This window comes from Acanthochromis polyacanthus, chromosome 12 (assembly GCF_021347895.1).
Source record: "Acanthochromis polyacanthus isolate Apoly-LR-REF ecotype Palm Island chromosome 12, KAUST_Apoly_ChrSc, whole genome shotgun sequence".
NCBI classification, from domain to species: domain Eukaryota; kingdom Metazoa; phylum Chordata; class Actinopteri; family Pomacentridae; genus Acanthochromis; species Acanthochromis polyacanthus.
Window position 1 is genome coordinate 34831693 of NC_067124.1, and position 55353 is coordinate 34887045.

Here is a 55353-nt window from a genome sequence, read left to right on the forward strand (position 1 = left end):
CACTGAAATTTAAAATTTGGTATGAGTATGTAGAATACTGATCATATGCTATGGTCACGTTCTTTGAAAGTGTAATAATATGAATAAAAATTAGCGTCTGTAAAGCCTTATGGCATCAGAATCTGGTGCTATAGTGACTCACAAAGCAAACTGAGTGTTTTCTTCTGTGATTTCATTGCTGATTGAACAGGATAAAAAGGCATCACTGTCAGCATCTCCATCAGTGCTTACCTATTATATTATTATATAATATATTATATTATTATATAACCCAAAGAGCTCCGCTTTTTCTGTTTGAACTATTCAGCTCATGACAGAATAAAGCTGTTCTCACAAAGTGCTAATGTAACCATCTTAAACCCAGTTTTTAGTCTCAGAATAGAACACTTGTATAAAGTATTTATCTGCAGCCGTGCAGATATTACAAGATGCATCATTTTGCCATCAAACGTTTTCCAGGATTTCATAGTTTATTAAGCATTTTATAACTTGCAGGCTGTGACAAATCATTTGCAAGTGACTCTACAAAAGTACCACTTTGCTCCCCAAATAACAAAAGTCGAATGTTAAAGCAGTCAAAAGCGGATGATGACACTGAGGAGATCAGTCACAGGGCGTTCTGATCCCAATCCGATGTGCTCTGAGCATCTCTAATCATTTCTGTCTCAGGTCACTTTGATCCCTGAGATATTCAGCAGCAGCACTCATGTTCAAATGTCAGTCTAGCAGAGAACTCGAATGTTGTTCTGTTTTGCTTCATTTTGTTGTTTGATAAACAGAACTGTGTCCAAATCCACTTGGTGCATGATGAAAGTTTTTCTTTTAACCTTCCATTCATGAATTACTGAAGTTTTTTTTCAGAGTTTTCAGCAATCCCAAACAAGGCTTAAAACATGTCTAATTGGATTTTTCTCGATGTATATTATTTGAACAAGACTTAAAACTGTTTACTTTAGCAAAAATCATGCATCAGCAGGTGTATGTACCTTAAGGCAAATTACTACAAGTGGCAAGAATAAAATGTGTAAAAATCACCATGAAATTCCACCTGTTGCTTTTAAAAATTAAGAAAATTATTCCTTTGAATCACAAGTCTTCTTCACATTTATGTTTAAATCTACAAATTAATTGTTACGTCATTTTAAAAAAAAGAAGAGCAAATTCACATTTAATTCCAGAACAGAAATCTGAACACTTTAAATCTTCAGATTTCTTTTAATTCCAAGTAACTGTAGTGTGTTACTGAATCCACTGGGGGTCAGTATATAACAGTCTACCATTTCTTTTTAAAAACTGAATTCATAGCAAATGTGTTTTAAATAAGAATCTATATTACTGCCTACATAAAGGGGATATATAATAAAAAAAGAAAATGAAATTGAAAATTTGCATGGAAATCACTGTTAACACATGTTCTTTAAGGAATTAGGTTATTTTTTCTGACTGTATCACAACAGAAAAGAAGAGTTCAATCTGCTTTTCACGTGGCACCATCTACTGGTGAAACTCAATATCACATTTAATACCACAGTAAAGAGAAATGTGCAAGAATTGATAGTATTTTTGGCTAAATTGTGCATTTTGGTGCAATTGTGAAGTTATGACATTTTCATGGAAAATTAGTGGTTCTATTGTAAAACTCATTTTGGGTAATTTGCACATACAGAAGAAAAAATTCTATTAATTTTTGTAATACAAATGGTGCTTTGATAAAGCTGGTCTCATTTAGATCTCTTAAGCACAGACAAATCAGCTTATGTACAAGAATTACTGCCATCCATTATGAAGAGTTGCCTTTTAACATTATTTTTTCAGACTGTCAGTTTGATCTGAGCCACTTCGTCTAGAAATCTAAAGAGAACTACAATGACTTCATTGTAGTTCTCTTCAGATTTCCAGAAACATTAAGGGATTTTAAAATTTGAATGGAATTATCATAATATTCTTAAAGTATATTATAAATTATATCAATAATAATAGTAATAATAGTAACAAACACACTGGTGAATTTTTTCTTGTTTTTTACTTAAGAATATGAACAAATAAAATGGATTTACAACAGAATTTTTAAATGGTAATAATGTTAAATAAATACAATAATAAATGCATTTAAAATACGAATAGAATTATTTTTATTATTTTCTTTATTCTTATTATTGTTAGCATTAATATCATTATCATTTTATAATTAGAATTGTTGTTATCATTACAACAGTAACAATAATAATAATGTCTTTAAAAAATAACATATTTCTTTATTTTGCTATTTCACTTTCGTCTATTTCATCTGTCTTTATAACTTTGACTTTTTAAAAATGATCGTTTTGTTATTTCGATTGTTTGAATTTTTTTTATGTTTCCTTATTGGATTTATTTCTAATAACATTTCCTCAGACTCTTGGTCTTGTTTTTATTGAGCCCTTCATTCAAAACTACAGCAGATTTAGGAAGGTGGGGATTGTTTTTGTGTTTTGTTTTTTATTCTTGTTGTTCTGTAAATCATTTTGTGCTGCATTCTGCTGGGACAAATCCGACTGACTGACAGAAATCAGGTCACATTATCACCTCTTCCGCTGATGCTGAACACAAGCACGTTATCAAACACATCATCACAATCTGATTTTTTGAGGACACGCCCCCCTTGTGCCGCCCGTTTCTATGGCAACTTGCGCACCTGCTGCTGATTGGTGGCTCCACATCAAACCACGTGCTCGTCCTGCCTTCAAATAGAGTCTTGGTGCAGCGTGTCAGTCTCTCCGCGGCTCACTGTGGAAACACTTCAGGATCTAGCAGCACTCAGAGCCTCATCTTCAGCATCATGGTCGAGCAGTTCACCGGAACCTGGACTCTGGATGCCAGCGACAACTTCGATGAATACATGAAGGAAATCGGTAATGTGGCTCTTAATTTATTTAGTGTTATTTTTGAAGGTTGTAACTTGAAAGGGGAGCTCCAGCAAGTTTACACATAAGCGTTAAGTTTCATTAATGAGTTTCAGAGTTGAAATGGTATTTGAGTTTAGCCTCTTTGTGTTTCAAAGGTGTGAGCTTTGCCACTCGCCAAATGGGCAACCTGGCAAAGCCCAACCTGATGATCAGTGTGGGGGACGATGGGTTCATTTCAATGAAGTCTGAGAGCACCTTCAAGACCACAGAGATCAAATTCAAGCTCAATGAGGAGTTTGATGAGACTACTGCTGATGGCAGGAACACTAAAGTAAGTCATCTTCTCAATACAAACCGTCTTTCAAACACATTTTAGTGCATTTCTGACTCCTGACTTGTACTCTTCAGACCACCATCACTTTCGAGAATGGCAAACTTGTTCAAAAACAGAGTTGGGATGGCAAGACAACCACACTGGAGCGAGAGATTAAGGATGGCAAACTGACAGCTGTGAGTAATCAACAAATTATCTGATTAATCTGAACATTCCTATTGTCGGTAAATTAAGAATTTTTAACATTCTGACTCCTGTCTTGACAGAAATGTGTCATGGGTGACGTTGTTGCAGTGAGGACCTATGTCAAGGCGTCGTAATTCCTCTCTTCAGCTGTTCTGGCCTTTACATAATATCAACACACCAAATGCACTGAGCTGTTGCCAAACATGCCAATAAAGTCTGAACTGTGATATTCAAGTCTGTAGCAGTTATTTGTGTGCTGATGTGTCAAAATGAATCCAAATCAGAACACACTGAGCTTTTGCAAAAGCTACTTTGAAAGCCAAACTAATCTCTTGGAAGTCAATAACCCTCCAGAACACTGCCCTTGTCTTTCTAGCACCATGTGATCATTTCTTGATCAGTATTTCCTAGACTGTAATGTGATTTAGATTAGAGGGCTGGCAGCCAGACTTGAATTAAAGCAAATGAGTAGTTCAAACATTAAACACCTTATAGTGAGGGGGAATAAAGCAGCTTGCCTGGAGAGACAAATCTAAACGAACGTGACATGGGGTGGGGGTTGCACAAAGGCCTTTTGTTACAACAAGAAAAAGGAACATGGTCCATGAATGCAGCCCTATGAGGACAAGAACGTGGGTGACCGGGGAGGCTGAAAATCCCTGCTTTGGGTTGAGTGCTGACCTCCGATTGTGGCAGGCCTCTTGTCTTGGATGCACAGACGTGAAGCTCAAGCAAGCGCATGTAATTAGTTTTAATCAGGGTTCTTTGGAGCAGTAGGTTGAGGCATAAATCCTCAAAGATTTCCAGGCTTTAGTGAATGATTGTGACCCCAGGTGGTGGTCAGGCAAGAATGAGTGCTGACTAATGACAAGCTGGTTCGTTTGTCGAGTGCCACATTATATAAGACCATGCCACATGCACACAGGCGTTACTTTAACTCTAAATACTTTGAACATAATGATATATGCATGTTTTTGACCAATTAAGTGTAATTTCTTAATATGCATGGATCAAATACACTTTTTTGGTGCAGAATGCTTCCCAATTTAAACAATTTGAATACCCCATTGTTAAGGATTAAGCTTACTTTGGGTAATGTGTGTGTGTGCAGACCTTCTTTGAAATGGTTTGACCCCTTTAAACACAATCACACCATCAGCTGGTGAATTCTTGTATTGTTCTGAATCGACTTAAGGGCTCCTTTGTTAGTCTTAAGAGGACCCAGTGGCTACATGCAAACAAATACTGTCTCGCTTATTTTCAGTTTTTCTCTTAACTGAAATTAATCTATTGGTCATGATGGGTTAATAATTTCATCTGTAACGCATCCAAAATAACATCAAATAAAAACTTTTACACTGATTATTGAGAAAGTGTGTAATTTTGGCATGGAATTCTTAGTAAAAAAAGTAACCAAAAATGGTGAATAGTTACAGTTTATTGTTAACATCTTTGTCATTTCTAGCAGGAAAAAAACTATTGGTCAACTAAAAATTCACTATAAATCAAAAATATACATGCACGAGTAACAATAAATTGCTATTACTGCTAAAGGATCTAAACTTAAGTCATTATTTACAGAGAATGTTTAAAGCTACTGCTTTCCAGGAGAGAAATAAAAATGGCATTGCAAATTAATCTAAAAAAATAAAAAATAAAATAAACAAAGACCCCAAAGTGCTATTTATTATGTGAATTTAAATGAGTAATATAAAAATCATGGGCCAAACCCTTCAAAAATCTTGTAAAACACACATTTTAGAGTAAGGGTAGGACCCTGCAATATTACATGTAATACAAACTAGCACGACCAATGTAAATATTAAGGTTGAGAACCTATAATATTATATTAATAATAAGTAAATAGTCTGACTAATATGGCAAGTAAAGTTAACTCAGTACAACACTGAACATGCAACAGCCAAAAAAAAAACAAAAACAGCTATTCTCAGTGAGAAAGCGCATTCCTTATACCGACTAAACTTTTTCACTATTAACAAAATAAATGATTGAGGTTAAAGCTGTGCAATATTATGCATAATACACATTTAACTGAGTAACTCATACAGTTGCCTTACTAATTTTAAAATTAAAGCAAAAAATCCTACAAAATTATGCACGCAAAACTCGCCAAATTCAAAGATTTGTTATGCATACTAGGCAACAGATTTGTCCTCAAACTACTTGACCAGCATCCACCAATGTGAAGCTGCAAGCACAAAATTTTTGCAGCAAACAGTTAAAAGGCTAAAAGTGCTAAATATTCATATTTTAATTAAACATGGAGGTGAGATCATTCAAACAAACCCAAAAGCGACATTCTGACATGTTTTGCGGCGTTACATACTAATTTGAATTATATTACATAACATGAACTTGGAGAGCCTAAACATCAATATCACAGCAGCTTTTATTTTGGTAGAAATGCTGCATCCTGGTGGCCGCTTCCTGTAACAGCAGGACGTTATGGGACTGTACCACTGCATTCAGACAGAGGGGGGACACGGTGTCACAATTTGTCGCGATATTGAGAGGAATTTTGTGATTGTGTCTGTCCTGAACAGATTAATAAAAAAATATTAAATCTGGTTTGATGTACTAGACGACAATTATGTTTTTGTCGTTCATAATATCAATTTCACACTTCCCCTGTCTTCGTCTTAGGTGAATTATTCCCGTATGACGTGCCCCAACGCCATCAAACATGGCTGACAAAGACAACACAAATATGGAAGTCGATAAAGAAAAGAATAAACCTTTTGCTAACTCGATTAAGACACTCGTTGACGAGGCTCCTTCTAGAACAGGCGACCAGAGCGGAACCGAAGCCGAGAAAGACGCCGCCGGAAGCCGCGCCACGACGGAGTACTGCGAGAAGTTGCAGGCATGGATGTGGCAGTATTACACTGGATATGTGAACTGGCAGAGCTGGCTAGCAGCGTCAGCCATGCCCTGCCCATATTATCTACAGCCACCCAGCGGGACGTCCACGGCTCTGGATTTTAACTCCCAGAATTGGTACTCCAGTCCGTTTGGTCTCCCGCTGTCGCCCTACCCGCCGGCGGTCACCTCCCCGAGCAGCCGCGGAGGCGACGCCGCCGGCGGGGCTGCGGTGGCTGCCCAGCCGCAGCAGCAGCAGCCGCAGGAGAATGGAAACGCTCAGAGACCAGGTAAACAGAAAAACTACTGCTTTATGTCTGCAGGATGTCAAAAATGTCAGTTTAAAGACAACTATAACAACTTCACGTACAGCATACGGGTAAAACTATGTGGACACACCCTGTCTACTTACAATTTAGCCCCAAATTATTCATACCTTTGGCAACTTTAAGTTTATAATGACTTTATATTTGACCATCAGGTTTCTTCTGGCATTAAATTGCACAAACAAGTGACAGAACACAGCAAGAAATTTAAATCTGAGCTATCTGTATATTTTTATTTATTTACTACAAATGACATCTCCAAAATTGTGCATATTTCTTGCAATTGTAGCACTAAATGCAGATTTTTATGCCATTCCACATGTTCCTGGTCATTTCTGACGTTCTATAGTATTTTAATGCACTATACACTGAGAAGATCTGATGCAGTAGTTATCTAGTCATTTACTAGTCAACTGCAAATCACTGCTGAAACCAAAGAGTTCAATGAGCTGCAATTACGGTCCATCAGTGAGAGAGAGCTGCAAGTTGTGGCTGCTCACAAGACGTTTAAAGGCTGTAAAGTGCCAGCAGATTGTAATTAAATTATGCAAGGAGTTCCACACTGTGAAACATGTCAAAGGGCTGCTAGGAAGACAGACGTGAGCCCTGCATTAGGTGAATGGTAGAGGCCAAGAAGAATCTAAGGATCAGCACCAACAGCATCCTGATGAATGTGAGCACTTCTGGTAGCAACATGTTAATCAGAAACTCCAGCAGACCAAGAACAAGGCTGGTCTCCATGGATCAGACCAAGGAGGACTCCACTTCTACAAGACAGACACACTAAAGCTCAGCTGGACAAAGAAAGCTGCTGCTCATCACTTCTGTGCTGGATCACATGAAAAAGATTGGACAAGGACAATCCCCACAGTCAAACATGATCATGGGAATGTGGCACATTATGAGTAAAGAGAAAACATTTAGATTGTGAAGGAAAACATCAGAAAATCTGCACAAAAACTGCTCCTTGGGCAGCATTGGAGCTTCCAACAAGACAATGATGTGAAACATGGAGCCAAAGTGATGAAGAAATGGTGAAGAGAAAACAATGAGAAGATGTTTGAGTGACCCAGCTAGAGTCCAGAGCTGAATCCATCCAGAATGTGTGGAGGAACTGAAGAGCAGATTGATGGAGAGGAAGCCTTCATGGTCAGAGAGCTGGAGATGGACACTTGGAGGAACAAAATCCAAGTGGAGACCTGCAGAAAGATAGACACTGGAACAACTGTATTAAGGCTTTGATAATGATTACAGAGAAAGGGCATAAATACTTATAAACTGAATGTGACACTTTAATTCTAAACATGAAAAAACACAAAAATAGTGGGTATTTCTCACTACCATCTCAAACACATTTTTTTTATTATTGTTTGTTGTCACTTGTTAATGTCATTTCCAGCTAGAAGAAACCTTTTGTGTTTGAATGAAGTCACTACAAATCAAATCATTTTAGGCATAGCCATGAATAATTTGGGTCTTTTCAGTACATTTTAGTCTGCGTCTGTTTTATGCACAATCACTTTACACAATTAAGAGAGCATTTTAATTCTTAAGCTTCTAATGACATCAAAGACAACGGTGTGTTTCAGTCATGGTGGCAGAAATGAGAGAAAAGTGGCAGTAAACTCATGCTAGGGCTCATAGATGATCCAAATCCACAAATTCACCACTGTCTGTAAAGGTAGTTCTCTCCCATTTGAACTAACAGCCAGGCCTCATCATCGACAAATGCTCCTGTGATTAAATGAGATCAGTTATTTTGTATGAAGCCTTTTTAGCCACAAATCAACACACCTGTTTGACTTTTCTTCTTTATTGCTTTCCACCAGGTCGGGAGTACAGCATTCCTTCACCTCTTCAAAGACTAATGGCTGAGATGGTGGATTTCTTCATATTGTTTTTCATCAAAGCAACCATAATCATCAGTATTATGCACATCAGTGGCATCAAGTGAGTTTCTGTAAACAGTGGTGATGAAAACACGATCAAGCTTGTGTTTTTTTCCCCCCACTCCTTTTAAAAGCAAACCACATAATTTCAGTTAATTTCCTTTACTTTGCAGAGATGTTTCTAAGTTCGCCATGCATTTCATAGTGGAGGAAATCGATGAAGACACATCGATGGAGGAGCTGCAGAAAATGATGCTTGTTGCCCTTGTGTACCGGATATTAGTGTGTTTTTATGAGGTGAACGCTCGCATTAAAGTTTTATCATAAGTCTGAATTTGTGTTATGAAGTGTTAAAAGACACCACGCAGTTTTAGTGATGGCTTCTTTCTCCGTTTAGATCGTGTGCATTTGGGGAGCAGGAGGAGCCACTCCAGGAAAGTTTCTCATTGGACTCAGAGTTGTCACATGTGACTCGTCAGTTCTGGTTCAGCCCAACAGGGTTCTTGTGGTGCCGGCAACTAACGTCTCTCTGTCTGCGTGAGTAGCTCATCTCAAATGTTTTATGTCAGAAGTAACAGCTGTTTTCCACTGCGGGAACTTGTGGGTGGATTTAATGCATCCCAAACTGCTCCTACAGAACCTCTTTTAAGGTAGTTTATGGGGGAGAAAAAAGTACTTCGTCCAGTTACAGACACAGAATCCTGGTATTAAATTATTAAATACTGGATTTTAACATGATCAGGTTTGCTGTTGGTACTGGATAAATCAAGACAGCATATTTTCCTTTGGTTTTTATTGCATAAACATTATCTTCCACATTTTATCCCATCAATTCTATGAAACATTTTTGCTAATCCCAATAAAGAAGAGAGCCAGCTCTGTCTGTTACAAACTGCAGCACACATGCACATCTTCCTTTTGGTGTCGATGGAAATGAAACATTCAAAACTGTGGTTACATTTGACTAGAGTCAGTGTTGACATTGCTCGTTGCTGCAAGTACAAGTCTTTTGCATTCAAGAGCAGAAACTCAACCAATCTGTGGAAACATCCAGTGAAAAGTTGATTTTGTTGTCAAATAAAAAGCCCTGCATAAAATTAGTTTAACTTAAAAGTGAAGACTGGAGAAGGATTATAATAAAAAAAAAAAGACAGCAAAGATTAATTTCTTGATCTGTTTTAATTTTTCTGTTTTAAAATAAGAAACCAATAATGCTACTTTGATGCTATTAAATGATGGGATCAATAAGCAGTATTTGTAAGAGTAGTAGTGCCGTTAAAATGTTACGAATATTCATCACCACGTCTGGAAAAAACTACTGTTTGCGTTTCAGCACCGATTGGTTTTACCCAGGACACAATGAGCATTTTTTTCACGTCCTCCCGATGTCCTCGTTTAGGTGCAGTCTTCTCTCCAACATCGCCATAGACCATGTAAAGTTCACCAGATAAGCTAACATAACAAACCTCCATTGTTCTACTTCCTACATGCTGGTAGAACTGGAGTCACTTCTGATATCTAATATTTGTTTTGGAGCGTTTAGACTTGACAGAATCCTATGCAACAGTAGAAACAAAAAGACTCAAAGCGCCAATTACACGACTGTCCCTGTAAAAGTTTGCAACACTTTGCACCTGTCCTGCATTTTCTGCGGCGGTAAGCTCTCTATTTTTAACCACGACCTGCTTCACATCATGTAACAGAGGCGCTTTTTCTGTCTCCCTCAACAGATCAACTGTCCGAGCCTTGAACAAGAACTTTTCTATTGCCTTCTTTTTCCCGGCCTTCATCACACTTCTGTTCTTCCAACACAACAGGACTGTGTATGATATGGTAGCTGGTACGATTGTTGTCAAGCGCTCCAGGGCTAGATGATGCTGAAGTACACAGAGGAAGAGTCCTACAACAACTCTGGACAGGCACTGTGTGATGCTTTTTTTTTTTTTAATGCCTGCAGACCTCAGACACCGCCCTTTGAAGGTATCAGAACACAGGAGAGCTGAGGTGGTTGCAGAGAATCAAAGACACATCAGTATGAACTATTTCCTACCGCTTGGGTTTGGTTTGTTTCCGACACACACTGTATTTCTGGATGTATCTCTGCAGTACATGCTTTCAGAATCTGCTCCTGTGCCAAACATCTGTTTTGCACACGGGAGAAATTATGCTACTTTTTCATTAACACAAGACTTGCCTCTTTTTTTAATTATCTTTCAGATTGAGGGTGAATGTCTTGTCTCACACAGTATTTAAGTTGCTAATTATGCATTTATGAGATTATACCTTCAGTATCTTTTTGTATTAAATATTTGTCCTAAGAGTTGTACGCTCAGCTTTTTGGCAGCTGAAGAACTCTGGTTTAAAGGCACATTTAAATGTACTGAAGGGAAATGTAAACCTGAACACAACTGCTCTTCTTTCACTCTGACAGCATGTGTGTGATTGAAAAAATGACGTATTACACATTTTATGTGATTAACTGTTTTTTGCATTTAAGAAGATTAAATGAAATCACCACTAATTCCCTGCATGTTTGAGATGTCTGTCTTTTAGCTTTTCATTCTGCATTTGATGATTTTGGTCATATTTTGATATTAATTAAGCTGCATTGAGGTCTCCACTGGGATTTAGTTCCTCTAAGTGTCCATCTCCAGCTCTTTGAAGGCTTCCTCTCCATCACTCTGCTCTTCACTTCCTCCACACATTCTGGATGGATTCAGGTCTGGACTCTGGCTGGGCAGCTCCAACATCTTTTCTCTTCATTTCTTCACCATCTTGGCTCCATGTTTCACATCCTTGTCTTGTTGGCAGTTCCAATTCTGCATAAGGAGCATTTTTTCTGCACACTTCCTGAAGTTTTCCTTTACAATCTCAATGTTTCCTTTTTTCTCATGAAGGCTGCCTGTTCTGCTCAAAAACAGGCCCAAAGCATCACATTCCCTCCTCTATTTTTGACCGTGAGGATGCTGTTTTTGGGGCTGCTCAGTGGCGTAGTGATTAGCACTTTCGCCTTGCAGCAAGAAGATCCCTGGTTCGAATCCCGGTCTGGGCCTGGGATCTTTCTGCGTGGAGTTTGCATGTTCTCCCTGAGCATGCATGGGTTTTCTCCGGGCACTCCGGCTTCCTCCCACAGTCCAAAAACATGCTGAGGTTCATTGAGTGCTCTAAATTGTCCGTAGGTGTGAATGCGAGTGTGATTGTCTGTATATGTAGCCCTGTGACAGACTGGCGACCTGTCCTGGGTGTCCCCTGCCTTCGCCCGAGTCAGCTGGGATAGGCTCCAGCACCCCCCGCGACCCTAATGAGGATAAAGCGGTGTATAGAGGATGGATGGATGGATGCTGTTTTTGACCCTGAGTGCTTCTCCTTTCTTTGTATCCAAACCACTGCTTTTTCATCTCATCCTAGCACAGACTTTTCTTCCTTGTCCAGCTGAGCTTTTGAGTCCTCTTTGGTCTGATCCATGGAGACCAGCCTTGTTCGGTGTCAGCTTTGAGATTTTGGTATCAGCATGCTCTTGGTGCTGATGCTTGGATTCAGCACATCAGGGTGACTTCTGTCTTCCTGCCAACCCCTTTGAGACTTCCAGTGTGGAACTCTTGTTCTACTTTTTGATGCTGCTTTGCACCGATTCCACTGGCACTTGAAAACTCTTGGATTTTTCCTCATTGTGTGAGCAGACACAATGTGCAACTCTCTCTCAGTGATGGACTTTTATAGCAGCTCAATGAGCACTTTCATTTAATTCATCACTTGCAATTGACTAGTATCTGACTAGAGAAGTACTGCAACAGCTGTTCTGTTTAGTGTGTTAGAACGCTGTAAAACACGGTACAAATTAACAGAGCCATTTGGAAAGCTATTAAAGATGCCTTTTCTTAAAAATTAGCAATGATTTCAGGCGCTATGAGTAATTTTGGACATGGTATCTTAAATAAAAATGTTACATGTTTACGTCATTGCCAACCAAAAGAAACTTATTGAGGAAAGAAAAAATTGGCTCGGGATGAATACTTTGGATTTTGGAAAGGCCTCTATCAAATTTCTAGCATGCAACGCTTTATTTCATACCACAGGGTGTTAGTATCTGGAATGTTCATTAAATTGAGATCTCACCACTCTAAATACGAGAGATCGTAAAGGGATTGGGACAACTCCTGGGTTGATTTACTTCTGTGAAACTGAATTGATGCACTCCACTCGCGTTTCATTGACAAAAGATGCTGGTCAGGCTTTGTTTTAATTAAACATCGAGTAAAAATGGCAGCTGCATTTATCACAATAATTCAACCAGAATCTATAAAGTCAGTTTTTTGTGTTGTGAATTGTAAAAATGGCACCCAGAGTGATGATTATTTTTGGCAGTCAGAAGAGTTTGGCTCCATCTAGTGTGTATTCGCTGCTCATGCAGACAGGCGTCGCCTCTGAATCCGCTCTACTGTAATGTATTTTCAGTTAAAATGAGTGTGTGTGATGTTCATTCATCATCGCAGAGAGAAAATCACTCAGTCTGCCCGTGACATGAATCAGTCTCCTCTAAGTCGAGCCTGAATCGGCTCCTTTCTGGGACACTTTTTCTCCGTACTGAGAATTTTCTGGCATATTAGAGGCGACTGTGGAAGCTCCAATTGTTGGCAAGTGTTGACATGCTGATTGTGTTAGGGCCCACTAAGTGGCAGCTTCAGCTGACAGCCACAGATGGTGCTCCTAGATTACAGAGTGACCCCCACCACCCCCTACCCAGTTGCCATGCATCATGCCATAGGCGGTGGAATAATACAGTGCAACTCCCCGTCACCGAGAGCTTCGGTGAGGACCAGAAAGTGTGGGCAGAAGCTACCCACTTCCATTACTGTGCTGTATATTGATGAGTGAGTGGAGCTCGATTTGGAGTCGAGGCGTGTTTGTAATCTATTTTTATAGTGAGGATGTGCAGGAGGAAGCTTTTAGGAAAGCTCAAGGGGAGATTCATCACTCCGGTTCACCTTTCTTTTGTTGTGTGTGTGTGTGTGTGTGAAGCTACTTCACGTTGCAGTGAGTAAGAATTGTTGTAAAAGCCAGTGTGTAAATCACACCGAGGTTCATCCACGGTTGTGTAAATGTGGAACCTGCTCAAGTTTGAGTGTGAAAATAACCGAAAGCATCCCTTTTTATAGAGGCGATCCATCAAATTATAATCTTTTGCTCAATTCTATGTAGAGGAGATGAGCTATAAGTGTGTTTTCTATGTCCTGTGTTGCTCCACGCTTGGAAAAACTCTAGTTCCTTGCTGCCACATGGCGTGCCATACGGTGTTGAGTTGACGTGGTGTCCAGCCTGAGTTCCTGCCACCCTTTCTGGCTCTTCGAACAAGGGAGTCATGTACAGGCAGCTCACAGCTTTCAGTCACAGCCATGTGTCTCCGTCTGAGCAGAGCCGTGCTCAGGCCACAGGGACGAGGTAAACAGTCTGGGCTCCAGATATTCTCTGTGAATGATAAAGTTTGTGTTGTTAAAGTCTTCGTTTGCTCATTAGATCTTCCCGAGCGGCAGCTGGCGGCTACAGCTACTCACTCACAGCAGCCGGCTGCAGGTGCTTAGAAGTCGTGGAAGGTGGCTGTGGGCTGAAACGCTGCTCCTTGTCGTCGTTGCTGTTCCTCCCAGTGTGTCTCCGCCTGTTGGTATTCCTCTCGAGTGGAGGCAGTAATTACAGGCTGGCTGAGTGCAAAGGGGCTGCTGATGAAGAGGAGACCTGTTGACTGGGGAGGGAATCGAAATGCCTGCTCCAACACTAGAGGTGCTCGAGGTAACACACATACACCTGCATACCTTAAACATGCACACATTCACGCATTATTTACATTTTTTGTCATTGCATCCATGGACAGAATCAATCCAAACACAGTGGAGCTCATCGTCTCAAATCATCAAATTTTTTCGCTCAACAATCTCTCATTTGCCTGATTTTTTTCGAACATAAAATACAGATATTTGTTCAGATATCTGTGAAATTTCAGCTTGAAATATGTAACACTTTTCAAGATGCATTAAAAAAAAGCCAATCGACCCACTTCCAGCTTGTTTTCACACATTGAAATTTGACCTGTTTGACCAACAATATCTCAGGATTTTTTAAAGATAAAAACCTGAAATTTTCTCAGTTTTTTTTCATCATGACATTGATTCAGAATCTGTAATATTGAACAAGTACATCAAATAGTCTCTGATTAGGGTTGAGTTAAAATAGGAAAAAACGTAGCAGCTGACTTGAAAACCCCATGTTTGAGCTGACATTAAGAAAAGAAACTGAGAAGTCAACTAGTGATATTTCTGAACCACAAGTACCTGCATGTCACAATAATACAAAAAGAAATCCATATACTAGAATACCTTTTAATATGAAATACTTGGTCTCAAATTTTTAAAAAATGATTGAACTTTCACCACTGATGGAGCAGGTATGATAAACTGTACTACAAAAACAAAAATATTGCTAAATAGCATGATCAAAATAGAGGTCTGGAGTTTTAAAATGCTTCTGCATAGCTGAACATATATGATTTGAGATGGAATAAACCTATATATATGCGAAATATCCTTCTACGACCGACTTCCAGATGTTTGATGTTGGAAAGAAACAACTGTAGAAGTCCTGACATGATCCAACTCTAGTTCAGAGACTGAAGTATTAATGATGTTTAGAGGCTGATGCTCTGCTTGTAACTGAGATGTTGTAAATCCAAACTAAGCATAAATAACTTGAAAAAATCCTACAAGTTAATATGTAGATGTAAAACATGCAATGTACTGTTAATTCACTTCCAAATGTCAAATAGGACCCCAGCCAGACTGAATGTCTGCTGTTTGTTTTTAGATTTAATTAAAATGTCTGAAGGGACACTTCGATTCCAGTGTTCTGATGAGTATTTGTGCACCAAATTGCATCAATTTATGGTGGAAATGTCTTTATTTTTGTAAAGAAAAACAAAAAATCCAAACAACAGGAGAAAATTCAAAATGTAACGCATGTATAAGGATGTAAATATCCACAGTGGATTCAGTGGTTGTATGAGCTCATAATTTATTCATATTTTTGCAGTAAAAAAAGACAATGTTGAGGAAAAAAGGAGAAAAAAAAGCCCCTGTAGCCCATCCTGTACTCACTTTAGACAGCGGTAAGAACTGTTCACTTAGTAGCTCTTAGACAGACTTTTTGTTTTTATGAATAAACCAATATTACATTCATTGGTTTTATTTGTTATCTGGTAAAAAGTCACTCAGTCGCTTTCCTTAATCACCCAAATAATTTTCATACAGTCCCTCTAAGCCAATTGAACTAATTGTGTTCATCCGATTAACACGGAATTATTTCTTTTTTACAGCGGCAATGAATTATGAATGCCCTCATTTTCTAGGATCATGTATAAATAAGAATGAGCATGATATGAATAAACTCATTTTCCAGAATAGTACATGGCCTGTGCTGGAGTTCATTGTCCTGGTGTAAAAATAGACGTGAATATGAGGCGAGTGCAAACTCAGGATGACTGATGCAAAAGCATAAAGAGAGACTGTGTGCGTGTGTGCGTGTGTGCGTGTGTGCGTGTGTGCGTGTGTGCGTGTGTGCGTGTGTGCGTGTGTGCGTGTGTGCGTGTGTGTGTGTGTGTGTGGACGGCATTCAGTGTTTTCTATGAGCGGACAGCGGGCTTCTGGGTATTTGTGTTTTTCGATAGATTTCTGATTTCTGCTTGAGGCGGTGAGTGGCTTGAGTTGTCAAGACAACCACGGATGCTGCATTTGTTGCTGCGGAGAAACTACCTTTTTTTTTTTTTTAAACATTATATTGGTGTAGGAGAAGCACAGATCAGATAAAAAGTTCCTGCATATTTGATGAGAAGCTGAAGGCTGGAAGATATGTCTGTCTCCTGGTGTCTTCCGGGGGGAAACTCGTCCACTTGTGACTTCTTTTTTTACTTAATCGCTGCAGTTTCCCTCACGCCAGGAGAGACTTTGACTTCACTTCTTTGCTGGTCTGTGGAGGCGCTGAATATATTTGCCCGAAAACATCCGTATTATCAAAGATCATGCAGAAAACGGAGATAAAAAACTGAATGATGGAGTAGTTTAGTTTGCTGTACCTCATAAATAAGGCAGTAGATAAATATATTTGTCCTGCTGAAAGCTACTAAGACTTTTTGAGTCTGCAATAATTCATGTGATTTAAAACAACTGCCTTTAAGTCACATATTTAAATATATTTCATTCAATGTGTAATTATTAAAGCAGCTTGTTATTTTTGAAGGACTTTAAAGCTTAAAAACATTAATGTTTTTCCTTAAGATTGTGCAAACCTAGAATGTATCTTAATACGTTTTGTGGTTTTTGCCTAAAGTTTGTGGCATTATTTATTAATCAGCCTTAAATGGGATCAAAATTAAGGCTTCACAACACTGTAAAAAGATTTCTGTAAATTTTACAGGCATTTGGATGCCACTAACTTCCTGGAAAGGTGTTTACAGTATTATTACTGAATATCTATTTATAGACTTATTACTATTATTGCTGTATTCTCTATGTTTTTGTTTGTTAATGTACCAAATGAATTGTAAAACTAAAGAAGTAGCAAGTATTAAAGCAAAGACAAACACAGACAACAAGCAAAGCATCAGTATAAATTGTCCAAATCAATATTTCATTTGATTTATTACTCTAGATTTTAAAAGTTGATTCAGTGTTTTGGTTTTGTCGTTGCAGTGATATGCAGAGTAATATTTCCTCTTTTTTCTGGCTCATGTTTAGTATTTCACTCTTAAATACTGTTTTCTTGATCTTTCTTAACTAAAACCTCTTTATTTACACCTTTTTTAAAACTCTTTTTCACACGTATAGTGTTGGGGTATTATGTGGTGAAAGATGTATATTATGTGATACTGTATATATTTTGCTCATTTTCTCAGAGGGTAATGTGGTTTATAAAGGAGATAATCAGTGTAAAATTGGAATAAGACACAAAATCAAAGCTGGATGAATTTTTTTCTTATGTATTGATGTCTGTATGTAAATATGTTTTGGAGGCAAAATATAGGATTTTGGCAAAAAAAAATACGATCATAGGGTAGTAATAGTGGTAAATGTTGAGTATCTTTTCAGTCTGAATTTGGTGTTAGTGTGAGTTTTAGTGAAGCGCCCTCTGTTGTGTGACTGCGGTACTGACGCTCCACTGCAGGAGTGGGAGGTCTTCCACCGAGGTCACTGAGGTCATTCCAGTGATGGTCGAGTTCCTCCCCCCAGTTTCCACATGTGGCAGCTCCAGCAGGAAAACCAGCATGTGTCCTGACATACATGTTATTAAATGTAAACAGAAAACATTATTAGGGAGCTTCTTGCTCATTTATCTTCCCCGAACATCTTTGGAAACTATGATTAAAAGCCAACGGCAACTTTTCCTTCCTGGCACCACATTGTGCTCAGATTGTTTTTCGTTTTTTTTTTTTCTTTCACTATTTGGTGTCTTTCTGATTCATTTGGTTCATGTATTTGAACAAACCCCACCGAGTTTCTTCAGTGGCTGCATTTCCTCCTCCACACATCACTCCCACCCAATCCTTTAGTTGCCTAAACTATGTTCTGGAGATGTGCGTAAGCAGTGGCTTTGCTATTTTCAGCTGAATGAAAAGAGTCTTGGCACTTGGACTCAGGATGAAAATCTGTTTTGTTCTGCTGAATTTGGCTTCCACTACACGCACAGTATCTACATGAAACAGAGTTAAAGAATTCAGTTTAATGGCGGCCTACAGTAAAACCACAAACATTTAAAACTCAGACTTTTAAGTAATCTGTTTGCTGTCTATCACGCCAGAGGAATCTGTTATCCACAGCAGCGAAAACACATTATTCTAAGGAGAGAGAAGAAAATAAGAGTCTTACTGTTTGGCTGATGGAATACATTTGTTTGTAAGATGAAAAAATAATAGAAATCATTCTGATGTAACAGGTTGATTAATTGGCTGTTGATCTACTCCTCCACATCCAGCATCCACAGCCTCAACTATGAATCATTTCTGCACTCTTAAATGTTTTGTAGGGAAAACATCCAGACCCTGAAACAACAAAACATTTCCCAGCGCCGTCTTTTTTTTCTCTTTTTGATGTAAAACGACAGTCACCATGGAGTTGAAAGAAAAAAGATTACATCACGGCTTTTGTTGAATGCCGTGGTACATAACTATTTCCTGAAATCTGCGCTGTTCCTTGACATTATGACAAACTTTAAAATAAACAGGACACTGTTTTCTTAACCAGGAAATTGGATTTCAGAGCTCAGCCTCATTCATTTCATCTTTCCAAGGAGTCTGTTCAAGGTCACTTTGAACCCTGAGCAGCACCCAACAATTACTCTCTTGTTTTAACCCCTTCCAAAAAAAAAATCAAAGATAATCCTTCCCAGAGGCCCTAAAGTGCACGATATCTGCTGATCAGAGTAGTGAAAGCTGAGCGGCTTTGATATTCACACAGCTCTCACGAGACCCGGAGAGCGAGGTGAGGTCGGTATCACCTGCCGAGTGGATTCGCCGTCCCTTTGCTCTTTTCATTAACTGCTGAATTCACTGGCTTTCAATAGGCTCTTTCAGCGTGTCATGCTACACCACCATTGAGCTACAGCCACGTTGCCACCCATCTTTCTTAATGGGGACTGGAGCTGCCTTGTTGCCATGGCAGCAGGCGCTTTCACATTCTCCCCACATAGCGTGGAGTATGCATGTTGTTCCTCCTCCAAACTGGAGCGCGCCACGGCAGAGGCAGGTCTGCTCTCAGACAGGACCGAGCCAGGGTTATTTACCTCCCGCTCTGATACCAAATGCCCTCCTAATCCCACCACCCACACTCCACTTTCCATTCCCCTTATTACTAATGCATAGCGTTTCGCCGTGGCTGCTCTCTCACACTGGACTTTGCTCCAGTATCCACTTTTTTTTTCTTCTTCAAGCGTTGCTGTTATTCTTCCCAGAGGTCCAGCAGTAGTGGAACTATAAAGTCTGAAAACCAAGAGAAAGTTGGTTTCATCTGCAATTTTGTGATCATATTCGTGATTAGATTAAGCGAGTAACGCTGCGATTCGCTGGCAGCCTGTGCAGGTTGTCTCTCAGTGTCGGCTGTGATTGGCTCGCTTTAAAGGGTAAGCAGCCATAGCGAATGCTGTGCTCAGACTACAGGAGTTTTGGGCTGATGTATCCTCATTTCACCCCTACGGAGGAGAAATCTGGTCTGAGGACTGATGTTCGGCTCAAGTTATTTGGTGATGTGAGGCTTTTGCAGATCCTCAACTGACTGCAGACTCAGTAATGTCAAATGTGTTTAAAATTTATGAAATAAAACCTGGATGGTTGTGATTATCACGCCATGAGGCTGAGTTATTAAAAATCTCGCCTCAGACTCATTGTTTAACCTTCTGCTTTTGTTTTTTTCTCACTGAAAAGTCTTATTACATCAAGGTTTTGCTCCATATCTCCATTTCGTTTACATTTGTTTCCCCGTGAGGTCACGTGGGGCGCTTCTGCTCAACTCTAAGAGCATAATTATAATGATAATATGCTGTAGAATATGATTATTTTCATATTTTGTAGTGTGTGCATGTCTAGGATTAGAAAGAAAAAATAGCAACAAGTGGTAGTAATAAGCAAAGTTTGTCCTTATAGATGTGATATGACCAGGACTTGTAAAATTCCTGTAGCTTAAGTCTTGTACTGCTTAAGTAATAGTATTACTACAATTATTAATCTTTATTTCTTTAGCACCTTTCAAAACTTCGGTTACAGAGTGCTTTACTAAACATCAACATATAAAATAAAACATTAGTTAAAAAAAGGAGAGAAGGAATGCTAAAAATGTAGCGCACAGGGCAAAGAGAATTTCTTTTGACTTAACCAGGACTGCAACCTAGAATTTTCTGATCTGTATTCACAGGTGTTATCCATTGCACCAACATCATGTATTTTTAAGTCATGATCTGGTCACAGAATTGCACTATAACAGATATCATCTTGTAACTGATAAAGAAGTGTTCTGAAAGTGATTAAATACATTGCATTTTGAGGAATAACAGGGCTCACGCAGGAAAACAGTGTCAAATCAAATGTTTCTTTCACATGCAAACACTTCCTGTTCTGTCAACAGCGTCTCCACGGCTTAGAAAAGTTGATACAAAACCTTTAACACCTTGCCGAGCAACACAAAGCCACCCGATGTTTGCCGCCGCACCACCTGCGTATCTCACTGCAAGGCATCATTAGAAAGTTGTTGTGATCGTGGAGGTGCTGCTCTGCTCCCTGACTGCTCCCTCTGGCGCCGTAATCTTAATAATATTCTGTACTGTGTGATGCACCATTATTTCCCAATCTTGCAGTGTTTTCACGTCTGAGATTAGAGAGAAGAATATCTGTGAAGTTCCTCCCTACATGTGTGATACAACCTGATTTCGCATTCTGTCTGGATTTTAAAACTCAGGTAGCGTGAACCCGGCTTAAGGGATGAATGGATGGATTTATGGTATAAATAGTTTAGAGAGTACTTCATGTTTCTAACATTAGACCATAATAGAGACTCTCGCTGGTTATTCCCACCTCTCAAAGGTGGCTTAAGTCAAACCAGACAAACACAGCCTGTCTTCAAACACTATTATTTTACTGATGCAGTGGATCAGGCCATTGGAGAATCAGAACCCTTAGGAGGAGGAGAAATTTTTCCCTTTTCTTTGCTCGAAAAATTACCAAAAATGATTAATCAGTTATCAATGTGGTTATTTCTGTGGAGCAACTAATGAGTTAAACTACTTATTGTTTCATCTCTGCAATGCGCTGATCCTTTCATTATGTTTGCTAGATCCACTGATACTTGAACCTAAGATAAAAATAACGTTCTATACTGAAATCAAGCCTTACAAACCTTCACATAGGAATTACAGTATGCTAAGAAAAGATGAATGCTATATGGATCAATTTGTGCGGCTCTTAAATGTGTTGGAAGCACTTCATTATTAACCACTCCAGATGCATGTGCTCACTTGTTGAATCATTTGTTTGTAATGATGTGACAATGGCTATATTTAAAGGAGAAAGGGGTCCAGTGAAGCTGCATACATACAAGTTGCAGATTTTGGTACCTAAGTGCTGTGTTAAAGTCCAATTGTGAGGTATTTGCATTGAATTTGACCCCAAAACCGCTGGTGGATTTGAAAGTCGGGCTATCTTTATTAAAACTGCCAACATTACAACATCTATTCAAGCCAGAAACTGTAAAAACAGAAAGAATCACTGCATTTTCCAATTGTCCTTGAACTAATCATGCACGACATGTGGTTCTGTTCAGAAAAGGTTCACCCAAAATAAACAGTTTGCACCAGAAGCTGAAAAAAATCTGATCCCCTGCTAAGTGAGAAACCATGAGTGACTCAGCTGACAAAAAAAAGAGGAGTCGACAAGAGAGACTGACGAAAATTAAACATGCTTGATCAATAAAATAAATGCAGAATGACTCAAAAATGGTAAACAGAGGAACAAGATGTTGGAAGAGACATTCAGCATGGTGAAACCTCTTTCCAGAGTTCATGTGCAGAGTGAAAAACACGTGGTTAAATGTAAAGAGATCTGATCCAATAGCCTATTTATAGCATGTGAAGCCACCGTATTTCCTGTATCGGTAACACCTGTGGACACCTGGAAAACATATATATTGTACATACTATTTTGTGCTCTTTTCAGCTGTTTTTCTGCATTATGTCATAACTTTGCTGTGCTCCACAGAAGGCATTTTTGACTTCTCTCCTGCTAGTCATGGTTGTTCTGTTTCCATAGACGTGCAGGACTTTATAGTACAGTGATTAAAAATGTGCCAGGCAGAGAAAAAAACACACCCAGAAACGACTTGGGGTTTAAAGGGTTAAAGTTTAATACCGTTTTATGCTTCTACTGTAGTTTATTTAAAGAAAATGTGGCAGGTTACTTTCCACTCCCCTAGTTTTATAACAGCTAGAGCTAAATGCTCTTTGATTTAATTTACGAAACATGTGGCTCTTTACACCTCCACAGATGTTTGCAGTTTTTATGTAATTTAGTAATTCAGACTTCTAGTACTTCATTTTTATGACGCTACTTCTGCAAGTGTTTTTGCTCAAGCAGATATATTTATTTATTTATTTAGTTATGCTTTGCCTCAGTAAATAATTTCAGTGCTACTTACATCGCTGACATAATGTCTGGAATCAGTATTTCTGTGCAGCTCTTTGAACACATGTTCCAGGAAATGTTTGGGGAAAATGATGAATTACTGCAAGAACGCCACACAACGCACGAAACAACCTCCCATTTCCCATGTGTGACTATCTGCACACGTGTAGTCTCCGCAGCCCTTCGTGTGTTAGCATCACTGTAACATGTCTGGACATGTCTTCTGCATTAGAGGAGGCTCACTTAGCCCCAGTTAAGTGTTCAGTGAGGATGCAGTACGGAATGATGCTCAGATAATTGTCTGCCTGACACCCAGCAGCTGCAAGGTAATATGATTCATGTCTTCACGTTGTGTAAAAAAAGACAGACCTTGAAAGATTTGCCCCAGAACTTACATTGGAATTGGTGTTTATTTTTTGCAGTGAAGGTCACGCAGTGTTCTAACCTGCAGCTACTGGAGCCCACTTGAGTTTTCATGGTGTGTTTTCTTGCTGAAAGCTGCTGTGTGAGTAAGGGAAAAAAAAACACTCAGAGCCAACATGCAGGGAGGTCTGTGAGTTTAAAAAAGGGAAAATGTTGTCATAATGCAATGTTTATTTGGTTAGACAGCGGAGTGCTCCTGTAGAAAGACCAGTATTACTACTATCTATACTACTACTAATACTGTGCTACTGAAGGAGTACTCAGATCTTGTACTTAAGTAAAAGTACCATTGCTACAGCTTAGGAACACTGTTACAAGTAGAAGTACAAAATTATTCACATTGAAATACACTGAAATCGCAAAAAGTAAAAGTCCTAATTGTACAGTCGCATTTTTCAGAATAATATACTCAACTGGATTATAATTATTTCTGCATGAACATGTTAATTACATTTATTGGAGCTGGTAAAGGTGATTTAGTTACTTATATCTGCTGGCTAACATGGATTTACACCTGGGGGAATCACTTAAGTTTTATTTGAATCTGTAATATTACATCATTATTTACTTGTTGATCATATTTTGTGTTGTTAAACTAAATCTGCCAGGTAACTTAAGCTTTCAAATAAATCTAGTGGAGTAAAAATGAAAGTATTTGTCCCTATAAAAAGAAATGAAGCATAAGGAAAAAGTTGCAGAAAATCTAAATACTCCTGCAAAGTACAACACACTGCTTTTTGTACTCGATGCCAGTACTTTAGTAAATGTACAAATGAGTAAAAATTACAATATTTGCACCTGAAATGTAATGGAGCAGAAGTTCAAAGTAGCAGAAGGGGGAAATACGCAAGTAAAATACAAAATGCCTGTACTTGAAATGTACTCCATTACTTCATGCTAACTGCATAAAAGCCGTTTTCAGTGGCTAATATTGGCACAGATCTTGTTTAAGTTTGGAGCACTCCCTTTTATGTGTGTACCGAAGCGAGGAATGTTGTAATTTATAGTCATATGACTTCTGATAATAAAAGAACACATGCAGCAAAACCCCTCAGTCAGGTCGAACCACAACAATCAACATCCAGCAGTGTTCACTAGTATCTGTAAGGATGCCAACAGCAGGGGCGGAGCTAAGAGGTGGCCACCACAGACTAAAGCCTGGATCCCCCCCATGCAAGAAATAGTAAAGTCTGTTATATAGAACTAGACTTACTTAATGTTTTTCTTGCAGATCCATTTCTCTGCAACCACATTCAACCCAGTAAATCTGACCAGCTAGAAAATGCTCACTGATTTTTTTTCAGAAAATTCAGATATTTCGTGTTATTGTACCAGAGGAGCATGCTGACAGAATAAAAATGCTCCTGACTTTTATGTTATATACAAACGCATGAATCAGTTTGTTTTCGTGACTTAGTGTGTTTGATTTGGGTTTGGGATGAAACCTGCTTTGCTCTGGAAACAAGTGGCACAAAACTGCCAAACAATGCTAGACTGGCCCAGAACCTGCAGCCAAAAGAAAGAAACAAAAGAGCTGGATGGACACAGTGTGATGTCCCAACTGGGCAGAACAAGGACACTTTTGACATAAGAATCTTACATATGACACAAAGAATTTATTAACAGTTTAGCAACCATTCCAGCTATGCAATTAGTTATATTATATGTGAGTCTTGCTACATAAGCAAATTAGGCAAATGATTACAGAAAGTGACCAAAAATGGCTATTTGGCCAACAGGGATTTGCTTTAAAAAATAAATTAGCAGGACTTTGTGCCACCCTGACGTGAGTGATGGTCTCCGCCTGGCCAACCCCTATAAAAAGCTGTGAGGCTGTATCCGTGATGAGGACTTTCCCTGCACACTAATGCTCTTTGATGGAGCCACAAGCACCAAGACAAGATTTGAGAGTTGCGTCTTCGTGCGGTGTCACTCTTGATCTGCTCTGCACGACGAAACACTTTGTGCCGGCGATGTGTGAATTCTCACAGGAAAGCCTATTTCAGCTCACTTAGACGACATAAATTCTGACCTTCAGTTTACAGCGAGCCGTTTCAAGGCGAGGGAAATCTCTTGTAGATGCCCTTACAGCTTCACAGTGGGCCTCTGTCGTGCTGCTTTTCCGTTCCCTTGCTGCGGGAGCGGTGTAGTTCCTGAGGTTTTTACGTTGGCTTGTCAGCGTTCTTTGTAGAAATATGAGTCACAGTGGGAAGATGAGGCTGTAGCCCCTTGGCAGGGAAGATGCACGGCACATGTTTTCCTCTCAGGTTTAACAGCTGGGAAATGCAGCTTCTGTTTCTTCCAGGTTTCTACAGAAAATCAAGGTTGCTGAAATGTGCATGGTTTCCTGCATTTGTGTTCATAATCTGCACAAGACAAGTTCAGTTTTTACACAGTATTCTATGTAAAAGTGAATGTGAATAGTCCTGAGAGTGAAGCACAGAGGTAAGACTGAGATGATATGGGGTTGTATGAGTGCAAAAGGTGTTGTGGAGATGAAATTTATAGAATGAATGTTTGTGGATAATCCAAAATACTGGCTGACAAGATGACTCCCAGTCTACAGAAGCTTGACGAACAGGAATATTCCAATAATTTTGTGCATGGATTCCTAGATTTGTGTTTGTAGTCTGGGCAAAACGGGTTCAGTTTTCACATAGTATCCTATGTTTTGTTCATACTTCTAAAGAAAGTTAAGAATCCCAATCCTCCTACGAGACATTGTGAGAAGCTTGGTAAATACAGGAAGCACTTTTATTTGGTCAGATGAGATACATTTGTTTGGGTCAGATGGAGTTCAGTGAACTTTGGTGTGAACTTGGTCGGGACTACAACAGTGACTGCATAGTCCTGACAGTAAAGCATGGAGCTGGGAGTGTGATGATACAGGGCTGCATGAGTGCAAAAGCTGTTGTGGAGACGACATTTATAGCACTAATGTCTGTGGATAAACCAAAATACCGTCTGACATGATGACTCCCAGCCTGGGGAGCTAAAACAAGAGGAATGTTCCAATATTTTTTTGCATGGATTCATTGATTCATGTTTGTAATCTGCACAAAACAAGTTCAGTTTGTTCATAATTTTAAAAACGACTATATTCGTGACACATCTCCTCCCAGAATGAGAAAGTTAAGAGTCCCACCTCCTCCCGAGAGCCTTTGTGAGTGCACTACTCCTCACTAAGCTGGCTGAAGCAGCAGCGGCGTTATGTGATTTGTTGTTTTCAGCGTGTTTTCTCCACTCTGCAGTCTCAGGAAGAGGGGGACGCCCTGCTCCTCTCACCTGCAGAGGAGGAGATAGCTGGCTGGCCTCGTGCTGAGGTGCCTGTCTGCAAAAAAAAAAAAAACACCCAAACAACCTGGCTCTCTCTGCTGCGAGCTACACAGAATAAGGAGTTAGGCCTTTGGGTGAGGAGGGCCCCAGTGCCAAGTGGCTGGCTGGCTGGGTGGAGGGAGTGTTTATCTGCCTGCCTGCACTGAGGGAAACATCTCTGGGGAAGCGATCGGGGAGGCCTGGGGAGACCTGTGGCGGGTTGCTCGGAGTCACTACTCTGGAGCTGAATAGAGGCTTGAGAGTGTAATTGTAGGGCAGCTCGCAGGGCAGATTAGGAGATTGTGTCTCTGCGGGGAAAATGCATCTGAAAATGAGCGAGCAGCGCCACTGAGCAATTTAATCCCGTGTCGGTTTTGCATATATGTGTGTGGCTCTGCATGTCGTTCACATTCATGCAGCATGTCTGTCTGAGCAAACCCTCCTCTGAATCTCCCTCCCTCACCCTCCCGTCTGTTGCTGCCTCCCTTCCTCCCTCCCTCCCTCCCCTCTCTTCCTCACTCCCTCCATCCCTCCCTCTCTGTGTGAGCGTAGTCTGGGCGCCGAGCCAAGTAGAGTGTGTTTTTTTGAATGAATACCTGATGCGGCTGATGAGGCTGGCTGGGGGAGGAGCTGTGTCAGTGGAGTACTGAGAGCGAGAAGAAAGGGGAGGGAGGGATGTAGAGAGGAGGGGGAGGAGGGGGGGAGGTAAAGGGAGAGAGGCAGAAACACTCGCAGAGCAAGAGAGAGAGGGAGCGAGAGAGAGAGGGAGAAGCAACCAGGCAGAGAGGGAGCTGGCGGTCTGGTGGCCTTGCATAACACACGTTGGAAGCAGCCTTTGCACGCAGGTTCTTGGTGTGAGCTCCAGCAGTGGGGGAACTTCCTCTTCTTTATGTTCTAACCCGTTTTGCAGAGGAGGAGGAGGAGGGGGGCAAGCCTTCGAACCGGAATCCACGACAGAGAGAGAGAGTGGCAAGCCACAAAGGAGAGATCCAGGAAGAGGAGTCCTAGGAAGCAGCCAGCACACTTGACAGGCAGGAAGAATCCTCGGACATGCTCTGCAAGCAGTGGCTGTGGAGGGACTGGTGAGCTATTCTTAGTACTTCAACCAGAGGAGGGGGAGGAAGAGGAGGTGGTGGTGGCGGCGTTGGTGGTGGTTGGGTCTCTTTTCTTCTTGATTTGTGGCATAGTAGTATTTTCCGCTACTACACTCGTGCTGTCATTCTAAAGCCCCCCACTCCCACTCATCCTTCCTCTTCCCCTTCCCCAGAGGCTACAGCATCTGTCCCCCCCTCCCTCCCTCCCTCCTACCCCCTCCACCCAACCAACATCCAGCGAGTCCGTCCGCTGCAGGGCTGACCCCGTTTGTTTGGAGGGGGACGCCGGCCGTGCGACGTCGATGATGAGCGGCGATGCAGAACTCTGGAGTCATTGTAAAGACAAACAGCCAGAGCGAGCCCCACTTGCCTGTTCTTACTGTCTGCTTTAGTCTGCCACACGGCCGGTCCGCCTCTTAAAGGCACAGGCGCCGCTGTTGTGCAGGGAAGGGGACAGTAAAATGGCTCTTTAGAATATCAGAAAAACACGGCGCGGGTCCACTGAGTGGCCGAGGCAGCCGTGTTTGCGAGGGGGCTTGAGGTGAGGTCCTGTTTGTGTGCGGCGGATTCACACATATTGTCTCCCACGGTGCCTCCCACCCCCCCTCTGCTTCATGCCAGATTGATAATGATGTTTTTGTTTTCTATATATAGCCATTTGCAGTAGAGGGTATTCACTGAGTATCTAATGACTGGTCTAGCAGGTGATGCATGGCAGACTTGACAACAGGTTTATCACCTCAGGGTCATTGTTGCGTTTGTGTGTGTGTGTGTGTGTGTGTGTGTGTGTGTGTGGGTTTTTGCAAGGACGTTGTCACTAAATAATTTCTTTTCCCTGCATAATCCTGCTGCAGAGGAATGTTATCACTATGGAGCTTTGGATCAATGCAAAAAGGGGGGAAAGAGTGGGAGCATGAGAGGAGACTCTGGTGAAAGAGGAAGGAGGAGGAGGAGGAGGTGGCAAGTGGTGCATAAGGGAGGAGATGTAACTCTGCTGGGGGGCCTCTCACCTGGAGACTGAATGAAATCGTCTCCATCTCCGCACAGACGGCTGCACAAAACCTATTTCTGTGGCTTGTGTAGCTTTTTTTTTGTGTGTGGGAGTATGGAAAGCGGATCACATGTACGGCTGGCTCCGTCACTCTGTCTGAGCTGAAAAGCATCAGTGTGATGAGCCGAACAGAGAACGTCCTGTCTGTTGTCATATGTGTCTCAGAGGTGTCAGTCCTCCCCGGGTCCTGACTCAGGAGCTCCCATGCAGTGCCTTGAAAGCTCGCCTTTGTTCTCCATAGTATCACATCGGGGGCCTTATGTTTGTTGGTGTCAGTGTTCTAATAATAGGCTGGAAAATCTAGAGGGAGAGAGCGCCGCACGTCCAGGAAAGGAAAGAGACGCCTTCCTGTTTTAATGTGTTGACACTACAACGGCGTGTTGCTTGCAAATCCCGAGCTTTGTCTCCTACAATGATAGGAGGTCCTTGTGCTTGGAGATGTGATGTCATTCCAGTGTTGACACGGGGTTGTTGCTGAGGTGGGGTTGTTGCCACTGAGCGATGCTGCACAAGCGTACAGCTCAGACTGTAGCGGCTGGCTGTGTTGCTGATCGGGGGGGATCTCTCGGCGAGGCGGGGGGCAATGGCGCTTTGATGCTGTGGGCGCTGCTGCTCAATGTGGGTCAGGAGAAGCAGCGCTCCGTCTTCTCCCCTTTCCCTCTCCCGCTTCCCCCGTCCCTAATCTTCTTTCTCCCCTCGCTCTCCTGCTTCCACATAGTTCTGTCTGTCATCTCGCATCGCCTTTCTCCCTCCGCCTCCCCCTCACTCTTCCTCTCTATCTTGTTTCTGTTTCTCTCTCCATCTCCTCCTTTGTTACATCTGGTGGATCTACCAGGCTTAGATAAATTGCAGAAAGGCTGTTCGCTGCTTTTGGATGTATTGACCTTGTCATGGCTATTGTTGGAGGTAGATGTGTCTTAATAGAAAATGACCAAGGTCGCCTTCTCTCTCTCTCTCTCTCTCTCTCTCTCTCTCTCTCTGTGTGTGTGTGTGTGTGTGTGTGTGTGTGTGTGTGTTTTTCCCCCCTCCTCTGTCTTTATGTAACGTGTCTGTGGTTGCATGCTGTAGTGAATTTCTGGTGTGATAGGAAAATTGTCAAATAGTGCGGCTCCTCTGAATGGAATCTAGAGGGGGGAGAGGAATGAATAGATGGATGTCTGTGCATGTGTCATATAGTCCATTTTAGCGGTGCCTCTGGCTAATGAACAACTCCGAGTCCTGTGCATTGACCCACAGATAAGCCTGCAGGAGAGAAAAGTCACACTGAAAAGGAAACTGAAAAAAAATTAGTTCACGGGGAGCAAAGAGCTCCGTGTTCATGCTGTAGAATGAATGGAAACACTGAACATTGCATGTGTTTCCTTGTGCTTGAATTACATAGACATGTAGCACACAACAGAAGTAAATACACCCCTGTGCACCATCACTCTAATACTGCATTGTTTCTAAGTTGACAAGTCGTGTATTTCCTCTTACGAATGATCAAACAGCTCTTTAGAAAGACATCATCGAAACTACAGGCCCAAGAGTAGAAACTCGGTGCACCAGAACCTCTGATCACTGAAACGAAACTGAGTAAACCGGAGTTTTCCAGTCAGTCAGACTGCATGTACATGACTATAAAATGAGCTGTGAACACCAGAACTTTCTCAGTTCTGGACCTATGGGCTGCAGCTATTTGCATACCTACATCATGGCTTTCACATGCAAACTAATTGTAAGAAGTAGTGAAAATTCTGACTGTGGGACACAAAAATGGAAAAAGATACTGGAAGATCAACTAAAAGTCGGTGGAAACACAGTTGCAGGAGTTATAGAAAGAGCCATAGTACCACTAATCAGAACTGCCGTGGTCATTCTTCTCAAATGACACCACAGCGAGTGATCTACTTGCACTATTTAGCTGTGAAAACAGACAGGCAAGTGCTGTAGGCTTGGCACAGGGGTGATGAGTTAAAATCTGAGTATCTATGACAGTGTGAAGGACATTGCAGAATGCCAATTTCTTTGGACTGCTTCCAAGAAAAGCAGTCTTGCTTGTTGTTTGGTACAAAACTGCAAGACTAAACTTCACTAAAGAATATTAAAAGAAGTGTGATGAATATTGGGAGCAGATTCTTTGGTCAGATGAGACTAGTTGGGCTCAGATGGGTTCCAGCATGTTTGGTGTGGACCTGATCAGGACTACCACAGTGAATGCATAGTCCTGACAGCGAAGCACAGAGTTGGGAGTGTGATGATGTGGAGCTGCATGTGTGCAAAAACTGTTAGGGAGATGACATTTACAGATGCACCATTAATGTCTGTGGATAAGCCAAAATACTAGCTGACAAGATGACTCCCAGTCTACACACGTTTGGCAGAAGAGGGATATTCCAGCAAGCAACCATCCAAAGCACACTGCCACAATCACACAAGAGAAGGAAAAAGTAAAAGCTATGACCTGACCAAGTGTGCTGCATGAGTTGAATCCAATGCAACACCTTTGGGATATGTTAAAGAGAAAGGCAGAGCAGCACAACCCCTCCAACAAAGAACAGCTAAATCATAGTATAGAAATCTGCACAACACTTGTAGGGTCCAAGTATTAAGAAAATAAAGCTGGACATATGCAGCATTGAAGAAATAAAACATTTGAATCTCATAAATGAAAGGTGTACTGACTTAAGTTGCATTGAATTCCTATTGTAGTCCCTGTATTTTTAATTCAGTCAGTTCAAACTGTTTGTGTTTAATTTTACATTTGAGCGAATAACTACTGTTCAACTTGGAGAACACAGTTTTGTGTTATTTGACATTTAAGGGCTATTGCACAGAGCTGTGCTCTATATTGTTGTTCTGCTGTGATACTGAATAGAATCTAAACTTGCATACATATAAAACTACAGTAAATTCATCTGTATGATTCAGTAACACAGCTGTCAAACAGTCATAACTGATTATAGCTGCTGTAGCTGCTGCTGTGGATTGTTGACACAGTGAGTTACCTTTCACTGACTGAGCTCCTGCACATCACAATTTCCACTAACCTCGTCCTTTCAAGCTGAAAATGAAGAATTTGTTTCAGCCTTCAGTCTGCCTGACAGGGCCTACTCATTCATTGTTTGCTGTCCATCCTGTATTCCCTTGAACTTTGTAACCCTGTTCAAATCAGATATAGAGACATGCCATTGTTAAAGCGTGTTTTTGAAGCGCAGTCAACAAAAGGGTCCATTTATGGTTCTTGCAAAATGTTCTATATTCAAATTGTGAGCCATGTTGTTTGTGTTTCTGAAGTGCCCACTGACCCAGAGTTCTTTTCTGGAGGTGGATGTTATATTCACAGCAGCCCCACTGACTCAATACAAGGTCTGGGACTGTTAAAATAAAGGCGAAAACATAAGCTCCTCTGAGGCTGTTTCTCTGTGCTGTTGTCCTTTCACTCTGATTTCTTGCACTAGACCCCGAAGCAAGATAACAGCCAACAGCCACACACAAACACTGCAGTTCAGAAAACTCCTGCCCGGCACTGAAAACATGAAAGAGCCTTTTCTACATTATGCAAATGACGATAGACAACATTGTACTGTACTTTCCTATGTGCCTCATGCAATTACTCATGGAAAGGCAGGTGGAGGGTTGACAGATTAGTCCATGTAGATCCCAGAGGGGAATTTTTTTGAGGTTGCTCTTGGAGGAACATACGCAGAACATGTTGGGCGAACACAACTCGGCTGCAGCGCTTTATGCCAGGTACCACCTAGTGGCAGAAAATCCAAACAACATCAACCCAGACATGAAAGCAGAGACATTTTTAGGAGTGAAGTATTTGGGTGTTTGCTGTTTTGCATTTGCAGCCCTGCAGGAACACTCGGAGAATATGGTTCATAAACACAAGCTGCGCTTACTGGGCTAGTTCTGCAGTGCAATTACACTAATGAGAATGAATTGAATATTAAGTTAAGTCAAGTAAAGTCAAGTTTATTTATGCAGAAGAGGGTTTTAATCCTTTGAACCCTTAAACATTCAGGTTTGAAAGGCGTGTTTTCTGTAAAAAGCTTACAAAATTGCACAATTTATAAGCCAGACACTGTTAAAATAGGAAGAATTATAACATTTTCAACTTCAAAAATGCTTGTAATTAAACTTAAAATTGTGACATTTCATCAAAATCACACATATCATTTAAAAAATTAAACAAATAAGAACTGTCAGCAACAAATTCTGCAAAATACAAAAAAATCTGCCCTCCTTGGCACAACTTAGAGGCCTGACTTCGCTGTGACCAGCAGCTGCATAAAAAATTCAGTGACTTTTCAGGTAAACTACAGGTTGTGATTGCACAGAAAAGAGAGGAGATGACAAGAAAGATGGAGATGAAAATTAACCATTGTGGATCAATTAAACAAATGTGGCATAGCTCAGAATTGGTATACAGAGGTGTAAGTTGCCAGCAAGTTGTTAGGAGATACATTCAGCATGGTGAAATATCTTGGAGCCACAATTTTATGTTTTTAAATCCAGTTTTGGTGACACCTTTAGGCCCATGGAAAATTTTGTACATGTTGATTTCAGTCTTTTTTTTTTCAATTTCTGTAAAAGAAATTCAGTTTTTTTTATGATTTCTGGTATTATAACTGTGTCATACTGCATAGAAGACATTTTTGAGTTCCCTATTCATGTAGTCAAGGTTGTGTCACTTTACCTGAGTGTCTGATTTGAGCTTCTTTCTGCCTTCAGATTCCTGTCAACATCGTGGAAGAGGTACATCGGTCAGAGATGATTCCTCATGAAGTCTATGGAGCTCATTTGTTGAGCTGGAGTCACTCCATCTACTCTGGTGTGAGACCTGGAGCCGTCCACCAGTGAACACAAAGAGCATCAGAGCCGCAAAGCACAAAGAAAGGCTGGACAAAACCACTGGTGAGATAGTAGCCTCAGAGGAACCTACAAGTCATACCGGGGGATATTAATACCACAGTGGCAAAATGAAAGCCAACCAAGAGCGGAGTAATGGATGCCTGCCTCCTAAGAAGCGGGAGATCTTGGCCCTGGAGCAGAGGCCGGTGGTTGTCGCTACAGCAACACCTCCGGCTGCAGTGACTGCTGATAGTCCACATACAGAAAACCTAGCGTGGCTGGCCAGTGTAGCCAGTGAACGCTGCAAGTCCAGAGAGGTAGAGAGTCCGAGATGTCATGTCTCCTCTACATCCTCCTCGTCTTCACCTTCCACTTCTATTCCCTCCTCAGCCACCCCTCTATCTGCAGTGCCCTTGGCGTCTCTACCTGCAGCCTACCCCACAGCTCTTCCCCAGCAAGCCGGGACGATCCAGTTTGCTCAGCTGGGACCCAACGTTCAGTTCATCAGCTCTGGTCCCTACGCCGGCTACATCTCTTCTCACATCATCTCAACGAATGCTAATTCTGCACCCAACAGCTCTGCCATAGTCGGACAGCGTCCCCAGCTGGATGGTTACACCACTGCCCTCATCTCCCCCAACACCAAGGGGGAGCAGCAGTTCCAGATAGGCCTCTCCCCGACAGAGCTGGCTCCCGCATCGCTACCGAGCTCTCCTCAAGTCACCAGCCAGTACATCCATCTGGACAGCAGAACACCTCTGACTGTCAGTGGAAATGCCGTCACCTCACCCGCGGCCCACCTCCAGCTCCACCCTCACACCGCCGTCCTCCCCCAGACGCTCACCTTCGCTCCCTCACAGCTTGTGGTTCAGTATGCAGATGGTTCTGCTGGAAAGAAACCAGAGGGGCAGGCCAAGGGTGTGCTGAACGGGGAACTGGAGGTGGTCAAACATGCAAAAGCCTCCAGTCAGCCACCAAACCATCAGCAGGTCCAGAGCTACGAGACCAGACACATCCTGCTTCCTGCCGACTACGCCCAAAACCCTGCAGGACTCCAGACCTCCCTGGTGCTTGTGGCTCAGCCCAACCATGGAGCTGAACATGAACCTGGCTCAAATAAGATCTCTTTAGTCCAGACTGAGAAAGGAGGCATTTGTTTGGGGAAACCAGTGTCCAGATCGTCCTCTTTCACTTCCCTCTCTTCCTCCGAGGTGGTAAAATCTGTTGCTCCCCATACCGTCATCCAGACCACCATCCCCCCTGAGGAGCTGCCAGCCAACCTTTACTCGTCCACGCAGCCGCCCATCATCGGCTACATCACCAGCGCAAACCAGCACGCTGTTAGCTACCATGCGGCGCTGCCACAGCATCTGGTCATCCCAAGCGGCCAGTCCCTCCTCATCCCAGTCAGCAGTGCCAACAACGGCACAGAAATGGAGGTTAGTCGCACTGTCAGCGCACTGACCGCCACCACTACCCCTCAAATATCCACCGCCATGCCGCACGCCTATCTGGCCACGGCCCTGTCCAAGTGTGATGCGCTTGGGCCAGATGGAAACCAACCACCACCTGCTGTTGCACAGGCTCCAGCATTGCCAGTGCTGCCCTCAAACCCTGTTCCTACAGTGGTGGCAGCTCCTTCCCCAACTCCCACCAGTGTTTCTACTCCTGCCCCTGCCGCCATCCAAGCCTCGCCATCCATTTCCTCTCCCTCTTCCCCTGTGGCGCTTCCTCCGTTCTTCATGCGAGGCTCCATCATCCAGCTGGCCGATGGGGAGCTGAAGCGTGTGGAGGACCTCAAGACGGAGGACTTCATCCAGAGCGCTGAGATCAGCAGCGAGCTGAAGATCGACTCCAGCACCGTGGAGCGAATCGACAGCGGACAAAGTCCTAATGCTGTGGTCATTCAGTTTTCTGTGGGAGAGCTCAAAGCCCAGGTTAGTTACTCCTCTTGCATCTTTCCTGTGTGATTAATTTAGTGTTCAGTTATTATGTGTAGGGCATGAAATCTCTAGTCTTTGGCGCCACCCAGTGATAATATAATAAAACTCCACTTTAGCAGTCAACAGTGAACATCAAACTAATTAAATCGGCAACAGAAATTGATGTGAACATTTCTGAAAGATGTAATTACTTACAAGCACAAGTGAGAGTCCTTCAGTCTTATGCTACTATAGCTGCAAAAAGAATTTCAGAATTCATCCATAATATAGAACTGATGGAAATTAAACCCCATTTATCATTGTTTTCCATTCCCGCTCCAGTTACACAGAGCAGATACCAAAAGCCTTTACGCAACATATGTTTGAAAGGCTTAAAGGCAATGCTTTTATGATGGATGAATACAGTCATGCTACAAATTCCATGTTTTAAGTGATATTATGTACTACAGACTGGGCAGGCAAAGGGAGACTAAAGTGATGCAGATTCAAGCCTGAGTAAATCTGGATTATTGAGGTCAATACTAATGATGTTCTGTGAGAGACTGAAAAAAGCTGGCATTATATTGATTCAGTTTGGTTATTAAGTAATTATGAAGATGTGGGATTTTCCTCTATGTTGCTTGGATAGTGTAACTGCAGTTTTTCTTGTAAATTATCAGCCACCACATAAATATAGCCGTAATAGGTTGAAGTTTTCATCATTTGTAAAATCTATATCTAAGGCTAGACTGTTGGCCTCATACACATGTGCATGGGTATCTTTAAAATACAAATGAGCTTTTTCTATGGGTTTTGGCCCTTTGTCCACACAAATGCAACAGAATTGGATTTTTGTACATCTGCTCCCTGTGAAGATTTTCAGAAAGAGTGTTTGTATTGTTGACATAACCACAAAGAAAACATAGGGTGCATTCTAAAAAAACCTGTCATTTTGATATGTAGTTGCACTTTGGCATTTATCACAATGACAAAATGCAGAAATTTTCACCCCATGAGTTAAATAACTCTATTAGGAGAGGACTGATAGTGTTTTCATCATGTAGAGACAAGAAATCACCAACTGAGTGTCTGGTTTTGGTCAGCATCATCCTTTCCAGCTGAAAAATTGCAGTACAACGTTTGTTTTTGCAACCATTCCAGAGTGTTTATCTCATTTTCTTCACTATTTTTGCTGTGCACACGTGGAGCCCGCTTGTCAACAAACTCTGTGTTTTGTGGCCAAAGTTAAAGAAAAAAAGAACTGCATCCAAGAACCCTTAAATCAAATGATGCTCCATCAGGCGAACTTCTCTTGTTGATTAGTCATGGAAAATGAGAACCGTGTGAGTTCTCTTTTTGTATCAAACAGCAAAAACAGTTGTAGCATGACGTGTTTGCCTGATTTCACATTGCACTTCTAGTGATGTGGCTTTTGTGAATGTACACACGGAGTTGTCAACGCTGAAAGAATATATTGTGCAGCCCTAGTGCTGATGTATAGTTTGGTCAAATGCAGTGTGCCAAAAACAGCAGGATGTCCTACTACATCCAGTTACATTGAAGTGTTTGCAGTTTGCGACCAGCATGCTTTTCTGACCCACAGTGAGTACAAACAGGCTTGAGCTGGCAATGGATAAGAGCATATTTCACAATGCAGACTGCAACACATGTATGAGCAACACGGTCCAAGCTTTAGGCGTAATATTATGATGAAATAGTATGTACCGAATGTATGCATGATGCATGCAACAGCACGTACTTGAAAGGGGGATAAAGTATGTAATTTGGAAAGCAGGAGTAGTTTGGGATTTTTTTTCTGATTTTTCCTTTTCAATGCAGATGACATCAACCCATTTATTCTAGAATGAATCATTCTTTCCAAATTGAGTTATTCAAGTTATCTGGTAAAAAAAAAGAGAAAAAAACTTCAGTAATTTAAGGCTTTTGATTAGCTAACATGGGTTTTGGATTTGGGTTTTATTCTAGCCATTTGGTTTGGTTCTTGACTGCTTTTCAGTTGTGTTTTTGCATACAGTTTTTGTGTTGTTTCTGAGAAATAATCTAAAAAAAAAGATATTAAAACATACCTTTACATGTGTGGACAAAGCCATATACTGGACATGTTTTTAGAAGGAGAGACCTTTTTCACAAATGACATTTAGAGCCAACGTATAACATCAGGTGTTACTACTACTACTACTACTACTGATAATAATAATAATAATAACTTGATTTGTATAGCATAGTACATACAGCATATGCAACATTAAGCACGTTACATAAAAAAGAGAATGAAATCAACAGTGATAGTAGTTATAAACACAAGACAGTAAACTGTAATAAATGCAAGAGTCAATAATAATTGTAATATATAGACCCAGTACCAGTGAATGCATGGAAGTACATAAAAACTACATAAACAAAAACCTAAAATGAGAATTTAACAAAGTTAATTTGAAAATATCTTCATACTTGACTAACGTTGGAATGCTGCATTTCCATACATCTTAGTTCTACTCTGAGAACCACTGAAGAGACAAGAGTTAGAGAATCTTATTGAACCTAACCAACATGTCAGATATATAGTGGGAAGCCAGGCCATGAAGAGATCCAAGAACTACAAGCAAAATCCTAAAATGAATTCTAAAATGAACAAAGAGCTTTTAAAACTGGACTATTGTGAAGGAAGGAAGGAAGGAAGGAAGGAAGGAAGGAAGGAAGGAAGGAAGGAAGGAAGGAAGGAAGGAAGGAAGGAAGGAAGGAAGGAAGGAAGGAAGGAAGGAAGGAAGGAAGGAAGGAAGGAAGGAAGGAAGGAAGGAAGGAAGGACTTTTGAATAGGTAGATACTTTATTCATCCCTTTGGGGAAATTCAAAGTTATCCAGTAACTCACATGTTACATTCAAGAAAAATAAGGAAAAAAACATGCAAATAATGGACACATATTTTACAATCATACAAATTCTGCACATAGCTCGATGATTTCCAGTTTAGCAGAAAGCTAACTGTGTGTGTTGTGTTCCTGTCCAGGTGTGTGTGGAAGTGCTGGTGGAATATCCTTTCTTCGTTTTCGGCCAAGGCTGGTCGTCGTGTTGCCCCGACCGGACCACGCAGCTGTTTGAACTGTCCTGTGCTAAGCTCTGCGTGGGCGACGTCTGCGTGTCGCTGACCCTCCGCGGTTTGAGGAACGGATCTCTAACAGACAGCCAGGTTCTGGGGGCGAAGCTGAAGACCGGCCACCTCTCCGACTCCTGCCACAACGTGGACCCCAATGTAAGGAACAGTGTGAGTCCGAACGCCGCAGGCAGTAACGGCGGCCTCCTCATGAAGTCCTCCAGCGCCGACCGGCTGGAGAGGCAACACGTTGCCGGATCGGGACCAGGAGGGGAACTACAGGCGGGATTAGTTCAAGGACAGGTGGAGGGGATCTACAGAGCCGGACCAGGAGAAGTAAGACAGGAATCAGTGAAAACAGACACCCACTCTAAACTGCAATGTGGCGATCCAGAGAGACCCACAGTCCGCAAGAGACGCTGGTCAGCCCCAGAGCGAGACCAGACGGAGAGAGCTGAGGACGAGCCTCCCGTGACTCTGCCCAAACCCTCCTTCATCCCTCAGGAGGTCAAAATCAGCATAGAGGGCCACTCTAGTACTGGGAGCGACAGATGCTTGAACAAAAGAGTAGACTGCTGAGAGAATTCTGAGGAATTTTAAATACCTGTGGTTTGCTTTGTGTTTACCCTCTCCCTCCTCTTGTCTTTTCTCTCTATCCAGAACTACTGTAATATAGACTGAGTTTACGCAGTATTTACATGTTTTCTTTCACACGATATCTAAGATGAAGTACAGTCGAGCACCTTCATGAGTGGTATCACACACAAGATCAGTGCAATCAATGCTGAAAGCAAAAACGAATGCAGTGTGAATGTGGAGCGTGAATGGCAGTCCGACACCTGAGAGACGTGCGTGTTACATATCATGAGCAGGATCTCTTTTGTTCAACCTGTTGGATGCAGACCGCTTAACCGTTTCTCTGATGACACGAACAAGCACAGACCCCGATGTTAGCGTGTAGACTATATTCAGAGTCTTTGTTTCACTGTTTAGTCTGTTTGAAGAGACGTGAGCGGCGGCAAGGCGGCAGATCTTTGGTGTTTTATTGACACTAAATCATCCCGGCTGTGATCTCCGCCGTCTTGTGCACCTTAATGAAGCTATTAGTTTAATATTATCGCATTCATTTCCATTTTCATACCATTACAAATGCTACTGCAGGTGGCCTTGTCCCTCTGTGTCGCTGTGTGTTTGTGTGTTTCTCTGTGCGTGCTGTCAAACAGATCACAGGATTCAGGTGTGTGTGTGTGTGTGTGTGTGTGTGTGTGTGTGTGTGTGTGTGTGTGTGTGTGTGTGTGTGTGTGTGTGTGTGTGTGTGTGTGTGTGTGTGTGTGTGTGTGTGTGTGTGTGTGTGTGTGTGTGTGTGATGCTGGTAAACCTGCAAATCCGAACTGAAAAGGCCTGAATGTAAACCACTCGATTTGTCCTCAGAGAGTTAGATCCCAGTGCTTTTGCAGTATATCGGTGACAGCAGTTGCATTCCTCTGGTGAAGTTGTCTTAGCTGGATTCATTGACCTTCAGCTGTAATCTCATATTTCCTCTAAGTGACTGCATATTTCACCAGCTTACATGCATCTTTCTTTAGCCGTGGCTTCAATGTGCAGCTTTTCAAACGGTGAACAATCAAGGTAATTCTATCCAACACTGCTGAATGCATTTTTAGCCCTTTCGCTACAATACATAACACTTGACAGAAGGCTTGATATGGCAAACTCGTAACAATCAGTTGTGCAACAACAGATGCTTGATTATTTTATAAATGCTGTCAGATCCAACATCTTTTCCCATGCAGAGGCCTGTACTACAAAGCAAGCTCAACATATCCAGGATATCTTTCATTATCTGGCTTGGCTACACCTAACAAGAACACTAAACAGTCACAATAAGCTTGTTAAGTCAGCCCAGGGCTCTGGAATCAAGTTCTCATCGTAGAGATGGTGTTGCCATCAGATGACCAAACATAGATGAATCTAGAGTCACATTTTTCCTAAACAAAGAATAAACAATAATCGTAAACCAATATGAGGAATTTAAAAATATAACGTATCCTAAAAGCTGCCAAATATCACCGCCCCGTCCTTAAGCCATGACTATTTTTGACTAATATTGGGCTTCAACTGTGTATTTAAATAAACGTGTTGCTTAGATTTAGCCTATTACTATGGCATACAATAGAATTTTAGTCTTATTCTCGGGGTCTTGGGATCAAGGGAAGGACAAATGTAAACGCAAAGTTTGAACCAGTTAGTAAGTTTTCAGAAAATCTCCAACAGGTACAAGATTTTTGCACTATGCCAGGGCCTGTTTTTGGTTTATATCGCTATACAAACGCAATACAAATTTCTAGCAGTTAACAGGAAGAAAATAAAGCAAGGAAGACTGGAATACATATCCAAAAAAGATAGTCATCTGGGAAAGAGAAAACATTTAGATGGTCTCTAAAACTCTTAACTTCTTAAGAGACCTTCTAGCTATTTATGCACCAAGCTCCACGAGGTCTTCTAGGAATTGCAGCAACACTTTCCAAGAAAATTTGAGAGAGATTTGATCCGTTATCGTTACAAAACCTGCTCCAGAGAAGTTTCACTGTGCAGAATGAGTTAGAATGGAAGTGAGCCCCCATCGTAACCTCAAAAACGCGATTAAACCACAAGTTACCTCGCTAACCTTAAATCCTGCTTTGTAGTACAGGCCTCTGCTCTGCTGTCTGACCCAGCCTTTGCCACAAATCACTGCAGAGCATCAATCTAGCATCAGCCATGTGCAATCACTCATCCAGCAGACACAGAGCAACTTCATTCGGAGAGGTGCTTCAGGCGACCTATCGTTCTTTCTGGATTTATTTTTGTATCATCCGGCTCCTAAGAAATGCATGTGACTCTTGCTGAATCCTGCATCACCAGCTAGTTGCTAATTGGCTTGTTTGGTGCTTGGTACTGTGCAAATAGTCGACGTCTTAGTGAAAACAGCTGCCTTGTGTAAATGGCGCAGCCCGTAAAATCACATTAATAAGCTGAAGGATGTTAAAAAGCTCCGTTGAGCTGCAGTCGGGTAATAATCTCTTTTTTGTTCGGTGTGAGCGACCCCTCTCATTGCAGTCTACCTTGCTTTCATTCTAGAAACTATGGCCTTAGATATATATATACAGTGTAGTTCACAGCAGCACTTGGTTTTTAGGGTTTTACCATTAAAACCTCAGTGACGGTATGCCTTCCTCAAGTCCATACCTGTTAAATCTGCTGTTTTTTGATATAAAACGGCAAACTCGGATAGATTACATGCCATTTTCTTTCTTAGAGTAAAGAAATATCCTCTAGTTCATACTCAGGAACAGTGTGTGTCTGTTTGTGCGTGTGTGTGGGTCACTTGTATGTGTGTGTTTTAAAACAGCAGCACTTTGACGAAGCATCCAGCCGGAGCGTGGTGGTGATGGTGGTGATGGTGGTGTTCCTCTTCCTCAGATAGTTAGACAGAGACTGTTTCTCATCACATCACAGGTTTATCACTGAGAGGGAACATTATAAACCGGGGCAGGGAATGTAAAACACACATCGGCCAAGCTATCTCAACTTTATTTTTGATGATTTATAGAGTTACTATTCAGAGAATGAAAAACAAGGAGAGTCGCAACTAAGCCAGCTAGTGTCGATCGTGTACAGTAAATCCCTAGAAAGTGTACAGTGTGTATTTCTAACCCTTATGTAGCCTATGTACTGTATGTGCCACAGCGCCTGCTTCTTCAATCATTCCATTAATTCACCGATAACTGAGTCGTCCTGCTATTGTTTTTTTGTTTGCTTTTTTGTCGGTTCTTGAATGTTGCTGTAAGTTTTATGGGAACATCTACACAACCGGGCCTCCTCAGAATCCATTCAACTAGCACACTGCGAGTATGTGTGATTACGGACTGCAGTTTGCATCGTAATAGCCATTGTTTAAAAAAAAAAAAAAAAAAAAACAGTAAATGAGACTGTTCTGTTTGTGTTTGAATGCTCAGGCTAAACACTGCCCAGTGACTGTTCTCCTCCAGAAACGATGTGGTCTTAAATCCCTCACTGTTACAGAGCAAAGCTACTGTTTGATCTGTTTATCTTTGTAGCTGTTTTCTTCTCTGTTAGCCTGGCCCGTGTTTGTACTTTCCTAAAAAAAAATAATTATTATTTTTCGACCTGAAGTGACACCATGGCACAGACAAATCTGAGAAAAGTGGAGCTGATGTTTAATAGAGAAAGTCGGCTACATTTTTTATATTGTCAACAAATCCCATCCTATTAAAACCACAAATCTTTAAAACTAAAGTATCTAGTTTCATTGTTTTTTAAAATTATTTTATGACAACCTTAATGCCATTTGCACCCATGTGGTTGTGCATTTACCACTGACTTACTACATTTTTTTATAAATAGCCTGGCACTGCATATTTTATATAACTCATTAGGAACTATTTTTAGCAGTGGATTGATACAGTTAAGCCAGAAATGATTAACAACTGTGCCAAATTTTGATTTAGAGTGACTTTTAATTTGATCAGTAGGCTTCTTCTGGCTGGAAATGGCATAAACAAGCTACAAAAGACAGCAACACAGTTTGTTAGAGACGTTTATGAAAAATGTTAACTGTTTCTTGATTTTTTTTTTTGTTAAAAAAATGTCCTGTCCAAAATTATTCATACGCTCAAATGCAATTGTTTTGCCGTACCGTATTTTGTCACTTGTTTATGCAATTTCCAGACGAAGCCTATTGGTCGAACTAAAATATCAAAATTAAGCATGAGAAAGAATCATTTTGGGCTTAACTGTACATTTGGTGCTCTAGTGAGAATCTATAGCACCAGATTACAGCATGTGGACCTAACCGAAAATAAGCTCCAGTGCTGGTATTCAGCACATGCAATGCTCTAGTTAAGTGTGGCTCCTTTATACATTTTTAATATGTTTCAATAAGTATGGGCGGCACACAGTAATAAAGGCCACACAGAGAATACTTGGTAGTAATTCCTTGTTGGTTTTGGCCGTTCCGCGGGATTTGTTGACAATAGGAGAAATATATTGCCAACCTTGTCCTTAAAAGCCCTGCAGGCCCACATAGTTATTCCTGCTAGTTAGACCTCTGCTCAGCTGTGCATGCTGTGAATTAAATGGCGAGCCGGTGTACGCACGTGAATAATAATAAGTGGACATTATCCCACTGCAGCGGGTACACAGACTTGAACAGAGGTCTAATCAGGATAAACTAGAGGAAAACACCTGTAAGGTTTTACCACAGGTACCACATATGTAGGGGCTTTAAGTTCGATATAGTTGGAAAGGTTTCCTATTATTAATAGATCTTGTTTTCTAATAAATGTGTTCAAGCTGGGCCCCTTAAAATATGTAATTTTCACAGCCTTTCTGTACAATGTTGAATATGGCATATAAGTGCCGCATTGTGGTGATCTATGGAATTGCACTTTGACATATGTGTGTACGTATGTGTGTGTGTATGTATGTATGTATGTATGGGGGGTGTCAGTGTAACTAATACACAAAAGTAATGTACAGCATGTCTGAGAGGAATTGTACGCTACCTGTACAACGTCTCAGCGATTTGTAAATAGCCAAAGTCTTCCATTATAATGTTGGTATGACCTTGTGGAGAGGATGAACACTGATCCCCATGTACAGACCTTTGAAGTGATGTTTAATTTCAAAAATACATCAATGTTTATTTGACAGAAACACAAAATATTGCTTCACCTAAGATATTTTCTTTTGCACCAGCTCAAAAACCCAGGAAACTATGGGAGTCAAAGACTTAAAAAAAAACAAAAACAAACATATTTTGTAATTTGGGTCTGTTTGGATAAATCTCAGCTAAGACACACTATGTCCTATGCGTACAGTATGTAGTAAGTATCAATAATGTTCCTTTATTTTGATGGTGTTGAGATTTGGTAGTCAGAAACTGTTAAATCTTTACTCCAAATGTTTGATTTTACATTTGATCAAATATATTCAAAGAAATAAAGAGTCTAAAGAAAAAAATTGCAGTCTCTTTTGATGTTTTCTTTGCACTAGAAGTCCAGGTTTCAGGTTGTGATGTCGTGCTTGAGAGATAGAAAAGGAAGGAGCTAGAGAGTGTGCTTTGGCAGCATTTTATATGTGAATATGTGGTTTGCCAGCTGCGTGAGTCTGATAAATGTTTCCACCAGAGATACACCTGATAATATCTTCACCTCCGCACTCCTGCTTTGATATTTCCGACAACAAACTTTCATATTCTTAACACAAGTCACGACAGCACTGAGCAGAGGCTCCTTGGACAGCTTGACTGCCGAAGGAGTCTTTGCTATAACATAAATGATGCTATTTTGGTGTATAAATAGATCAGTCATCCAAAACTTGAAGACTCAAGAACACAGTGCTGCTGTGGAAAACAGCACTGGAATTCAACTTCAAGGACAATACACAAATCACCATCAAGTAGGGCATGTACCAAGGTGAAGCACTGTCTCTGCTGCTGTTCCGCAAAAGTCTAAATCCCCATTAGTCACATTGTCACAGAGAGTGGAGACAAATGCAGATTCAGAAGTGGAGAGACCACCAGCCACCTCCTGTACATGAACAACCTGTAAACGTGACATCAATTCACTGACAGACCTCAAAAGAATCTACAGCGGCGCCATCTGGATGGGATAAATGGTGGTGAAGACAAGGATGTTGATCAGAACTGGAGGGGTGGAGTCACCAGAAGGCATATTAGCAGACATACAGACAAGTTACTGGAATTTCACATTGCAGTGGAAACTATGGTGAGGATTCAAGGTCAGCAGCAACAGCCAAATACCTCCAGAGCAGGGCCAGAGTGGGACTCATTTTCAGCCCTGGACTTTCATGCCTCAGACCGGCCCACTTTAGATCACGACCTATTACTATTAAAATCATGTACTTCTAACCCTGTCTTGAGTGTGTTTTTCTAAAATATTTACAGTTCAGTACAAGTAAGGGTTGCTTCACAATGAGGATTTATTCCAACATGAGTGCACATCTCAAGTTGGAAAGATTTTCACAGATACGGACTTCCGGCATCAATAATTCATTAAATATACGTTGTCAAAACTTAAATGATGCCTCTTTCAAATTGTTGAAAGGTAGACAATGTGCTACAAGCTCAAAAGTCGCTGTCTTTAACCTACTAAAAATTAAACGGTGTGTAAGTGTGCTCTTACAGGTGAGCAGGGTTAAGGTACGACATTAAAGCTTCTATATGCAGCATTTAGAACCACTGGATGTCCTCAGGCCTTCAGCATCTCCAAACAAAACAAACCTCCCCTTTCCCTTCACATTTTATTTACGTCAAGAAAGATTATATACGCAAGACACAACAAAACATAATCCAGCTACAACCAATAGCTATATAGTGTTTTTCACGGCCTACTTTACATTATTTCATCATAAGGCATGTTTTTATGACATGATGAAAAATGGCTTTTTTTTTGACATACTATACTATGGCATTTTTTTTTTGGACAAAATTCATGATGATTTTTTTTTCCCAAAGAAAACTGCTCTATAGTGTTTTTCACGGCCTACTTTACACTATTTCATCATATGGCATGTTTTTACGACATGTTGAAAAAATGGCATTTTTTTTCGACACATGCTAGCATTCTAAAATACAATAATATTAATAATAAGTTGTCAACTTCTTCACTGGTCTCTCTGTTTCTCAGCTTGTTTCTATAAAAACAGAACCAACCAACAGTTTCAAAGGGAGGGACTCACATGCATTAACCCCATAGAGCCCAGCGTAGCGCCTCGACTGCAGCCCCCGCCGTCCACACTGCTGTGCGGCCTCACACTGAGGCTTCACCCCCACCCTCACCGAGGACACCTCATTCGTCCGGACTCTGGACGGCGGGGGTCGCGTCCTGCAGGCCGGTGGGGGTTGCCTCCCTGGGTGGCCGCGACCACCACACGCCATCACCGTGCTGGCGTGGCCGGCCACTCCGCTGGGCAGGTGCGCTGGCTGCCGGCAATCAGCCGACTGACACGGTGCTCGCCGACACTGTCAACCAAGGTAATCAACATCTACCCAATCAGAACGCCCGCATAGCTGAATGGTTTAAGCAAGGGCGAACCATGTAATCTTTGTTTGTCTGAACAAAAGAACTCAAATCTAGTGTACTATTATGGACAGTTTTAAAATGCATTTCACTGCAGACTGCAGAATGCACTTTAAGTTGCAACATATTCTGTTAAAATAATCAAAGCATGCCATGTATTTTGAACATTTTGGATTACAATATAAATGCATGCAGAGTGAATGGATTTGGCATTCATACAATACTTCTACTGAAGGTACAATGAACTCACTCTAAACACTTTAAACATAGTAAGTGCAAAAGAGATGTAAGTTATAATTCTGTGTAAAGACAAAAGCAAAGTGATAGTTTGTCTGGCAACAATAGTAAACACCATTTTTTTCCCCTTCAATTTCCAAAGCAGTTAAGGTTATGTTCGAAACTTTCCACTGGTTTGTTGGTTAGCCCTCCTTTGCAAGCAAATTACAATGCTGATAACACTAACAGCCTGATCTGCAGTCAGCTGGCAGTTTGGCTTAGTAGGTAGCTTGCGAGGCATTTTCCTTTAGCCACACAAAAACAAACGTACCTCAAGGTGTTTCTTCATGTTAAAAATAGAGTCATTGGATGTGTAAACCAGCAGAGGTTCAACTGGACAATAAAGTTCTCTACTCGTTAGACCTCTGTGATCCTTAAATTTCCAGAAATGCAAACTTTTTTCACTTTATTTACCTGTATCTTTGTAGCTACGCTTAATTATGGAAGAGTTAACGAAGGGTTCAACATGTTTGAGGCCAATCAGAGAAGATATGTTCACCCTGAAAGGTTTTTGTCTTTGGAAAGATGGACTTCATAAGATTCCTTAGAGGGTGTAGGACACCCGGGTGGACGTTGTGTTTGAAATACTGACCGACAGCTCAGATTCAACTGTCTGCAGTTCCACTTTGATGAATGTTAAATTTTCACTCAAAGCCACCAGGAGCTGGGTCTTTAAAATAACCGCCGTCTCATTACAGAGTGAAAGTAGTCATATTTTGGATGACATACTAAACGATGACGTTTTTGACATATTTTGGACGCCATACTAAACTATGACATTTTTGTCATATTTTGGAGGACATACTACACTATGATGTTTTTTTCACACTTTGGACGACATACTAATCTATGAAGTGTTTGTCATATTTTGGACGACAGACGACATACGAAACTATGACCTTTTTTCCCACATTTTGGACGAAATACCAATCTATGACGTTTTTGTCATATTTTGGAAGACATACTAAACTATGACATTTTTATCACATTTTGGATGACCGACTAAACTATGACGTTTTTGTCAGATTTTGGACGACACTAAACTATGACGTTTTTGTCATATTTTGGACGACATACTAAACTATGACGTTGTCACATTTTGGACGACATACTAAACTATGACGTTTTTGTCACATTTTGGATGACATACTAAAGTACGATGTTTTTGGTCACATTTTGGACGACATACGAAACTATGACGTTTTTGTCACTTTTTGGACGACATACTAAACTATGACGTTTTTGGTCACTTTTTGGACGACATACTAAACTATGACGTTTTTGTCATATTTTGGACGTCATACTAAACGATGCGGTTTTTGTCATATTTTGAATGACATACGAAATTATAACATTTTTGTCACATTTTGGACGACCTACTAAACTATGACGTTTTTGTCATATTTTGGATGACATACTAAACTATAACATTTTTGTCACATTTTGGACGACCCACTAAACTATAACGTTTTTGTCATATTTTGGACGCCATACTAAACTATGACGTTTTTGTCACATTTTGGACGACCTACTAAACTATGACGTTTTTGTCACATTTTGGACGACATACTAAACTATGACGTTTTTGTCATTTTTTGGACGACATACTAAACTATGACGTTGTTGTCTTATTTTCGACGACATGCCAAACTATGACGTTTTTGTCACATTTTGGACGACATACTAAAGTATGATGTTTTTGGTCACATTTTGGATGACATACTAAACTATGACGTTTTTGTCATATTTTGGACGTCATACTAAACGATGCGGTTTTTGTCATATTTTGGACGACATACTAAACTATAACGTTGTTGTGTTATTTTCGACGACATGCCAAACTATGACGTTTTTGTCACATTTTGGACGACATACTAAAGTACGATGTTTTTTTGTCACATTTTGGATGACATACTAAACTATAACGTTTTTGTCATTTTTTGGACGACATACTAAACTCTAACGTTTTTGTCATATTTTGGACGCCATACTAAACTATGACGTTTTTGTCACATTTTGGACGACCTACTAAACTATGATGTTTTTGTCATATTTTGGACGACATACTAAACTATAACGTTGTTGTCTTATTTTCGACGACATGCCAAACTATGACGTTTTTGTCACATTTTGGACGACATACTAAAGTACGATGTTTTTGGTCACATTTTGGATGACATACTAAACTATGACGTTTTTGTCATATTTTGAACGACCTGCTGAACTATAACATTTTTGTCACATTTTGGACGACCTACTAAACTATAACATTTTTGTCACATTTTGGACGACCTACTATACTATGATGTTTTTTGTCATATTTTGGATGACATACTAAACTACTACCTTTTTTAACACATTTTGGACGAAATACCAATCTATAACATTTTTGTCATATTTTGGATGACATACTAAACTATAACATTTTTGTCACATTTTGGACAACCAACTAAACTGTGACATTTTTGTCACATTTTGGACGACATGCGAAACTATGACATTTTTGTCACATTTTGGATGACACACTAAAGTACGATGTTTTTGGTCACATTTTGGACGACCGACTAAACTATGACGTTTTTGTCAGATTTTGGACGACACTAAACTATGACGTTTTTGCCATATTTTGAATGACATACTAAACTACGACGTTGTCATATTTTGGACGACATACTAAACTATGACGTGTTTGTCACATTTTGGATGACATACTAAACTATGACGTTTTTGTCACATTTTGGATGACATACGAAAGTATGATGTTTTTGGTCACATTTTGGACGACATACGAAACTATGACGTTTTTGTCACTTTTTGGACGACATACTAAACTATGACGTTTTTGTCACATTTTGGACGCCATACTAAACTATGACGTTTTTGTCACATTTTGGACGACACACTAAACTATGATGTTTTTGTCATTTTTTGGACGACATACTAAACTATAACGTTGTTGTGTTATTTTCGACGACATGCCAAACTATGACGTTTTTGTCACATTTTGGACGACATACTAAAGTACGATGTTTTTTGTCACATTTTGGATGACATACTAAACTATAACGTTTTTGTCATTTTTTGGACGACATACTAAACTATAACGTTTTTGTCATATTTTGGACGCCATACTAAACTATGACGTTTTTGTCACATTTTGGACGACCTACTAAACTATGATGTTTTTGTCATATTTTGGACGACATACTAAACTATAACGTTGTTGTCTTATTTTCGACGACATGCCAAACTATGACGTTTTTGTCACATTTTGGACGACATACTAAAGTACGATGTTTTTGGTCACATTTTGGATGACATACTAAACTATGACGTTTTTGTCATATTTTGAACGACCTGCTGAACTATAACATTTTTATCACATTTTGGACGACCTACTAAACTATAACATTTTTGTCACATTTTGGACGACCTACTATACTATGATGTTTTTTGTCATATTTTGGATGACATACTAAACTACTACCTTTTTTAACACATTTTGGACGAAATACCAATCTATAACATTTTTGTCATATTTTGGATGACATACTAAACTATAACATTTTTGTCACATTTTGGACAACCAACTAAACTGTGACATTTTTGTCACATTTTGGACGACATGCGAAACTATGACATTTTTGTCACATTTTGGATGACACACTAAAGTACGATGTTTTTGGTCACATTTTGGACGACCGACTAAACTATGACGTTTTTGTCAGATTTTGGACGACACTAAACTATGACGTTTTTGCCATATTTTGAATGACATACTAAACTACGACGTTGTCATATTTTGGACGACATACTAAACTATGACGTGTTTGTCACATTTTGGATGACATACTAAACTATGACGTTTTTGTCACATTTTGGATGACATACGAAAGTATGATGTTTTTGGTCACATTTTGGACGACATACGAAACTATGACGTTTTTGTCACTTTTTGGACGACATACTAAACTATGACGTTTTTGTCACATTTTGGACGCCATACTAAACTATGACGTTTTTGTCACATTTTGGACGACACACTAAACTATGATGTTTTTGTCATTTTTTGGACGACATACTAAACTATAACGTTGTTGTGTTATTTTCGACGACATGCCAAACTATGACGTTTTTGTCACATTTTGGACGACATACTAAAGTACGATGTTTTTTGTCACATTTTGGATGACATACTAAACTATAACGTTTTTGTCATTTTTTGGACGACATACTAAACTATAACGTTTTTGTCATATTTTGGACGCCATACTAAACTATGACGTTTTTGTCACATTTTGGACGACCTACTAAACTATGATGTTTTTGTCATATTTTGGACGACATACTAAACTATAACGTTGTTGTCTTATTTTCGACGACATGCCAAACTATGACGTTTTTGTCACATTTTGGACGACATACTAAAGTACGATGTTTTTGGTCACATTTTGGATGACATACTAAACTATGACGTTTTTGTCATATTTTGAACGACCTGCTGAACTATAACATTTTTATCACATTTTGGACGACCTACTAAACTATAACATTTTTGTCACATTTTGGACGACCTACTATACTATGATGTTTTTTGTCATATTTTGGATGACATACTAAACTACTACCTTTTTTAACACATTTTGGACGAAATACCAATCTATAACATTTTTGTCATATTTTGGATGACATACTAAACTATAACATTTTTGTCACATTTTGGACAACCAACTAAACTGTGACATTTTTGTCACATTTTGGACGACATGCGAAACTATGACATTTTTGTCACATTTTGGATGACACACTAAAGTACGATGTTTTTGGTCACATTTTGGACGACCGACTAAACTATGACGTTTTTGTCAGATTTTGGACGACACTAAACTATGACGTTTTTGCCATATTTTGAATGACATACTAAACTACGACGTTGTCATATTTTGGACGACATACTAAACTATGACGTGTTTGTCACATTTTGGATGACATACTAAACTATGACGTTTTTGTCACATTTTGGATGACATACGAAAGTATGATGTTTTTGGTCACATTTTGGACGACATACGAAACTATGACGTTTTTGTCACTTTTTGGACGACATACTAAACTATGACGTTTTTGTCACATTTTGGACGCCATACTAAACTATGACGTTTTTGTCACATTTTGGACGACACACTAAACTATGATGTTTTTGTCATTTTTTGGACGACATACTAAACTATGACGTTGTTGTCTTATTTTCGACGACATGCCAAACTATGACGTTTTTGTCACATTTTGGACGACATACTAAAGTACGATGTTTTTGGTCACATTTTGGATGACACACTAAAGTACGATGTTTTTGGTCACATTTTGGATGACATACTAAACTATGACATTTTTGTCATATTTTGAACGACATACTAAACTATGACGTTGTCACATTTTGGACGACATACTAAACTATGAAGTTTTTGTCACATTTTGGATGACATACTAAAGTATGACGTTGTTGCCATATTTTGGACGGCATACTAAACTAGAAAAGCACTCAGAGAGTGCAGACCTCCGCCAGCGATAGAGAGGAAAACAGGAAACCCATGCAGTAAAGGCTCATGAGCTGGAATTGAACCTGCATCCCTAACACAGGTCTGCTTACAAGTCATCTTTTTAACCGGTTGAGCTATCAAGACACCTTGCTCCAATTTGTTGGACGACATACTAACCTATGATGTTTATGTCATATTTTGGACCACATACTAAACAAGAAAAGCACTCAGAGCGCAGACCTCCGCCAAGGATATTGACATTCCCACAGAGAGGAAAAAAGGAAACCCATGCAGTAAAGGATCATGAGCTGGAATTGAACCTGCGTCTCTGGCACAGGTCTGTTTACAAATCACCTTCTTAACCAGTTGAGCTATCTGGACACCTTGCTCCAATTTGTTGGACAACATACGAAACCCATGATTTTTTTGTCATATTTTGGACCACATACTAAAACGTACTAAAAAATTCAAAGTAATCCAGAATCCAGGATCCTTTCCGGATTGCCACCAAAATTAAATCAGCTCTTCCTCTTACCATAGTCTAGATCCCCTCAAAATTTCATCTGAATATGCCCAGGCGTTTTTGAGTTATCTTGCTAACAGACAGACAGACAGACAGACACACAAACGCCGGGTGTCACATAACCTCCTTGGCGGAGGTAACTATGACGTTGTCACATTTTAGACGACATACTAAACTATGATGTTTTTTTCGGTCACATTTGGGACGACATACTAAACTATGACATTTTTTTCACATTTTGGACAACCTCCTAAACTATGACGTTTTTGGTCACATTTTGGATGACATACTAAAGTATGATGTTTTTGTCACATTTTGGACGACACACTAAACTATGACGTTTTTGTCACATTTTGAACGACATACTAAAGTATGATGTTTTTGGTCACATTCTGGACGACATACTAAACTATGACGTTTTTGTCATATTTTGGACGACATACTAAACTATGACTTTTTTGTCATATTTTGGACGACATACTAAACTATGATGTTTTTGTCATATTCCGGACGACATACTAAACTATGACGTTTTTGTCACATTTTGGACGACATACTAAACCATGACGTTTTTGTCATATTTTGGACGACATACTAAACCATGACGTTTTTGTCATATTTTGGACGACAGACTAAACTATGATGTTTTTGGTCACATTTTGTACCACATACAAAACTATGACATTTTTTCCACTTTTTGGATGACATACTAAACTATGATGTTTTTGACATATTTTGGACGCCATACTAAACTATGACTATTTTTCCACATTTTTGAACACATACTAAAGTATGATGTTTTTTCTACATTTTGGACGCCATAACAAACCATGACATTTTTGTCATATTTTGGATGACATTCTAAACTATGACATATTTGTCATATATTGGACGCCATACTAAACTATGACGTTTTTGTCTTATTTTTGACGACATACTAAACTATGACGTTTTTGTCACATTTTGAACAACATACTAAAGTATGACGTTTTTGGTCACATTTTGGACGACATACTAAACTATGACTTTTTTGTCATATTTTGGACGACATACTAAACTATGACTTTTTTGTCTTATTTTTGACGACATACTAAACTATGACGTTTTTGTCTTATTTTTGACGACATACTAAACTATGACGTTTTTGTCACATTTTGAACAACATACTAAAGTATGACGTTTTTGGTCACATTTTGGACGACATACTAAACTATGACTTTTTTGTCATATTTTGGACGACATTCTAAACTATGACTTTTTTGTCATATTTTGGACGACATACTAAACTATGACTTTTTTGTCTTATTTTTGACGACATACTAAACTATGACATTTTTGTCATATTTTGGAGGACATACTACACTATGATGTTTTTTTCACACTTTGGACGACATACTAATCTATGAAGTGTTTGTTATATTTTGGACGACAGACGACATACGAAACTATGACCTTTTTTCCCACATTTTGGACGAAATACCAATCTATGACGTTTTTGTCATATTTTGGAAGACATACTAAACTATGACATTTTTATCACATTTTGGATGACCGACTAAACTATGACGTTTTTGTCAGATTTTGGACGACACTAAACTATGACGTTTTTGTCATATTTTGGACGACATACTAAACTATGACGTTGTCATATTTTGGACGACATACTAAACTATGACGTGTTTGTCACATTTTGGACGACATACTAAACTATGACGTTTTTGTCACATTTTGGACGTCATACTAAACGATGCGGTTTTTGTCATATTTTGAATGACATACTAAATTATAACATTTTTGTCACATTTTGGACGACCTACTAAACCATGACGTTTTTGTCATATTTTGGATGACATACTAAACTATAACATTTTTGTCACATTTTGGACGACCCACTAAACTATAACGTTTTTGTCATATTTTGGACGCCATACTAAACTATGACGTTTTTGTCACATTTTGGACGACCTACTAAACTATGACGTTTTTGTCATATTTTGGACGACATACTAAACTATAACGTTGTTGTCTTATTTTCGACGACATGCCAAACTATGACGTTTTTGTCACATTTTGGACGACATACTAAAGTACGATGTTTTTGGTCACATTTTGGATGACATACTAAACTATGACGTTTTTGTCATATTTTGAACGACCTGCTGAACTATAACATTTTTGTCACATTTTGGACGACCTACTAAACTATAACATTTTTGTCACATTTTGGACGACCTACTATACTATGATGTTTTTTGTCATATTTTGGATGACATACTAAACTACTACCTTTTTTAACACATTTTGGACGAAATACCAATCTATAACATTTTTGTCATATTTTGGATGACATACTAAACTATAACATTTTTGTCACATTTTGGACAACCAACTAAACTGTGACATTTTTGTCACATTTTGGACGACATGCGAAACTATGACATTTTTGTCACATT

The 55353-nt window shown here is 40.2% G+C and overlaps 3 protein-coding genes across 6 annotated transcripts; all 3 read left to right on the forward strand.

Moving 5' to 3' along the window:
• The first annotated feature begins 2734 nt into the window (after positions 1–2734).
• On the forward strand, positions 2735–3639 carry fabp4b (fatty acid binding protein 4b). The gene is made up of 4 exons (XM_022208324.2): positions 2735–2891; positions 3041–3216; positions 3294–3395; positions 3486–3639. Exons 1-4 carry the CDS (start codon positions 2819–2821, stop codon positions 3537–3539), a joined length of 405 nt encoding a protein of 134 aa, XP_022064016.1. The 5' UTR covers positions 2735–2818; the 3' UTR covers positions 3540–3639.
• A 2435-nt stretch (positions 3640–6074) lies between these two features.
• Positions 6075–11021, forward strand: LOC110960933 (protein FAM8A1-like). The gene is made up of 5 exons (XM_022208352.2): positions 6075–6575; positions 8441–8561; positions 8674–8797; positions 8898–9037; positions 10231–11021. Exons 1-5 carry the CDS (start codon positions 6110–6112, stop codon positions 10373–10375), a joined length of 996 nt encoding a protein of 331 aa, XP_022064044.2. The 5' UTR covers positions 6075–6109; the 3' UTR covers positions 10376–11021.
• Positions 11022–12853: 1832 nt separating this feature from the next.
• Positions 12854–44271, forward strand: LOC110952953 (ataxin-1-like). 4 transcript variants are annotated; one of them, XM_051956738.1, is made up of 4 exons: positions 12854–13939; positions 14015–14284; positions 33303–35359; positions 38373–44271. In XM_051956738.1, exons 3-4 carry the CDS (start codon positions 33551–33553, stop codon positions 39033–39035), a joined length of 2472 nt encoding a protein of 823 aa, XP_051812698.1. In that variant the 5' UTR covers positions 12854–13939; positions 14015–14284; positions 33303–33550; the 3' UTR covers positions 39036–44271. The 4 variants fall into 4 exon arrangements, with proteins under 4 accessions (XP_051812698.1, XP_051812700.1, XP_051812699.1 ...); XM_051956740.1 differs by having other exon boundaries at positions 14015–14275; XM_051956739.1 differs by having other exon boundaries at positions 12854–14284.
• The last annotated feature ends 11082 nt before the right edge of the window (positions 44272–55353 follow it).

What these genes read in the sequence shown, in the direction of transcription:
- LOC110952953 (XM_051956739.1), top strand. Translation starts at nt 33,551, where the DNA reads ATGAAAGCCAACCAAGAGCGGAGTAATGGATGCCTGCCTCCTAAGAAG. An exon ending in TGGGAGAGCTCAAAGCCCAG is followed by an intron (nt 35,360 to 38,372) that starts GTTAGTTACTCC and finishes GTTCCTGTCCAG; the next exon opens with GTGTGTGTGGAAGTGCTGGT.
- LOC110960933 (XM_022208352.2), top strand. Translation starts at nt 6,110, where the DNA reads ATGGCTGACAAAGACAACACAAATATGGAAGTCGATAAAGAAAAGAAT. An exon ending in TATTAGTGTGTTTTTATGAG is followed by an intron (nt 8,798 to 8,897) that starts GTGAACGCTCGC and finishes TTCTCCGTTTAG; the next exon opens with ATCGTGTGCATTTGGGGAGC. An exon ending in ACTAACGTCTCTCTGTCTGC is followed by an intron (nt 9,038 to 10,230) that starts GTGAGTAGCTCA and finishes CTCCCTCAACAG; the next exon opens with ATCAACTGTCCGAGCCTTGA.
- fabp4b (XM_022208324.2), top strand. Translation starts at nt 2,819, where the DNA reads ATGGTCGAGCAGTTCACCGGAACCTGGACTCTGGATGCCAGCGACAAC. An exon ending in CTGATGGCAGGAACACTAAA is followed by an intron (nt 3,217 to 3,293) that starts GTAAGTCATCTT and finishes TGTACTCTTCAG; the next exon opens with ACCACCATCACTTTCGAGAA. An exon ending in AGGATGGCAAACTGACAGCT is followed by an intron (nt 3,396 to 3,485) that starts GTGAGTAATCAA and finishes CTGTCTTGACAG; the next exon opens with AAATGTGTCATGGGTGACGT.